Source organism: Callospermophilus lateralis, chromosome 3 (assembly GCF_048772815.1).
Source record: "Callospermophilus lateralis isolate mCalLat2 chromosome 3, mCalLat2.hap1, whole genome shotgun sequence".
Lineage (NCBI taxonomy): Eukaryota > Metazoa > Chordata > Mammalia > Rodentia > Sciuridae > Callospermophilus > Callospermophilus lateralis.
The window spans coordinates 93,928,684-93,989,631 of record NC_135307.1 but is presented as its reverse complement, the minus strand read 5'-3'; the positions used below and the strand labels follow the sequence as shown (position 1 = coordinate 93,989,631).

Sequence of the window (60,948 nt, the reverse complement as noted above, 5' to 3'; positions counted from 1 at the left end):
TTTTTTTTTTTTTTTGGGTAGAGGACAGATACCTATCTATCGAGGAAATTAAGTGTTGAGTATTAGTTTCTAGCTACAACTTCATCGATAATGTGTGCGTAATATTTTGCAAGGCACACAAACTGTATGTTTGTTCATTTATGAAAGGAAACCTTTGGGAACGTCTTTGAACTTTTCAGTGGAAAAAGGTTATTTTAGTGTGAAATATAATTATAGTACTCAAGAGTTAGGAGTTAAGTTTAATGGGTTTTTCCTCATACTTAGGGGGAAAAATCTATGACTATATTTTAAAATCTCACATGATAATTAGATTTGAAAGCCTATAAGTGCTTCACATATAATTTCCAACAGCATATAATAAACACATAACCCAAACCCCAAATGTCCATTATCAGCCAATGTAGTAGAAGATTTCTTACGAAAATTATGGATTCCTCCCATTGATCACCGCCCAGAGAATTAAAAGAAAAAAAAAAAAAAAAAAAAGCAAATACCAAACCAAAAAAACTACTTCAATCTTATTTTAAACTGAAAACTGAGTTCCAAAGATTTTTTTTCTCACAAGAACAACCAATCCTCAAAGAAATTGAAAGTCATTCAATTTGGTGAATTGCAGTCAGTCACCAATAATTACATATTGAATATCCACAGGGTGCCTGGGTATTGAAATGATAAGTGATTTATTTGCATCATTCAAAGGACTTCCAAGGGGGTCTGAAGATATGCAGATGTCTTTAGATACAGTAAGGTGTGTGCTTTTCTAATTTAAACTTCCCCTACTCGAATGAATTGAATAATCTGTGTGTCAAGGTTCAGAGGCTTCTAAACTGGTTTTGTAAGAGAAGACCCCATTGGGTGCCAGGTGACAAGGGGGATGGTGGTCAGAACCTACTTCCTTAGGGGCTTCGGGACTGGTCAATCCCTTCCTGCTGGTGCAGGGTCGAGGCAGTGAAGGCGTCCCTGACCCGGGTTCCAACCTCCTGTCTCATCCTCCCCTCCCCCACGGCACTCCCACCCCCCGCACCCAGCTCTCACTATCTCCCAGTCGCCCAGCCTCGACCGGATCTCGCGAGATCCGGGCAACTGAGCGCTCGGGGCCTTTTCAAATCGGGATCCGTTACCGCTTCCCCGGCCGCCGCCATTGTCGCGCTCGGAGCCCCTCAGCGCAGGCGGCCGAGGCGGAGCCAGCGGCGGCGGGATGGCGGACGCTGACAAGCCCGAGGTGGTCGGGGCCGCTGGCGACGACAGCCCTCATCAGCTGCCCGCAGAGTCTCAGGGTGAATCGCGGCGAGAATCGCTCCCCCCGGAGCCGGAGAAGCAGCCTCCGCAGCACAGCAGTAGCTCCAATGGCGTTAAAATGTATTGTCTTTTCCTCCGGGGGCCGGGGCGAGGTGGGGGGCGGGGAGGCGGCCGGGGGGCCCGGAGCCGAACTGGGCCTGGATGGGGAACACCCGCCCTTCGGCCCCGGTCTGCCCCTGGGCCGTCGGCGGCGCGAGGAGCAGGTGCAGCCGGCCGCTCCTAGGCCCTTCGCTGCCTGCCGGGCCCCGCGGTTCGCGGCCCGGGAGTCGGGTTGGGGTCCGCGGCTCGCTCCCCTGCCGGGTTTGTTTGCCCTAACTTCGTCTGGAAAACCGTTGAGCAAAGCTCGGTGACCGCCATGGGTTTGCAGGAAAATGGTCCCCCTATTAAAGGCCAGTAGTTAGTGTTCATCACTAGGGAGTATCTAGGGATGACATCATCGGACATTTCCTCTTAACCACATACGACAAATTTAAAAGGAATATCTCCTCTCTCCGGCCCCATCCCGAGTTTTTCAAGTGTACTGATTGTCGTTGTTTTCAGAAGTGTATATTCATTTCTGAAATGTTTTGTACCGAGAGGAAGTTTAATAATGTGTAGTTATTGACTCCATTGTGTTAACATGGAGTTGACTCGAGGTGCTTTAAAGGGGAAATGTGCTTCCCTGCCCACCTGGTGATGTTTGTCAGTTGTGCAGGCTATTTAAAAAAAAAAAAAAAACTCAGTGTTTGGTGGCCTTAATTTTGGTAAACAAACAATGGTAAAATAAGATTTTTTTAAAATTGAAGAAAACCCACTACTATAAGGTTGAGTCTATCATTAGTATCTGTAAAGAATTGAGTTGAGTCAACTCCACCACAGTTTTAGTTTATAAGAACGATACAGAGGCACGTTATGCTCACCTCTTGTCATGTGGGGTGATATGAAGTCAAGCATTTATTTTCATATGCCTAGCTCTTTAAATCTGAAGTTGTAAGTACGTTAATAGTTTAATGAAAACGCCCTTTTCCTTCTCTCAGTTCTGCCTTAGAGTAGAAAGCAGTAAGCATAAGCTCATGCTAAAACAGGAAAGGTAAATTCTGACTTTTTTCTCTTGTATGAAAATGTTTGAAACAGTATGATTCTACCTGGACCAATCTGTGTTGGGGTTGATTGCAGATTAGATGGGATAGGTTTCTCCAGCTTCATTATTACAGCCTGGCTCTTAAGTGGGTTTGAATAGGCAGTATCTTCTAGACAGAATAGAGATGGCAGGTGTAAGAGATTGCAACTCTTGAATTTGTTTCTGCAAAGAAAGAGGGCAGGCACCTTGAGATATCAAGAAGTGAGTGAATCTCTTTCTCCATGTCTGCCTAAGTGTGGACTGTCAGGTGCTTGCATTAAAAATAGAATTGAAAAACAATAAACAGTAAACTTAACAAGTTGGCACCCAATATTTTTGGGTTCTGACTTCATACATTTAACCAATGGTGAATTGAAAATAGTACTCTCCTCCACAGAAATGTTGTATCTGTATTGAACATATAGCTTTTCTGAACATTATTCTTTGGACATTAATCCCTGAACAGTATACATCCTATACAACTGTTTACATTATATTAGGTATTTTAAGTAATCTAGAGATGATTTAAAGTATATGGGAGGTTTGTATAACTTACATACAATACAGTGCCATTTTATATAAGAGACTTGAGCAGCTCTGGACTTTTTAATCTCTTGGGGTAGAGTCAGGTCCTAGATCCAGGCCCACTTGGATACTGATGAATGACAGCTTAACTTGGGTGTGCCACCCTTTTCTTCTTTAAAAACAAAACAAAACAAAACAAAACAAAACAAAAAACCCTTGAATTACAGAGAGTAGCACTAAATATAGAATTGAAAAAAATCTTACACTTGGGTAAGATTAGTGTAGTGTTGGTACCAGTGAAGCTGACTTCTAAATCTCCATTAGATAAAGAACTCTAATCCTTTTTAAAGTCTATTGAAGGGTAGGAAAAGAGAGGGGAGAGGTGGGAAAAAGAAGCTTTTTCTAATTTAGGAAGAGAGAAAAAATAAGATAAAGTACAGGAAGTACAGGCCAATTTGTTCTATTTCTTTATTTTGTGGTGTTGGGAATTGAACTCAGAGCTCTCAACATAGACAAGTTCTCTTCTACCAAGCCACATCCCCAACGCACTCTAAGGGATTTCTTGCAGTGTCTATTCCATAAGAAGGTACGATGGTCCAGCATGAATCATTCACACTTAACAACCAGAGATCTCAATCTCTGAGCCAGTAGGATTTGTTAACAACCCACTACCATGTTTTTAATGATAGAATTTCTTATATTGTGGATAAAAATGACCAATATTGCCTTATAATGTATCTGTTTAGAAATGAGAGTGCTATTTGTCATTAGGATTTAAATGACTTTTGTTTCAGTTAATTCATGGTCATTGAGGGTAGAGACTATGACTTATATACCTATGTACCTCAAAATCTTACATTTGGAAAGTTCCAGTGAATATTTGTTGAAGAAATGCAGAAATGAACCATAAGATCATGGAACTCATAGAGAGGATTTAAATGGCATGTTTACATCTTTAAAGAAGAATTTGAAGTTATGTTTCCCTAGATTTATTCTTTTCCTTTATGCCAAATGATACAAACTTTTCTTAAAAGTGAATGGAAGGAAAACACTGATATTGTTAACATTGATTGTTATAACTCTTTATTATATATATATTATTAATAAAACCTGGAAGTATATGGAGATTTGAGAGTTAAATTAAAGAACTTATAAAATATTAGGCATTAGGGCAAAGTGAAGTGTTTGCCAGTAGAATAACAATTTTTATCATATTATGATTAAAGATTAGAACTGGGATTAGTTTTTTCTACCTTTATTTAAATATAATTGAAAAAATAAAAATTGTATTTAATGATGTTTTGATATACTATGAATACATTGTAAAATGGTTACCACAAATTAACATATCCATTACCTCATAGTTAGCATTGTGTGTGTGTGGGGGGATAAGAACACTTATAATCTACTCAGCAAATTTCAAGTGTATAGCAAATATATTATTATTAGCTATTATCACTCTATACTAGGTCTCCAGAATTTATCTATTTATCTTATAACTGAAAGTTTGTATCCTTAGACCAACATGTCTTATTTTCACCCATCCCCTGATGTCTGGAAACCATCCCTTTACTCTCTATTTCTATGAGTTAAGATTTTTAGATTGCACATATAAGTGATGGTCATGCAGTATTTGTCTTTCTGTGTCTGGCTTAATATCATTTAGCATAATGTCCTCCAGGACGTAATATTCATCTAGGTTGTTGCCAATGACAAAATTTTCTTTTTAAAGCCTGAATAATTCATTTGTGTGTGTATATATGTGTGTTTACACACATATTCTTTAGCCATTCATTCATTAGAAACACAACACTTTGGGCTGGGGATGTGGCTCAACCGGTAGCACGCTCGCCTGGCATGCGTGTGGCCCGGGTTCGATCCTCAGCACCACATACAAACAAGGATGTTGTGTCCGATAACTAAAAAATAGATATTGAAATTCTCTCTCTCTTCCCCTCTCTTAAAAAAAAAAAGAAACACAACACTTAGGTTGTTTCCAAATCTGGCTATTGTGAATAGTGTAGTGAACATGAAAGTGCAGATAACTCTTCAAGATAGTGTTTGGTTTTTTTTTTTTTTTTTTTCGGTATATGGGGTTACTGGGTATTGAACTTAGGGGGACACAACCACTGTGCTACATCCCCAGCCCTATTTTGTACTTTATGTAGAGACAGGGTCTTACTGAGTTGCTTAGCGCCTTGCTGTTGCTAAGACTGGCTTTGGACTCTTGTTTCAGCCTCCTGAGCCTCTGGGATTACAGGCGGGCGCCATCTAAGGCTAAGACAGTGATTTTTATTTTCTTTGGATAAATACTCTGACATGTATGTAATTGCTAGGTCATCTGATAATTTTATTGCTTACTTTCTGAGAAACTTTCATACTGTTTTTTCCATAATGATTGTACCAGTACACATTCCCACCAGTAGTGTATAACTTTCTCTCTTCCCATCCTTGCCAGTGTGCATCATCTTTTGACATCTTGATAATAGTCTTCCTAACAGGTTATGTGATGCCTCATTGTGGTTTTGAATTGTATTCCCCTGATCATTAGTGTTGTTGTGCACCTTTTCATATACCTTTTAGCCATTTGCATGTCATCTTTGGAAGATTAATCTGTTTAGGTTCTTTATCCACTTTTTAATTAGGTTGTTTTTTGACGTTTATTTTTTGCCATTGAGTTGTATGAGCTCCTTATGTTTTTGATATTGCTCTTTAATAAATGGTTTGTGAATACCTTCTCCCATTCAGTAGATTGCCTTTTTGTTTTGTTGATTGTTTCCTTTGTTGGTCAGAAACTTTTTTGTTTGATGTAATCCACTTGTTTATTTTTGCCTTTATTACCTGGACTTTTGGTATCATACCCAGAAAAGTCATTGTTAAGGCCAGTGTTATGGAGTGTTTTTACCCTCTGTATTTTATTGAGTTACATGGTTTCAGCTGTTATGTTTAAGTTTTCAATCTAGTTGGTTTAATGATTTACATGTATTTTGTAAGATAAGGATTCAGTTCCATTTTATTGAATACGAATATCCTCTTTTCTCAGCACTATTTATCGAAGAGACTCTCTTTTCCTCAGTGTCAAGTATTAGTTGATTATATGTTTGCATGTATTTCTGAGCTTTCTATAATCTTCCATTGATTTGTATGTATGTTTTTATGTCAGTATCTTATTGTTTTGATTACTCTGGCTTCATAATATAATTTAAATTAGGAAGTGTGATGTCTCCAGCTTTGTTGTTGTTCAAGATTGCTTTAGCTACTTAGGATCTTTTGTAGTTCCATATACATTTGAGATTTTTTTTCCTATTTCTGTGAAAAATAGCATTGGAATTTTAATAGGATTGCATTGAATTGATAGGTCATTTTGGATAATATGGACATTTATAACATCAGTTCTTCTGGTCCATGAACACAGTATCTAACCATTTATTGGTGTTGTCTTCAGTTTCTTTCATCATTGTTTTATAGTTTTCAGTGTCTTTCATTGCCTTGGTTAAATTTATTCCTAGGTGTTTTTTTGTTTTTGTTTTTTGGTGCTATTATAAATGGGATGTGCTGTTAATTTTTTGATAGTTTATTGTTGATGTATAGAGAGGCACATTCATTTTGATATGTCGGTCTTGTATCCTATAATTTTACTGAATTACTTTTGGTGGACTCCTATTAATACATATTAATTGTACAAGTTAATAAGTTTCACTGTGACATTTCCATGCTCCCTTTTCCCCTGATTCCCTAACTGGTCCCTTTCCCATTGCCTAATAGTTTCTCTTCTACTTTTAACATCTTTTTTCTTTTCTTTTTTCGAGGGCTACCGGAGATTGAACTCTGGGGCACACAACCACTGAGCCACATTCCCAGCCCTATTTTGTTATTTTATGTAGAGACAGGGTTTCACTGAGTTGCTTATTAGCACCTCGCTGTTGCTGAGGCTGGCTTTGAACTCGGAATCTTCCTGTCTCAGCCACCTGATCACTGGGAATACGGGTGTGCCACACCATGCCTAGCTCTTTTTTCTTTTTTTTTGGTGGACTCTTTAATGGTTTTCTGTATATAAGATCACATTATTAGCAAACAGAGATAATTTTGTTTTTTACTTTCCAATTTGGATGCCTTTTGTTTTTCTTGCCTAATTGCTCTGGCCAGGACTTTTAATAATAAAAAGTTGAATAGTAGTGGTGAGAGCAGGCATCTTTTTCCTATTCCTGGTTTAAGAGGAAAGTTTGAAATTTGTAAAGCTCTTTTCCCAGATCTATTGAGGTGATCATTTGTTTTTTTACCTTCACTTTGTTAATGTGTTATACCATGCTTACTGATTTGCATATGTTTATCCAGCCTTGCATCCTTCTAATGTGCTGTTGAATTCAGTTTGCTAGCATTTTGTTCAGGATTTTTGCACCTGTGTTCATCAGGGATATTGGCCTATAATTCTCTTTGTCTGACTTTGGTATCAGAGTAATGTTGGCCTTATAAAATGATTTGAAAGAGTTCTCTCATTCTGGTTTTTTGAAATAGTTTTTTTTAGTGTTTGGTAGAATTTTCCCATGAAACTCTCAGGTCCTAGACTTTTCACCGATGGGAGATTTTGAGTACTGATTCAGTCTCCCAGTCTTCCTTCTTCTTATTGGTGGGTTGGGATGTCTGTTTCTTCAAGATTTGTTTTTGGTAAGTTGTTTGTTTCTAGGAATTTATTCATTCTAGATTTGCTCGTGTATAATTGGTCCTTTGTAGTTCTATGTGGTCAGTTGTAATTTCTCTTTTGTTTGATGTTGATTCTTCTCTTTTTTCCTTAGTGTCTGACTTAATATTTGTCAATTTGTCTTTTTTTAAAAAATAACTTTTAGTTTTGTTGATCTTCTATTTTTCTAGTATATTTATGCTTTGATGTTTGTTATTTCCTTCCTTTTATTAACTCTGTGGTTAGTTAATTTTTAATTCCTTAAGGTGTGAAGTTAGATTGTTTTGAGATCTTTCTTTTTTTCTGTATATAGGCTTTTATCACTATGAATTTCCCTCTGGTTTTTGTCCTAGAACTGGGATTAATTCTGAATCTCATTATAGCATTATGCTTTTAAAATCACATATTAATACTATGTTTCTTCATTCAGTGTTAGATATTAATTTTTTTTCAGAAATTTGTTATTTGGGAAGGAATAATTTAGTCTTAAGAGCAGATAAATTTTTGTTTATTCTGGATTCTTTAAATTATATTAAGAAGGAGGGGCTTGCAAAAGTGAATAGCTTGAGAATTAGAACATGGAATTCTGGAAATATTCTGGTAGCATCATTTCACTTTTTTTTTTTTTAACTGTCTTTCTACAGTGTATTTATGGCATAAAATTCAGGACTGGTATAATTATGACTTAGTTTCTTAATCAAATTGTCCCTCTAGCCCCTAAACTAGTATGCCTTCCATAGATAATTTGTGTGTTGCAGATGAACAGCTTAGTGGTATTTTAAAGATGCTACAAATTGGGGGAAAATTACCGAAATTGCACTCTTTGGCCATCCTTTAAGTAAATATTTTAAAGAAGAGTTATAATATTACTACTTTTAAAATGGAATTATTAGATTATTGTAAGCAAATGTTTACCACATTCATTAACCTCCACCTAGAACAGAACATTATATATCAGAACTTCATGCATTTTCACAATTGATTTCCTTCAGGAAGAAAATAGGGGGAGGGATATTTCTCTAGAGATTTTATGGATAGCTGCTCTCCTGAACAGAAATTTAATTGTTTTAAAAACATACATTGAATTCAGCCTAAGCCTGTTGTGTAATTGGTCCTTTGGGGGATTAAAATGAAGGGGTTGTTGTTTCTTCTGTACCCAGGAACCAGAGAAAAGACTTTTAACCTCTCACTACCATTTTCAGAATGCCACTGTGTTCTGACAGGGAGGTACTTTTCTGAAGTTGAACAGTTAAGAAGACCTTCTAAGTATTGCCATTGCTTGCTCTTCCCCCAGCCCCATTTTTACTGGCGAATTATAGTTGTACATAATGGTGGGATTTATTGTTATAAATTTGTACACACATACAATTATATTATAATTCAGCCAATATTATTTTCCAGTTATTCCCTCCTCACCTTTCTTTTTCTTATTCTTCTCCATCTTCTACATATGAGAGAAAAGATATGTAGGTCATGCTATTTCTGATGAGGGAATATGTTTGACAGTGAAGATATCCCTATCAAGGTCTGAAAAGGTGTCAAAATATGTTTGGTACTAATGTGTCTTTTTGATTTTAGCAACTTTTCTGGTAGACCATTTGTGGTGGATTTTTTTTCCAGTACTGGGGGATTGAACCCAGAGGTGTTTACCACTGAGGTACACACCTGGCTCTTCCCTCCCCCCCTCCCCCCCCCCCCCCCCCGATTTTGAGACAGGGTCTCACTAATTGGTGAGGCTGGCCTCAAACTTGCCATCCTTCTTTCTCGGTCTCCTGAGTTGCTGGGATTACAGGTGTGCGCCATCATACCTGGTTCCTGGAAATTTTTTTTAGTATGTTTATAAAAAGTGCTTTAAAATTGATGTTTTGTTAATTAAATAATTTTAAATTCATCAGAGTAATGCCTTAAAAGAAATTTATTATAACTTCTGTAAAAAAGATCCTTTTGAAAAGTAAATTGCATTTTAAAATATAAATCCAGATTTATATCTATAGGGTTTGTCTTAAGTATATACCTATATCTTAAGTTTGATATGTAGCATCATCATAGTTGCATTGTGATTATAATCTCATAAATGAAATGCTTTTCCAGTTAGGCCTCATGAAAAAGATTTATCAGTCTTGCTCATTTTGCATTCAGTGACTGCCTCTTTCCTCTATCCTATGCCCTCATCGTAGGTAATCTTACTAATAAAAAAAAATAATTCTATGAAGTGCCTATTCTATTTTATTGTTTAAAACCCAGAAAAAATTTTAACATGAAGATATTAGGATACTTTATAAATTTTCTGCTTATCAGAGTTGGGAATAGAAAAATTTTGAATCTCATGTGAATGTATAATATGTACATATGTAGATATATAGCATAGCTATACATTTAGAGGAAGGTGAAATGGGAAGAAATTGTTAACCTTTAAGAGGTAAACTTTTCCAGTATCAATTTTAGAGTTTTTAACGAAGCCAGAAAGTTAATTTTTTATTAAAAGTGGCAGTTTTATATACTGTAGAATCACACCCCCCCCACAGTGTCCAATAACACTTTATTAAGTATAAGTACATGGAGGGGAAAATTGAGTGATTTGTATGATTGTAGCTATTTACTGTGGGGTGGGGGAATGATCATTGTTGCCCTCATACCAAACCCTTGCTTTGAAGTCTTGGGTAATATCAAAGCTGTCAGGCTCACTTTCTAGTTGCTTTGCTTAGGTCTAGCTTAGTGGAAAGTTTTATGAAGTGATAAATATGAATTATTTAATATAGATTTCCATTCTTAGAAGCACAAATGAGGGTGTTTTTTGTTTTGTTTTGTTTTTAAAATTCTTAGGGAGAATGATGAATCAGTGAAAGAAGAAAAATCTGACTTAAAAGAAAAATCTTCAGGAAATAAGAAGGCCAATAGATTTCATCCTTATTCAAAAGACAAGAATTTGGGCACTGGAGAAAAGAAGGGTCCAAATCGTAACAGAGTTTTCATTAGCAACATCCCGTATGATATGAAATGGCAAGCTATTAAAGATCTAATGAGAGAAAAAGGTAATTATCTCTGAAATAACCCACTGCTGGATGATCTTCATGTAGGAAGGGGAAGAAACTATGCAAAACTTTTTTATTCCTATTAGCCACACAGACTCAAAAAAATTGATTTTTATTTCTTGATGTATGAATTAATCTTTTCCTCTTCTTTCACTTGACACAATTTCATTACACACTAGTATGGATAAAAGTATTTTTTTTGATATTTTAGTGGGATAGTAGTGAGCCAGCATTTGCATGCCACCAAGAATTTTGTTAAAGCGATTGCTTTGTCTAGTTGAAGTTTTTATAGATTTTTAAAGGATTATTGCATTAGTTAAGTAATACATTTAGAGTGTTAATGTATGAATAATAAGGTCTGATTATTTTTTTTCCAAAAGCTGTTTTGTTATTATCTTGATGGAGTCTGGAATCTGGCTGTGGAATTCATTTTGTTTGCATTGTCACGACTGCCATGATGCTGTCTTTGCAGTTCTATATTAAAATTGCGTTACTGCTGTTGCAGTTTTGTTTTCAGCATAATCTGAAAACCTTCATCTTATATACATGGTTGGTTTTGGGGAAAAATAACTTTAATACTTGATCTTGTAAAAGATAGTTCTGTTATCTCTTGAAAAATTGAGTTTCAACAGTCCTGCAAATTATGTACTTGGCTTTGAGGCTGATCTCTTCTAATAAATTAAAAAAAAATTGCATTGGTGTATTATCTGTTGTAAGGTGACAACTATTTGATTGGTTTTATTCATTGACTTTATTTAGAAAGTGTGTGGCTTGCTGTGAAGCATGACTTGTAAATTTAGTTTACTGATGGCAAACATGATTGAAGACATTCAGGTAGAAAGTCACCTTAAAACAGCTGTTGTGTGTAGGCTGATCAAAGTTATTTGAAAAGTGCCAATGTTGATGTTTTTTTTAATATGATAGGCTAAGGGGCCATTTGTATGTATATGTGCATTTGTTCACCAACTATATCATGCTGGCCAAAATATGATCTGTAGTATGAATTAGGTTAATATGGTTGTTAGCTTTTTTTAGAGAATGTGGATGATGTACATTTCTGAAAATCAGTCAAATTTACATAGCCATTTGAGGAGGTATGTTGGTCTGGTTTTGATTGTTGGTGAATAATAGGTGCTTTTCTGTAGAGTTGTGCACAGGTGTGCAGTAAAGCAAGATATTGGTGTTTAAATGTATTGTTTCTTGGTATCTTCCTTTTGTATGTCTTATGTAGTTGGTGAGGTTACATACGTGGAGCTCTTTAAGGATGCGGAAGGAAAATCAAGGGTAAGTGCTGTGGGCAATATCTGCTTGAGGTGTAAAAGTTCCTCAGCAGTTTACTTTTTGTATAATACTTGTACCAGTTTTTGGAAACTTAAGTTTCATTTTGTTTTACTTTATTATGCAAGATTTGAGGCTTTATACTAGCAAGTTTGACACCTGTACCAACCAAACTAGCTGCCTGGAAGGGATGGGTTTTGTAAATGCTCATAAAGGGCATTCACTTTTCTAATGCTCTTAAGGTAATGCTTCTTCCTAGTCAATAAGATTTTAATATAGGATTTTTTTTTTGTTGTATTTTGATGTCTTCAAGGATCTTTTAAAACTCACTGAATTGATAATATTCCCTAAGAGATTTATGAGAGACCTATAGCTAAAAGGTGTTAATTCAGAATGTATTTTTGAAACTTATTGAAAAGCTTAACTTGGTAGCCTGCAGGACTACATAAGAGGCAGTGTTCTGCCAATCAGTATGAATGCTGTTGATGATTAAATTGATAGAGAAGGATTTGGTTGATAGTAGATTTTGATTTTTAGCAACAAGAGTGCAATGTATAGAAGAATACAGTGAAAAGCCCTTAACAATGTTTAACTATATTAGCATAAACCAGTTTGAATACATGAGAAATAACAACTTTGTCATTACAATCAAATGGAATTTTGAACAGTAATGACAAGGAATTGTTTTTAAAAAAATGATTCTCTTCAGCATAGGTGATTTTTAAAAAAAACATAACTGGTTACTATTGTGTACAGCCAGTTTTAATCTAATAGAGAACTTTACTAAAATTATTATTTGCGATTTTGATGTGATTAGATTTGAAAAATATATTATGCCCAGTGTTTCTATTGAAAATATTTGTGACTATGTCAGGTCATATACATGGGAAACTGGAGTTCCTTGAATTACTGTTGATTAATTTGTACAGGGATACTAGTTTTAACTTTTAAGAAAAGTCCTCTGAAAGTAAAAATGTACTCCAAGTTTTTACATGTATTCTGTTGTTTCAATAGTTAGACTTAAAAATTTACAGAAAATTTATGGTCACTTGCCTGGTGGTTAAAAAGATGAAAGTGATTGTATTATTGATTATTTTTGGTAACTTAAATGTTAGAATCTGCCATTAACTTCATCTACTGATTGAAAACTTTTTTTCTTTTGCATATATTGACAAATCTACCTGGATATAGGGTTGTGGGTAAGAATTTTTTTTTTTTTTTTAAGTATCTTAAGTCAAATTAAACTTCTGATTGGAAGCAAATCTTAGTACATAAACATTTCTTATAATTTTTTCCCCATTAAGTGTTGTTGAATTCAAAGATGAAGAATTTGTAAAGAAAGCACTAGAAACTATGAACAAATATGATCTTAGTGGAAGACCCCTTAATATTAAAGAGGTAAGATTTCTTATATTTGAAGTTTAAACATTTGACTATGGGATCATGCTTTCTTTGAATTTTCATTTTTGATAATGTATTTGTAATGTAAGCATAGATGCTTATTAAAGCATTATCTGTAAATAGTAGTCTTACTTGTATGACTTCTTTTTGCCCTTAAGTAGGTACCTATATTTGATTTATTCCAAGTTGTTACAGAGGTGCATAATTTTAGAAGAATTAAGGACTCAGAAATTTAAGCATGACAGATTTTAGGTGCTGACTTTAATTGATTTAGATATTTCCAGTTTTTAGATTCTGTTGTTTGAGAAATAGAATAGATATTTTTGTAGTTGACAGTGAAATCTTGCTTAATAATGCATACATTATGGATTTGAATAAAATTGTTATTCACTTTTTAAAATGTTTTTATTAGTGCATTATAGATATACATAATAGTGAGAGTCATTTGACATAATCACATATATGTGCAGTGTAATTTGCTCCATTTTGGTTTCCAAATACTCCTTCCTCTACTCCACTGGCCTTCCCCACATCTATTTATTGTTTTTATAAATTAGTACTTTATAGATATATGTAAAGGTGAAATTCATTGTGTTACATTCACACATGTGCACAGCATAATTTGGTCAACCTTATTGTGCTGTTCTTTTTTTTTTTTTTTTTGGTAACAGGGATTGAGCTCAGGGGTTAACGACCACTGAGCCATATCCCAAGCCCTATTTTGTATTTTATTTAGAGTCAGGGTCTCACTGAGTTGCTTAGGGCCTCACTAAGTTGCTGAGGTTGGCTTTGAACTCAAAATCCTTCTGCCTCAGCCTCCCGAGCCACTGGGATTACAGGTGCGCCATGGTTCCAGCATGGTATTCATTTTAATAAGTTATTTAGAGATTAAAATTCAAGAGGAGTTATAATTCTGTTATTGAAACCTGAACTAGAACCCTAAAGTGGAAGTGTTCTTTTGTATAGAATTTAGCAGTATAAGTAAGTTGAGGAAAGAGTAAGCAAAAGATACATTAAAAAACTACTTAGTTAGATGTAAGTGACCTTGAGAATAATTAGCTCCAACAATTAATATATGTAAACTATTTAATTAATATTAGCTATTTCTTATACTTGTGATACTATTATATAAAGCCCTTAATGCAGTGTTCAGAATACTTAACTATCTCATAAATATTAGCTGTAAAAATAATAATTGTTATTAGTCCCGTCCAGGACTTATTCTTCTCTCTTTTTTTTTTTTTTTTTTCTGTTTTTGGTTTCCTGTTCTTGAGTATGATCATAGATTGAAATTAAAGGCCATGCTATCAACTATATATGTATCTCATGTCCCTTTATTGGAATTAGCTTCAATATTCTGAAACTGTTTAAGCCTAAGGGTTATTATTTAAATTTTTTTTTTTTTTTTGACAGGGATGTGGACAATTGATAGAGAAGGTTTAGATTTTGTAGTTTGTGCCAGCCATTTATTTGGTGGCTCTTTTGCATAAGTCAGTCTCAGTGCTTCAGAATTGTTAGCATCCTAAATAATTTTCCTCAATTTGGTGTTTGATTTTTCACTATCTCCTCTGGAGACAAATAATGGAATCTCAGTGTCTTCTGCTTTTAATTGAAAAAAAAAAAAAGAGTATTTTGCATGCTAAAGTGAGACCATATTATTGTGTTCTTATAAATTTTAGCATATTGTAGATCCTCTATATTTCAGATCCCAAAATAGAATTATATGGTCCAAGTTGATGTAGAATGCCTTTATTTTTAACTATTTTTCAGAGGAAAAAATGGTCAAATTTGGCCTGACTAAGTGATGGGGGATTTATTTAATTAAATTTTTTGGATTAAAATCACTAAAGGCAGTCCCTTTTCTGGGAATATCTAATTTACCATGGGTGGTTGGGGTAAGTGATTAGAATTACTACTGGAATGGAAGTCCAAGAAAAGTATATATCCATGCTCCTTAAAAAAATCTAAAAATTACTTTTTTCCATTTAATTAAATAGAGATTAGTTGCAGTTGTAAATGTATTTATAGGCCCTCTGTTAGGTAGACAATAGCAATTAGTGATCGGCAGGAGGACAACAAGAGGAAAAGAAGAATAAAAACCAAGTTATAAATAGTAGGTGATTTGTTTTATATATACACCTATATATATATAAAAGACAAAATATAGCCATATTTTCAGAGTGAGGCCAGCAGAGTAGAATTGATGGTCGTTTAACATAATTATTTGTCATTGCAGATGTTTATCTATCAGTGTGTTCATGTGTTGTTTTTTTGTTGTTGTTGTTGTTGTTGTTGTTGTTGTTTGTTTGGGGTATGTATTGTTTGCATCCTACCTAGAGGGATGAGTGAGAAGTATTTTTAAACTTCTTGTTTTGTTTTACAATGGGATATTACTCTTATAAAATTAATGAATTTAAAGAAAAGTTTTCTATCATTCTTCACTGGACGCTAGCCTTCTTTTACCTCTCCCTTGCTCCCGTCTCAGATCATAATCGTTGTTGAGGAAGATAAGAGGTTAGAAGGTGGATACTTGTATTTTGTTCAGTAATGAAATTTGCCAGTTATAATACCCTCCCACCCTGAGTTTTGTTCTGTTACACTACTGAAAGTCTTGTTTTGTAAGTCTATTCCACTACTGAAAGTTTTGGATTGTCAATATGACATTCCATTGGTCATCCAGTGGTGAGACTTCACCATGATTGCATTTTGGAAAGAAAAGAATCATAGTAAGTATTTTGCTTCTCTTTGAGTTATGTGCATTTATGTGTATGATGTGTATATGTCATACTTGTACACTAGAATGAGGACAAAATTAAACTAATTTCAAGTTCTTAAGTGACTTTAGTGCTTGGAAAGAGGTATTTAATTGCCATTCCTGGAGACTGAAATCTTTTGTCTGTCCACAGGTTTTTATGGGACTCAGTTCTCTGGATGAGAAAACAAAATAAAAATCTCACTTCTCAAGAGGGTCAATAATTTGAGGGTTAGCTAATGTCAAATTTGAAGTTGTTATTTTAATTCTGTAGATTTACTGATATATTTAGTGGCATTTAACATTCAATGTGTGTTATAGGATCCTGACGGAGAAAATGCTCGTAGGGCATTGCAACGAACAGGAGGATCATTTCCAGGAGGACATGTCCCTGATATGGGATCGGGGTTGATGAATTTACCACCTTCCATTCTCAATAATCCAAACATTCCTCCTGAGGTTATCAGTAATTTGCAGGCTGGTAGACTTGGTTCTACAATTTTTGTTGCTAATGTAAGTTTTAGTCTAAAATTTTATTGTTCAGATGCATAGTTCCATTTATGAGATTGTTTAATTAGATGAGTGGTTTATAGAACATTTTGCTTATTTTTAACTAAAGTAAATGAAGTTAATTATTTTAAGCTCAAATCCAATTTAAGTCTACATGTGTGTGATTAGTCTAAATACAATTTAGAATTTTTTTACACAGAGAACTGTGGAATTTATAATCATTTGAGCATTTCTTGAAATTATATACTTTAATTATATGCCTTTTTATTCATATTGGTAAATGGATTTCATTCTTGTGGCCTTGATATTTGTGAATGTGCATGTCACAGTTGGTTTTTTTTTGTTCTAAGCTCTTGAAAGTCAGTGACATGGACAATAATTCCCAAATCTGAATTTCTCTTGGTAAAAGTAGATGTGTAAGTTTCATATGTAGAAAGCAGGATTGAGCAGTTGAGAGATAATTTTGGGAATTAAAATAATAAGAATATGGAATAATGTAGATGTGACTAAACTGATTTTTAAGCAACTTGTGTTTTATTTGAACATTATTGGTCTACTATTGAATGTGAATTATAGTTATTTATAGTTTGGAGAGTTAGAAAAGATTATTTTGTATATATAAATGGGGAAAGAAATTTATTAGGTGTGTAACTTTATACAATTTTATGTTAAGCTTGACTTCAAAGTTGGTTGGAAGAAGCTAAAGGAAGTGTTCAGCATAGCTGGAACTGTAAAGCGGGCAGATATTAAAGAAGACAAAGATGGAAAGAGCAGAGGAATGGGCACTGTCACTTTTGAGCAAGCAATTGAAGCAGTTCAAGCAATTTGTATCCTGATTTACACTTAGCATTGTTTAATGAAGTTGGAGAAGCTTGATACCGTTTTGTGGGGGTTATGGAATTTAAGGTTGTTTAGCTTAGAAATTTGTTAGACTTTAGTCTCCAGCTCATAAAATATTTACTATGTCCAACTACTAAAGTCACTCTTAAAACTTGAATTAGCCATATTGTACAGGACTGGTGTGAACTTTTTTCTGCTTTCCCTTCCTACCAACTAATTGTATGTATATACACATGCTTTTGACAGTTATGTACTACTTTGTACATTAATGCAGTTGATTTAGATGAAGCCTTATTAATTTTCTTTTTCAATTAAAAGAATATATTATTTATAAAAATAAAAGAATTCGAGTTTTCTTTCTGTGGAAGAGACTAGTATGAATAATTAAAGACATTAAAATGTTAGAGCTAGTTGGAGACTCCTTTAATAATATAATTAGTTTGTGTTTAAGAATAATTTTACAGTTATCTGTCTTTCCTTGACTGAACCAACAGCTATGTTCAATGGGCAGTTTTTATTTGATAGACCTATGCATGTGAAAATGGTGAGTTCTTATATGTCACTTTAAACCTTCAACATTTTAAAATCTTTTATCTGCTATCCTCAACATTATAGTCCTTATTTTGTAATATGTTAATCATATAATAAACTTTTTTGCAATTAGGATGACAAGTCTGTTCCTCATGAAGACTACCGTTCACATGATAGTAAAACACCACAATTACCACGTAAGTAAAAGGAATTATTTAGAGACAACACACTCCATTGTTTTTCAGTTTTATTATATACTAAGCAAAACTTGGTTTTGGGGCCTACATCCATATTGTTCCCTTGGGATTAATTTAGAGTTTTAGAGATTAGTTTGGTGAAATTGATTAGGAGGACAGAATATAATGTTATGGTCCTTTTTTTTTTTTTTTTTTTTCTTATTTGGTAGTGTTTCCTGACTATATAAGCAGTGCATATTAAAATATTTGTTAAGTTTGTATATGTGAAGGAAAAAAACTCTTCTGTAATATTACCATGATAACTCAGCCACAAAAATATTACCTTTTTAAAATATTTTGTTCCACTCTTTCCTTCTTGTGTATATTTTTTTATACAGTCGAACTACTGTATAATTTTTTTTGTTGTTTAACAATAAGATATAAGCATTTTTTCATGAAAATTCTTCCCAAATGTTTTTATTGACTGTTAATCTGTTATATAGATTCTCTATAACTGCTTTACTGTTATATATTTTGTCTGCTTTGGCTTTTATTTCTCTTAATAACTAACAGAGTAACATGTGCCTTTTTGTATACAGATCTTTGATATGCTTTTGGTTACTTCCTTAGGATAGGTATCTTTTAAGTAGATTTATAGGTGTTTAGTTCAAGACATGCCCATCAATTACTGTTATCCAGTTGTTTTCCAAAGGGTTATAAAACAATAGTGTAATATACTTAACATCTTGTGTCTTAATGCCTACTTGAACAATGGGGATATTAATGCTGTAGTACTTTCTTCAGGGGGTAGCATAGGTAGCATGTGAGTTAATATGTGTAAAGCACTTAGAATAGTTTTGACACAAGGTAAATGCTCAATAAATACTAACTATTGTTCTTATTTTTCACTACACCTTCTATGGTTATTTTTAAAGTTTTTAATATAAAATATTTACAATAAAATTTTTCTTGTGACTGTTAGATGCTTTGTGTGTGTGTGGTATTGGGGATTGTATCCAGGGCATCGCACATACTAAGCAAGTGCTCTACCACTGAATAACACCCATAGCCCTTGATTTTTTTTTAAACTAAATAAAATTTTTTAAAGCTTAGAATCTCCCTCCTCCCTAACTTCCTTCCAACATACATCTTGCCCAAAGGAAATAACTTAGGAATGCCATGATTATCATTTAGATTTTAATAATTTGTCTACACATTTATACATTCATAATGCATAGAATTGTTTTGTTGGATTTAAAATTTAGTGTGATTTTTGGTGCTATTGATACAGAAGACTAAGATAAAATATATTGTTTCTTTTTGGTAGTTTTATCAGCTGTATATATTATTAAACCTGTTTTTTTTTTTTGTTTGAAATTGTTTTTGAGATTTTTTTTATTGATAGATACAGCTCTAGAGTCTTCACTTTAATTGCTAATACTGCATTTTATACATTTTTCTGCTTTTTTAGATTATTCTAATTTTTAATGATTAGAAATAACAGAGTTGGGGAGTGCTTGCTTTTTTTTCCTGGTAGATTTACCTGTTCTTAGTATTTGCTAGAAATTATGAGTAAAACTTTCTGGCCTTCATATATGTTTGGGGGAAGATATTTTAACTACAGGTCATATTTTCTGTTTCTTCTTAAGTCAGTTTTGGTAATTTCTATTTTTCTTGGGATTTTTTTCCATTTTAAAGTTTATTGATCTAAAATTGTCTCTTTTTTGCTATATTCATAGTTCTGGGTCCTTTTGAATTCTGAAGATTTATAATTTCTCTTTTCTGTGTCAATTTTACTAGAAATTTGTCATTTTTAGTTAGTATTTTTAAAAAGCAAAGTTTTTAGTATGTTTAATTTCTCAGCTTTATTGTTTCCTTTCTTATAATTTTTAGGGGTTTATTCTTTTATCCTAACTAATTGAGTTGAAGGCTTGATTCAGTAATTTCTAGCCTCTCTAATAAAAGTAGTTAGAATTATAAATTTAGTTATTGTACCAGTTTTGCTGTGGACTATTTTTATAATAGTTCAATTTTTAAAAGTATTTAAAAATTAACACTATGACTTTTGTGGGAGAGGGGTGCCAAAGATCGAACTCAGGGGCACTCAACCACTGAGCCACCTCCTCAGCCCTATTTTGTATTTTATTTAGAGACAGGGTGTCACTGAGTTGCTTAGCACCTTGGTTTGCTGAGGCTAGCTTTGAACTCACGATTCTCCTGTCTCAGCCTCCAGCTGCTGAGATTACAGGCGTTTGCCACCATGTCCAGTGCACTGTGACTTCTTGAGTCATTTGAAAATAAGATTTTTGAATTTCCAAATGCATGAGTTCCTTTTTTTAAAAAATCTTATTAATTTATTACCTCAGTGTGGTAAGAGAGCATGGTCTATATGATTGTGATTCTTTGAAATTAATTTGGACTTACATTATGAATGGCCTATCCTGTGGCACATTTTTATAAATATTCCAGGTGTGATTGGTAAGTACAGTGTTCTGTGTCCATTAAGTAAAGTTTGTTAATTTAATTGTCTCAAGTCCTTATGGGTAATATTATCTGCTTGTGCTAGCAATTATTGAAAGATGTTTGTCATAAAGTTCTCTCATTAGGATGATAGTTGTCTTTTTTTTTTTTTTAATATTTTGAAACTAATTTAGTAGCTCCTTCCAAGATTAGAACTGATAATATTTTCTTAGTGAATTAATTTATCATTATAGCAATTTTTATCTTTAGTCTTTTACCTTTAAGTCCTCTAAGGTAAGTACAACAGTTTTGTTTCATATTATCTTTTTCTTGCTCTTTTATTATTTACTGTGTTAGATATACCCTTTATAAGCAGTATTATATTTAGGATTTGATTTTTAAAAATATTAGTTTGAAAGTCTGTTCTATGAAATTGACTAGTTTAAATTATTCACATTTGTTGGTTCATTTGGATTAATTTTCATTATCTTATTTTGTGTTCTGTTTTACAAATAAGTAATTTTTCTCCTATTTTTTTAAAGTGGTTATTCTAGATATTTTAATGTGTCTGTATAAAGCTGAAATTAGTTTAACTATTCTCTAAGTTGTGGAATAACCTTAGAATACTTTGTACTTGTAATCACTTTGCTATTGAATTATGTGCCATTGTTGCTCAGTATTTTCATTATATTTCTTTTTTTCCCCCTTAATCCAACAGATTAGACATTTTTTCCCCCTATTGTCTCATCATTGCTCTGTTTTCACAAACCCTGGTACTAACTTTTTCCCTTTGAAGTGTATATTTTACAAGTTCTTTCAGAGAGGATCAGTTGTTATTAAGTTCTCTCATTTTGATTTGCCTGTAAATGTCTTCCAAGATAGTTTAAGATTGATAGTTATTTTCCCTTAGCACTTTAAAATATTTTCCAGTCTTCTGGTTTCCATTGCTACTCTTAAGTTAGCTATCTGTTGAATTTTCTTTTTGGGTGATGTATGCTCTTTATGGAGATGATTTTTAAGATCTTGGTTTTCAGTTGGCAGTTTTAAGACATTGTGGGTCTGGATTAGGATTTGTTGGGCTTTCCCAATTACAGCATCAAGTTTTTAAAAAGTAAATTCTGGACAATTCTCAGCCACGTGTCTTTTGAGTTTTACCCTTTCTTTATCCCTTTATAGGGCAGTCCTTCCCCCAAATTTACCTAGTCAGTCAGGTGTCATCTTTTAAGATCCTTGTTTTGTGTAAGGGCTTCCAATTCACTTCTCCATTTTTGGTATTCTTCTATTTGTTTAGATCAAAAATGTCCTATTGTGTTCATACTTTAATATTACATCTATTCTTTTAGGGACTTAAATTTTTATATACTGTTTTCTATTAATATAATGTGAACTCAGATATTGACAGAATCCCTTTCTTTTCATTAAGCTAATTATTATGGGGGGGCACATTCCAGATTTGTTTTGTCTCTACCTTCCTCTCTTCTACTCTTTCTTTGTTCAAATTACTGTAACTTGGCATGTGGCATCCTCCTCATTCCCCGTGCTCAGATAGTCTTACTTTTTTTTTTAATATTTTTTAGTTGTTGATGGACCTTTTTTTTTTTTTTTTTTAATTTGTGTATGGTGCTGAGAATCGAACTCAGTGCCTCATGCATGCTAGGCAAGCGTGCTACCACTGAGCCATAACCCCAGCCTCTGGTAGTCTTTACTTTTTGATAAAACAGTTTCCCAGATTCATTCTGATTTTTCTTATTCCAAAGAAATGGGACAGGGCTGTCTTTAAGAAGTCCTGGTTCCTTTTAATGAAGAATGACATTAGAGATGAAAAGATGGTGTGTGGATAGGCATTGATGAGGGTGAGATGTGCTGTTGATTTCAGATAGACCATTTTTTAGGGATTGAATGGGAAAAGAATAATTTCCCTCATTTTGATCTTTACAATTTAATATGACATGCTTCTGTACTCTAATTTTAAAAAATTAAATAGAGCATATGGTTTTCTCAGACCCCAAGACTTAGTAATTGCTACTTTGACTTAGCAAGAATGTTTTAAAACCATATCAAGATTTAGTAGAATAAAACAGTCCCCATCCAAATGTTGTTAGTATTGTTGTTTATAAGGTCATCAAATTATACTTCATAAAGTGAATTTTCAATTATTTTAAGAGATGTAGTAGAAGAAATCCTGGATTTAAAGAAAGAAGACTTTAATTCTAGTCTTAGCTTAATCATATTGCTAAATGAAAATAATAAGTAACTTAAAATTTTAAAAAATTGCTAGTCTGTGGATAATAGATGTGAAAACACTTAAAATACCATGTACACATAAATAAATATTTATGTCGAAGATAAAACCAGGTAATATTTGCTTTATTCAATATTTTGCTTTCATGGTATTTTACTTTTTTTAATGCTAAGATTTTAAGTACTTATACAAATTTGGACAAGATGCTCATTTTCAGTATGCCTTTTATAAAGTGATATTATTAAAAAATTCTTATGGCATTTTGTTGTTCCTATGTTCATAAAATATTTCTCATTAATGAATGATACATGGCTGGGGATATAGCTCAGTTGGTAGAGTGCTTGCCTCACATGAATCAAGGCCCTGGGTTCAATCCCCAGCACCACAGAAAATAAACAAATAAATAAATGAATGAATGAATAAATGATATAGTAGTCAAGGCTTCAGTATCCAGTTTTCTAAATGAAACAGAACCAGAGCTCTTATTTACAAATTTGCAAAATTTTAGAAATACTACTATAGGTGTATAGCTGTTTTTGAATTTTGTGTATGTGTGTGTATGTATGTACATATGTACACATGTGTGTAATATTCTTTTCTTTTGGTGGGGGTAGGGTACCAGGGATTGAACTCAGGGGCACTTAACCACTGAGTCACATCCCCAGCCCTATTTTGTATTTTATTTAGAGACAGGGTCTCACTGAGTTGCTTAGTACCTTGCTTTTGCTGAGGCTAGCTTTGAACTACTGATCCTCTTGTGCTGCTGAGACTATAGGAGTGCACTACTATACCTGGCTTACATGTAATATTCTTATTTGTGTTTTAGGTGGTCTTGGAGGCATTGGAATGGGACTTGGTCCAGGTGGACAACCTATTAGTGCTAGCCAATTGAACATAGGTGGTGTAATGGGAAATTTAGGTCCAAGTGGTGAGTATTCTTTATTTCTTCTTAAATGATGCATTTGCTATATTATAGCTTACATTTACTGGTTTGTCATAATGTTTAAAGGACTCTTCTAGAGCGATTTAGGATGTCATTTCAGTGTGAAAAAGAAATGAGACCTTGAGAGCAGTTAACGTGCAAGAGGGTAGGCAAAGTTCAGGAGTGCTTCTCTGGGACCAGTCATGTTTTAGCTAGCTTTTTAGCACTGTGGATATTGAAATATGTTTAAGGCAGAAGGAGAGTTCTCAACATAGTGCTGTGTGTATTCTGGGTATCTGGGTATCCTTTTTTTTTTTGCAAGGGCTGAAATGCTGTCATAGGCAGTATAAATTTGTTTATTTAGTTAGGAAGGTCGCCTTTTAGGTAGCTCTTTGATTGCTTTATTTGGGCTAACTTTTGTTTGTTTTTAAAGATTGGTTTTCAAATTTTTTTGGTATCAGACCCTTTTATGCTTTTAAAATTTGTCAAAAACCCCTAGGTGATTTTGTTTATATGGTTATGTTTCTCAATATTTACTATAAAACCTAGAAATTATAAAAATTTACATATTTGTTTAAAATAGCAATAATTAACCCTGACTGTAAACTTAACCTTAAAGGTTACATTTACTATATATAATACATACAAAAATATAATATAGCACATATTTAACAAACTATTTCCAGTACAAAAAAAAAAAGCGAGAAAAGTGGTATTTTTGTTGTGCATGTTTAGCTTAGTATAAGACAGCCATGCTTTTATATCTACTTCTGCATTGTTTGCTGATCTATATCATCTAGTCTCTAGATATTTACACCTTATCTTATGCACATGAGAGAATGAGAGTAAAATTAATCAAATGATGTCAGTATTTGATGACTGAGGTGGTTTTGACCTGCTGGACCCTTGGAGGTCCCCATATCATACTTACTGTATTACTTTTATAGTTGATGGACTTACAATTGCTGTTAAATTCCTACTTTTGGTGACATGATAAAATTACACTTTAAATTATAAGGGTAGGTATGATAATCATTCTGATCCAGATTTTCTCCTTTACCCTTAGACTTATCATACCCTCACCTTCTTAAATACATACTATTTGTATTCTTTAATTTTTTTACTCTATTAACTATCTTCTTTAGAGGAGTCCTTACTTCCTCACCTGATCTCTAAAGCTATGGTAATATTTCTGTGTTATGAAAAAGTAAATGATTGCTCAATTATGAATAAACTGAATATTGTAGGTTTGATCACTGAATTTTGGTTTCTTGTCTATTGTTCAAAGAGGCCTTTTGGGAGACCTATGATTAGATATCTACTCTGGCATAGCACTTTCCATCTCTTTGTATCAGGCTCCTTCCCTAGTGTTCCATTGTGACTAAACTAGTGATATCTGTTTTGCTATATAATACATTTTGTCACTCTTAGTCATAGAAATAAGATGCACTGAAAGTACATACTGTGTATTTTATTTGAGGTATGGGAATGGATGGTCCAGGTTTTGGAGGAATGAATAGAATTGGAGGAGGTATGTATAAGTATTTGTTTTTTGCATGTTCCCATCACCACTTTTTAGAAACTTTGTTGAGAATTCTAAGAAGAAAAGTCACAATTTATTTTTGGCTCATATCCTAAAGGATGCTAGAAGAAATTGAGTCAGGTGTATACTTAAGAGAAGGCAATCTATTAAATGAAGTAGCTACACAAAGTAGGGTGGATAAAGAGCTTATAGGTGAGACTTAACATTTATAAACTGTACCTTTCAGCTATATAACTGACAGTCAAATCTTAGAATTAATCTTTATTTCATAGGAATTGGGTTTGGTGGTCTGGAAGCAATGAATAGCATGGGAGGATTTGGTGGAGTTGGCCGAATGGGAGGTAGGTAAATATATATAGAAGGATGTGTATACTATTTTACTTATTATTGAAATTCCCCCCCTCCCTTCTTCACTTAGGAATGGGTGCTATAGATGTCTTCAGAAGGCATATGGGCACTAGGGGATAAGGACAGGCATGGCAGGAATGGGGATTGTATGTGTGGTGTGTGAGGTAAGTTGGGTAAATCATAGACTATTTTGTATTTATGACTTTTGCTTTTTTCAGTTTAGTTTAGATATGTTCCTGAATGGTTTACCATGCATTGATGTACTTGAAAAAGAGTTAATTTGTTGCACAATCTTTTCAGAGCTATACCGTGGCGCGATGACTAGTAGCATGGAGCGAGATTTTGGACGTGGTGATATTGGAATAAATCGAGGCTTTGGAGATTCCTTTGGTAGACTTGGTAGGGCTGGCTGAATACTTCCTTTTCCTTTTTTCAGGTTATATTTTAAGAAATGGTGGTTCTCTTCATTTTTGTGAAAAATCAGAAGTTTATAATGTTCCATATAATTTATTATTGGAAATACTCTAGGGATTTTAATGTACTAGCTCTCTTTTCAGTATCTTATATATTTAGAATCTATTTCTGAAATACTTTTTTATACTTTTCAGTTATTGTGTGTTTTCTGAGAGCTTAGTACCTTAGGAATTTTAAAATATGATTATTTAAATTAATTAGTATATTATCTTTCCATCCTTGTTTAGGCAGTGCAATGATTGGAGGGTTTGCAGGAAGAATAGGAGCTTCTAACATGGGTCCAGTAGGATCTGGAATAAGTAGGTTTAAATTTTACTTGAGTTGTGATTATAGTATAGTATAGTAATACTTTGTTCTTATGTTTATATGTCTTCTTGTAATTTGAGAAACGTTAATAATTAATGAGCTAATAATAAGCCTCTCTGATCACTGTTTGAAATTTGTAAATTAACTGTTTAAATTTTACTTCTTTGATGTCTCCAAATTAACACCAGATTATATGTTAACTATAAGCCAGTCCAAGAATCATCTTTCTACCTAAGGAATATGAGTTTTTCTCTGATTGTGTATCAGGAGCAACTTTTGCTTTAGTGACAACCTTGTTTGCATTTTATTTTCTGTAGCAGCTATTAGTGACTACCTTATTTTATCTATAAACATCTTGTGTGTTTTGGTAGATGCAGACCTAATACTTTTAGAGACCTCCTGGGGTTGAGGGATAAGGTTTAAGGAGTTATTATTTCTTCTTTTCTTAAACCTTTTCCCATGATAGAATCAAGAATTCTGGCAATACTGGAGAATGTTGAATGTCTCCCATCTGTTTAAACTACCATATTTTAGGCCTATGGCACATGGCTTAGTTTTTGTTGTTTTTTTGTTATTTATTTATTTTTATATGGAATGCTTCACAAATTTTTATGTCATTTTTGCATAGGGACCGTGCTAATTGTTTTGTTCCAATTTTAGTTTATGTGCTGTCAAAGCATGCACTTTTTTTTCTTTTTTTTTTAGGTGCTGGGGACCAACCCCAGGGCCTTGTGATTGCTAGGTAATTGATCTACCACAGACACACACCTCAACCTTTATTTTTTGAGATGGGGGTTTCACCTAGTTGCCCAGGCTAGCCTCCATATTGGGATCCTCAATGTCCTGAGTGCTGGAATTATAGGCATGTACCACTGCACCCAGCAAAGGCTTAGTTTTTTAACTGTGTTGCTGCCTGAACCTTCCCTACTTTATTGACTTTCTTTAATTGATTAAATTTCACAAGCAGAAAATACAATTTACTAGACCTATTCTGAGAGAATTCTAAAGACCTGTTAGCTAAACACATTTAATTCATTGTACTTTCTTCTCATTTTATTCATTTTTTTCATCATTTTTGTAGCTTTGGCCCTTTCTCTGTTAATTGTAACATCTTTACCTTCTTCTTTTATCTCAGTCTTGTACTTCTGTTTCCCTGATTTTTATACTTGCTACTAACTGAAAAAAGTAGTCAATTTGAAGGTGATATTTTTACATTTTTCATGTGTTAGATACAAGAAAGAAAAGATAAGTTTTAAGAATGAATATGAGTAGAATATTCAGTGAATAAAGTCAATGCTTAAAAATGAAGAAGGAATGAACCAGGAGCTAAATTCTCAAGCTTTGGTTAAAAGGAAACAATGCCATTTCTTGTTCACACCACGTTTTGTATAATAGTGAAATTGAAAGTTTTTCTATATTGAAATTTGAATTGATATTAGAAGAATGATTATATGGGAAACAGAGGTGAAGATACTGAGATGAAAAAGTTAAAATTATGTAGGAGAGTATGATAAGACAGACATATGCTGGAATTATAATAATTGAACTTATCTACTTAAATCTTTATTCTAAGTTGTTATTAGTATGATTGGAAAGTAAAAATAAGGAGTAAGAGTAATAACTAATAAAGCAATAGAATATTTACATAATATGATACTTTTATGATCAGAATATAATTTTATAGAGATATATGTAAATGTATTTTATGGTAGTTAGAATTAAGATTTCTCAACTAACCAGATATATATACCAAGTTAAATTCTATTCCTTTGAAAATTGTTATATTGTCTGTATGAAAATAATTTTGTTTGTATATTATCTAATTATGTAAATGAATTTTTCTCTTCCCTTTTTACTCATAAATGATTTTCTCCTTTTCCCTTCCTTTCTCCTCCTGCTTTTGTTTTTGAAACAAAAACACAAAACTCTTAAATCCCCCCTGCCCTTCTTGAAAATCCAGGTGGTGGAATGGGTGGCATGAACAGTGTGACTGGAGGAATGGGGATGGGACTAGACCGCATGAGTTCCAGCTTTGATAGAATGGGACCAGGTATAGGAGCTATACTGGAAAGGAGCATCGATATGGATCGAGGATTTTTATCGGGGCCAATGGGAAGCGGAATGAGAGACAGAATAGGCTCCAAAGGCAACCAGATATTTGTCAGAAATGTAAGCAAATAAATGTAAAGGATACTTAAAATTCTTTTTTCCCCTGTATATATGTTACTAATACCTCTTTTCATTTTAGCTGCCTTTTGACTTGACTTGGCAGAAACTCAAAGAGAAATTCAGTCAGTGTGGTAAGTATGCTAATGACGTTGATATGTTGATATTTATTGTGAAGGAAAAAATTGTTTTGAAATTTTTGAACATTGTATTAAGTCCTTTACTTGACCTAGTATCTATTCCTGAATAGTATGGATAGCTAGTATCGATTCCTGAATAGTATGGATAGTGTGCCAGGTCTAACTTGATTTCAAATAAATGAATTATTTTCCTATCTTCTGACTTAAACAAGTGAAAATTACTGGTAAATACTGAAGTTTAGAGAATAGCCTGTTATCCTGTCAGTAAATCTTTTTTTTTCTTCTTTTTTTTTTTTAGTTACCCAATTTTAAAAAGTTGAATATAGGGGTTGGAGTTTTAGTTCAGTGGTAGAGCGCTTGCCTCTCATGTGTTAGGCACTGGGTTCAATTCTCAGCACGACCTAAAAATAAATAAATAAATAGAGTGTATCCATCTACAACTAAAAAAGATTTTTAAAAAGTTGAAAATGTATCATTGTTTACATTAAAAGTTTTTTCCTCATGAAATATATTAATAAGCAGTGTATTAATTTCCTTCTTTAAGAGTAGAGTCAGAATGACCCACTCAGATGCTGATATCCAGTTGATATGTAGTTAATAAGTGAGAGCCATTCTGTACACACTATTTCTACAAGACACAAGACACTTAGCTGGTAGTATTGAATCCACTGCTAGTAATGCTGTAAACACCATATGTTCTGGTGGCTCTTTTGTAAATCATTCTTGGCTATAATGACACTACCTATCCAACCTTAATGTATTCCTTAAGTCTGTAGAAGATTAGATGGCTTTTTACTTTTAAAAGAGAGCCTTTTATATACCATACTTATTTTTGCTATCAAATCTTAGTTGATGATATTTTTTTTTTGTAAATTATCTTTGTGCAATTGGCACAAAGAAATAGATTTCCTGATGTTACATGGAATCCCAGAATATATACTCCTAATAGTAAGATATATAGGTAGCAAATAATGATGAAAAGGGCTAAATATTTGGAATATATCTTTAATTTTTTTAAGGCCACAAAGGGACAAGTTTAGTGTTCTTCCATAAAAATAGCCTTTGTGAGCTACTTTCAGAGATAATAGTATCTACTGGACTCTTGATCTAACTTTTTTACAGCTCTTATTGCTTGTTCACATTTTCTCCCATTGTAGAGGGAGATCTTGGGGGCAAGAACTGTCATCTTTTTATCCTAGCACCTTTCATTGCCTCTGTACATATATTAAGGGTTTATGAAATGTTTTATAAGATAAGCATTCTGATTTAATTATTTATTCATTCACTCTTTAAGCCTGAAAATATTATATTTTTGGCAGTCTGCTAGGCACTTTGAAGGTGAACAAAGTCAGATACCCCAGTCCTCAGAACATACAGTGTGAATTGTTTAGGATGTTTGGTTGGCTCCCTTTGTTAGTTGTCTTTTATTTTGGACTAATTTAAAATTTATGGATGGGAAACTTAATATTTATTTTCATAAAAAAGTTGTTAAGAAAAAATCAACTAGTAAATACAGCCAAGAGAAAGCAAAATAGTAAAGTTCTTTCAAGGTGTTCATAGTTTTTAGGAGTAAGTACATCTATCAGAATGAGTAAGTAGCATCTGGCCATGAATCCTATAGACCACAGTGACATGAACATATTAGGGCCTTAGTGTTATGAGGAGCAATGGCAGCAGGTATAGGTAATCTCTGTTCTTGTATTTTCAGGAAAAGCAAAACAAAACAAAACAACTCCAAATAAGACATCTTAAACAGTAGACATGAGTAATAAGATAAAGAGCAAAGCAAGGCAAAGAAATGACAGTGAAAATGTGAGCAGTATTGAGGTGACTGTTCTTTATCCTTTATAGACACATGTTCTTTTGTTTTAATTTTTTTAAATTTATTTTTATTTTTGCATTACAATTCTTAATACACCATTATACCATAATTTATCATATCTCTGATTATATATAAGGTAACACATGTTCTTTTGATGTCAGGTATAAGCAAGGCTAGGCTTCCAGAAAACTTTAGGGCTCTTGGTGGGCTTCTAGTTGGAGTGGCATTTTTTTTTCTTCCTGTGACCAAAGGTCATAATATATGTTAAAAATGTTTACTTTTGCTCAAATACATTCAATTAAATATTTATGTATATACGATGTTTGTGTCAGAATAAATTTCTATAATGGTAAACCTTTTGGAAAATAATTGAAAGGGGTTGGCAAGGATTTGACCTATGACACTTCCTATCCTTGAACCTAAAGTTGCCTGATTTGGATTTAGAAAAAGCAAAATCATATTATTGTAGGTGGCACAGTACAGAGGAAGAAACAAGGATGGGAAAAATTGATCTACATAATCCTTTTTCTTTTAAAGAGAGAGAAGAGAGAGAGAAATTTTTAATATTATTTTTCAGTTTTCAGTGGACACAACATCTTTATTTTATTTTTATGTGGTGCTGAGGATCAAACCCAGGGCCCCGTGCATGCCAGGCAAGCGCATTACCGCTTGAGCCACATCCCCAGCTTGTACATAATCCTTTTATCAAGAATGAGACTAATTTTCTGTGCAGTATTGCAAGTTGTTTCATTATTCTATTATACCACATTAATAGATCAAGGGTATTAGTAATACCTTAATTATTATTTCAGAAAACTTATTAAGTCAATAATAGATAAAGCAGATTTTGTGATTGAGTGGCATTGTTTTGACATGAGGTCAGCAATTGAAAGACATTTCCTGAAAGGAAAAACTATCCAAATCTACATTAAAAAATTTTTGTACAGTATTTTGTTTATATAGAATAGTGGTTATAAATGATTATTTTTTATTTCATTTTTTAAAACTCTGTTATTTTTATTTTTTTGTCTGTTTTAATTGTAGATGGACATGCCTTTATTTTGTTAATTTTTTTTATACAGTGGTAAGGTTCAAACCCAGGGCCTCACGCATGCTTGACAAGCAACTCTGCCACTAAGCTATAGCCTCAGCCCTTAACTCTATTCTTACATCCCTTTTTTGATTAGTCTGTATATAAGACTAATGATTTTTACATTTTCAATTCTTTATAAAAGCTTCTGACATTTCTATTTTATAGTAAGCTGATACCATATTTATAAATTTCCTCTCATCTCCTCTATTTTTAACCTTAAATTGTATTGATAGCAAAGAAAATAAGTTATGATTATGTGGAAACAAATATACAGATACTGACAAATATAGATATTAACTGTCTTGTTTGAACTGAACCATCTTTTTTTGTTGTTCTTTCTCTTTTTCTTCTTGTAGTATGAGAAGTTTCTTTTAACTTGCCTCAAGCCAGTAATGGCCTTTTTGACATTAAAAGGCAGAGTTTTTGTTGTTGTTGTTTTCTTGAGCTTTGGGTGAATAAGTTTATACTTTTGCTTGCTTCTGAAAAACAGGTTAGTGGCATTCTATGCATTTCTCCCAAAGAATATCTTCCAGTAAATGAACCTACTGGCAAGCCCCTCTGCTATTAAAATGTCTCTAGTAGTTAATTCTCTTTGATGGAACAATTATAAAGGCTGAGGAAATATTATATTATGGGTTGTATTACCCTCAATATATAATTTTCTCAGCTTTTATAATTCAGGAAAAGTTTTCAGATCTTATATTTAACAAGAGGAGAAATAAATAAGTATAATGGCTATTTCCCAGTTCTTCCTCCTAATTCCGGTAAGCCCCTAAAAGGTGATGTTTTTGAGCACAGGCCAGTAAGACACACATTATTTTGTAGTAAAATCTCTTTTTATCCTGCCTTATGTAACATGCATTTATAAGGAAATGCATAAGAAAGTTGAGTATCAATAAATTAACTAACCTATTTAGAGTTGGATCTCACATTAGTTTGGTTTGTGCACATTGTTCAGTTCTTGTTCAGTTAATGAGGTCAAATAGGTAGTTTTTCAAACTTGCTCCTTTGTTGTTTATATGCTTCTTTGCCTCAGTATGATGCAGGACTCTTAAAATTTTAGACTTTCAATGCAGGGAAGGCTCATTCTCAATTTTTCCTTCTAGAAACCATGTAAACAAATATAACTTTGTTCTATAGATTTTCATTGTCTAACATTTCTACTATTAGTGAGTTGGTTAACTGCATAGAATGGTGACTTGTGGTAGGTTTTATTGACTACAACATTTACTTTTTTCAGAATGATTAGTGGATTTTGTAAAATAATAGTAATAACAATCCAATAATAGTAAAAATAATAATAAGTAAAGAAAATTCATTGGTGGAAGCACTTTTTTTTGTTGTGAAGAAACACCCAATTTTTTTTTTTTTTTTGATACCTTATATCGTAATTATGCTTTCTTATGGAAGAATGTCTGATTTTGTTGTTTTCTCCTGTGGTTATCTTATAGCTTTATTTATTCAGATTTTGTTGAACTATTTGCTCATTTATAGCTGCTTTAATTTGATCTATATTTAGATATGCTCTTATCAGCAATTTTGAAAGTATACTGACGTTAATAGATTGGGTTAAATAAAGTAGAAGTTTCTTTTAATGTAAGATAAATAATGTCTAGAACTATTGTATATAACAGCAATGAGTTTAATCGTGTTATTGATTTCTCTAGGCATACTATTTTGTCCTACACTCTTATTAAAAGTATCAGTTTTATTTTTGTTGAGTCCTTAGAGCATTTAAAAAGTTAGGTCTGATTTCAATTGATTATTTGAAATTAACTTTTTCTTTTGAATTAATTAACTTTGGAAAATACCTCAATTAGCATTTTTATAACAGTAGAAAGAAACTTGGAAAACTTAACAAACATTTCTGCTTCTATCCTACTGGGATTTTTTAGGGGTACTCTAAACTGTGACACAAGTATCAGTGGGTCATGCTATATAGCTTTAATATCCAAACTGTAAAAAATTTCAGGTATCTTAGCTGAGGGGTCTTGTCATCTAGAAAGGCTGAAGATCATTATGAGGTCATTGTGTGGTTCCTAAACTTGAGGGACATAGTTTAAGAGAATTGTTTAAAAGAGTCTTGTCCTGGAGATGGAGAGACAGATTATGCAAAAAATAGTACACATTTTCCTTTGAAGTTTTTAAGATTTCTTTCTTGATTGAACCCTACTGTTGCTTAAAAATCTCTGTGAAGTACTTAGAAAAACCCTTAATTTTTAGGTAAAATTAGAATAAAGAAGAACCTTTAATCTTAAAGCCCTTAAATTCTCTACAATCCATTTCAAAATCACTATAAAATACTGCCATTTACCAAGGTGTGCTTCTGTAATTAGACTTGCTTTTTTTCAGTTACCAGCTTTCAAGGTGTCATAAGGACTGTGGAAATAGTACTACATCTTAAAGAGATCTTTATATATATGTAGATATATGTTTATTTCAATTTATGTGTGTGTGTATATATATATATATATATATATGTAGATGTATACATATGTATACATATATCTATTACATTTATCTCCCAGTTTAATTTTGTGTTTACTAAAAAGTGTGGTTACTATTTTTTAATTAAGATTTTTTTTTCATGTTATCAGTTGTGCACTAAATATTATTTGGACCTACTTTAACCATTAAAACATAATTTCTCTAGATAGTAGTTTTGTTTTATCAAAACTTTGAGGGCACATTAAGAATTATCTGACCTGTGTTATGGTTTTAGCTTGGTGTAACAATTATCATTTGTTATGTATCTATCATCATAGACCATTTAATTAGTGCCAAGAAGATGAGCAACTGACAACCAGTGGTTTTAAAAGGAAATGCAATAATATGGGGTAGATAAAAAAAAAAAAGAAAAGTAAAAAAGTAATTCAGGGTGCTGCAGATAGGAGGTAATTCAGATCAAGATTTCAAGAAGAAAATAGTCTTAACCATGTATTAAGATTAAAAATTGATTCCCTCATCTGAAAAGGGATCATGCAAGTGTTTAATAGGCCTTTTTTTAAAAAAAACAAAAAACCTTTACTCTTCTTCAATTTTTGCCCCTTTTTAGAGCTAAATATGTCTGGCTGTATGTTTTTTTTGCCATATTAAAATTAACTCATACTGACCTACCAGCTATAATATTTGAAGTCATACTGACCTCCAGCTATAATATTTGAAGTTTGATTTGTTTTTACATATACATCTTGAGGGGAGGGAAATATTATTGTAGTCACATCCTAAATTTAAGACCTGTTTGGATTGAGTCATCATGACTCCCAAGTTTGCCTCAATATAGTCTTACTTTACATTTTTTATTTATGTATAATTATTAATAATTCCCCCTGGAATTATTCTGGTTTCAATTACGGATTTCATGTTTGCATTGTGTTTGGACAAAGGATATGAATTTATTTCAAATGCCACTTAAAAAAATATTTTTAGTTGTAGATGGACACAGCACCTTTATTTTTTTGTTTTTATATGGTACTGATGATCACCTAGTGCCCCACGGGTGCTAGGGAAGCACTCTAATGCTGAGCTACAACTCTAATATTGTACTCAAATGTCACTTTTTAGAATTAGCAGTCATATTAACTGTGTAAGGAACAATTGTGAAATGTCTGATTTTTTTTATATTTTGAGAAACTGCTCTGAGGTTCTTTTTCCTTTGTGTTATTAACATCATTGTTTTTACCTTTGTTAATTTTAATCAGTGTTCTCTTTTATAACTGCTTCCATAACACATATGATGCCATTCTTAAGATTTTTGAGTCCAAACTGTGTTAGTGAATAAATGGCTTTGGTATTGCTGTAAAAGAACAGATTTGGTGGGGCTTTTTGTGGCCTGATAGAAATTAGATTTTCAGCATTCACTCTTATTTCCATGAGATGAAGAAGCAAAATGAAGATAAAGAGAAGGATGATTAGGGATACTGGGCAGTGAGAAACTCTATTCTAAAGATAATTTTGATTAAATATATGTTTGGGGTCATGGTGAGTTAATATTTCAAGCTAACTAGTCTTTATTACTATAAAATTAATATTAGAAGCTAGGAATTTAACACAAATAAAACATATTAAGTCCTAAGGAAATTTATCTCAATTCCAACTTTATATATATTAATATATATGTACATTAGTATACATATGTTCATTACTCTATATGAATTGTATTCATAATATAAAATATTATAATTTCTTTATGAATTGTATTATATTCATAATACAAAATAATCTCATGTTTTATTGTTTTTATAACATTAATGTTTTAAGCCACGTTACTCATTACTTCATTGGCTATGAGGAATTTTAAATATGTATAGTAAAATGGAACCCATTTAAACTGACTAGTAATTCTGTAACTTTTCTTTTATAGGTCATGTAATGTTTGCAGAAATAAAAATGGAGAATGGAAAGTCAAAAGGTTGTGGAACAGTCAGATTTGACTCCCCAGAATCAGCTGAAAAAGCCTGCAGAATAATGAATGGCATAAAAATCAGTGGTAGAGAAATTGATGTTCGTTTGGATCGTAATGCATAATTTCAAACCACAGTTGGAACATTCCTTCATCTGTTTTGCTGAATCTACTAGTAAAAGTCATTTTTTTAGTAATACTGTATGCTTACAAAAGCTGTAAAAATGAACTTTTAAAATTCCCACCAGCTTTTAACAGTATAATGTTAAAAATATACTGTGATTTTTGTTAATCTCAAGTTTGGGTTTCCTAAAGACAGCAAGTCTGGTCATTCAGTTTAAATGAATGGTTATACTGTTTTTAATGAAATAAGCCATTTTCTTGTTGTTTTCAGTATGACATAGTAGTGTTTGTTCTAGTTTCCCCAGCCTTTATCAACTTATTGTAAGGTAAATGATAAATGGTTTTTTCATAACTTGTATTTTATAATATGTAATTGTTCATGAAAAGAAAGGGCTCAGACAAATTAGGATGTGATTTTGGTTGGTTTTAAATTGCTTTTCTGTGGTGATAAAGAATTACTATTAAGTAAGTTTTAGATTCTGAAATTTAGGATGTTTTTATTTGACTTAAATGAAGAAATGGGTTTTTCCTTCTCTACCACCCCCACCATTCACATTTTCCACATTAACACTATTAAGAATAATCAATCTCCACAGCCCCTTATTTTATTATTTCCAATAATTCCAAGTTCATATAGAACTGATAATGAAGCAAGTCCAATGTATAATAACAGGCAGACAGCTCCCAACCTTCTGTCTAATTTCCAACCATTAAAGTGAACTGCTAAAAAAAGAAAAATAATGGAAATGTTAAGAGAAATGGTTATGTAAGTGAGTCCTTTGCTGTTTACTTCTACAGGAGCTGATTCATTTATAAAAGCAGTTTTAATAAGCCAGGGAACACCTAGGCATAGCATATCAAACACATTGGATCCTACAATGTTAGACATAGCCATGTCTCCTTTACCTGCAAAAGAAAAGCATGTTGTTAAAATGTGCATATAATATTGTTTTATTAATAATCTTCATAAGAAAAAAACACTGGATACTTTTTTGTTGTTGGTAGTTTTGAAAATTGTTAGACCTAGTCTTATTGAATTTGTATTTTTAAATTTTTCTTGGGTTAGTATTTAAGTTTAACATTTATTTAATAATGATTATCTTTATTTATTAAACCATTTTCAATAAGATGTAGCTTACTCGTTGCTTTTCATTTTAATTTAGTTAATTACCATTTAATGCACAATTCAGTTAAATCATTTGGGGAATTAGATTGAATGAAATTAATTTGCTATGATATAATAAACTTGTCCCTTGAGTCAATTTTTTTTTCTTCAAAAGTATGTTACTGAAGAAATAAATATTTTTCACATTACCTTAACTCAAGTGTATTTAGCTAAGCTTAAAGAAAGGGCACTGCAGCTTCCAGGTCTTACCTTTTCTTGCAACCAGCACACTTGCAACTGTATCTGGTATGCTTGTTCCTGCTGCTAATAGAGTAAGGCCCATTACTGTGTCTGGAATTTCTAGTGTTTCCCCTGTAAGACACCATAATTATAAGTTATAAATCTTACAGATGAGCCAACCACTCTCTTAGGTATTTCAGATATTTCCTCTTTGTTCAAAAACAAAATAGGCATGTTTAGATTTCTGAATCAATGTGTATTTACTTAGTTTTTAGCTAGCAAAATATTTGAATTGGGTTGGTAATTTGGGTAACCCAGGTAGTACAGATTTTTAATGACATTTGTAAAGATATTTAGCAGCCGCAATTTTACCAATGAGAAATGTTCGTTCCCCATTTGGTATTTTTATAGAAGTTGTAGATGTTCACTGTTATTGGGGTTGTTGTTTACTTAATATATGCTAATGAGACTGATCATTTTCTTTTTTTAAAAAATATTTTCTTAACATAGTGAGTTAAGCCAACTCTCAATTTGAGTTACAAATGAATAAACATGTATGTATTTTAAAAGTCCTACTTTAAATATATACCTTAATTTGGTGTTTTCCTTGGGAAAGTCCAACAATCTTAGAAGAAAACAAAAACTTTTTGTTTTTGAGTTTAACATAGTCCCAACTCATTAATAATTTCATTATATTTGATGTCAGTTTAATGTTTTTTCAGGAATGTGCTCATTCTGGGTAACAGAACCAAAGGGTAGTTAAAATGAAAAAAAGAAAGGGACATGTAACTAACTGAAAACACAGTTTAGAATATTTTTTCTGTATCCCCCCCCCCCAATAATGCTAGTTAAAATAACTTAATTATAAAGTAGCCTATTTCTTGCATGTTCATTTTCTTGGTATTGGAATTGGTTGTTAATTTTTGTTACTAGTGTTGCTTGAGTTCATATGTACATAAATAACACTATTATTTATAATCTTGGGGGCTGTTCTGTGATCTCTTACTTGGTTTTGCTTTTTTCCTGTTTTTCTATTATCAAATATGTTCTGACTGAGAAAATTTGGATAGATTTAATATGTAAGATATTTGGACTTTTTCATTTTCTTCATTAAAAAAAGAAAAAGAAATATTCTGCTTTTTCCTAACATACTATTTTAAGACATCTATTAATTTGGAAAAGGTCAGGGTCAGCAAATTTTGGGGGTGGAAGAGCCAGATAGTAATTATTGAAACTATCAGGCTATATGTTTTCTGTTGCAATTATTCATTTCCACCAGTGTAGTGTAAAAGCAGTTATAGATGACATGTAAAGAATGGGCCTGAATGCCTTCAGTAAAATTTTACTAATAAAAATAGGCTGTGTGATTTTGGCAAACAGGCAATAGTTTGTTTACCTTTCCTATCAGTCAATTCAGGTTAACTTTTCTTTTTTTTTTTTTTTTTAAGAGAAATTTCTAATATTTTGTCTATGTTTATATTCAGTTCTTTATTTGGGAACTAGAGCAGATTATTTCTGAGCAGTAATAGTTAAATCTTAATCATGGAAATAGTAGAAACCTAAAATGAAACTTTATTTTATACTCTTTTCCGTCACTTTATTTTTAAAAGCAAAATGAAATATAATCTAGTTAAGTAGCACTCATCATTTTCTCAAAACAGTGGCTCTTTATTTTTCATTATGGAATAGAATTCAATATATTTTATTGTGAATTCCTTATAATGTGATTTAATTATTAGCATAATAGATATCTTGTGAATTTGGTTTTATTTATAAGATAATTTCTTGGACTATACCCCAAGCTATATAGTAGTAAGAATATAGTTGATACATAAGCTGGAACTCGCAAAACCTGAATGATCTTGTTGTTGTATTAATATTTAATCTCTCTGTAAATAGCACTAATATTAGTCTTGCCGAAAAAAGAAGTGTGCTTCCTAGACTACTTGAAGTGAACCTATGTAATTTGTTTTTACATGAAATTATTTTCTTGTGCTGTTATACTTAAGATACATACCAGTTATTGTGACCATCCATACCAGGATATATGTAAATGCAGATATCCATAGTGCAGACATGAAAAAGGTTATGACAAAGTAGTTTTTCCAAAACTTTCTTCTGCAGTCTGGTGTTGTTAGAAAAAGTAATGTGATAATAGGAAGGGATAATACCCAAAAAATTCTTTTTAAGTCTGCTTCAGGCATGTTGAAAACACTTGGTGGATCTGTTGTGGAAAAATTAAACAATTTTGAGTTTTCTCAAATGGCCAATTACATTGGAAATGCCCATTTAGAAAGCAATATTGAAATAAATTAGCTGTATCAGTTTCTAAAAGGCTATTTAAAACATTTGAATACCTCATTACTGATATTGCCGGCAAAAAGAAACTAATTGAAAGTTGAGGGCAGACAGTGTAAGATGTGATACTCAGCATTTCTTGATTTAAGGCCTTAAATCCATCAAAATTTCCTGGACCATTTGCTAAATATGTCAGAAACAATGTTTATGAGGGGGGAATTGGACATCTCTTGATTGCCTATATTAAGGATTGTCCTCAGGGACATTTTTGGGGGGATTAACCTGGCTTCTATCCCTGCTATTTCATTTGCCTCTCTAATATTGATCTTGCTTCTGGCCTGCCTTATGATAATGCTTACTTAGGGAGTATAAAATAATTATAGCATAATCTTATTGAGTTGTATATTCTAATTCTTATTTTAAATTGGTTTTTGGGTCCATTTTGTAACTTATTTTATTAAATTTGGGCTTGACCACAATTCCTAGGAAGAACCTTAGAAAGGGCAGAGAGAGAGAGAGAGAGAGAGAGAGAGAGAGAGAGAGAGAGAGAGAGAGAGAGAGATATGGAGGGAGAGATGGGGGAGAGAGAGAAGGAGCTAGTAAATAATCTACAGTGTAACTTTTAACATTTGACTGTGCTTTTTTTGTTAGTTTGTTTTAAGTTAGTGGAGGGTAAGGATAACAATATATTGGATAAAAATGAGAATTTCACTTTGGAATTGTTTAAAATTTGTATGGCATTTACAAAATAATGTACTCATTGGGGCAAACTGCATTAAAACTAATGCTAGTAAAACAATTTCAAAATGTTTACCAAGCTTCAACCAATATGGCATTAGGTATTATTAGATATAATTTCAATGTAATAAAAGAATCTGGACTTGTTCTTTTGAGTTTCTTGTTATAAAACTTAAGTTAGAGGTGTATATTTCTTGTACTTGAAGACTAGAAACTAATTTTTGTAAAAAGGGGAAGAAGTCACATTGTATTTTTTTAAATGTTAGAATAGGCCCTTTAATCAATTAAAATTACAATCTGTTTTGTACAACCCCTTTTTAAACAGTATCTTGAATTTGTGGCCGTATCTGATTTTGACTATAAGCAAAACGTGTGTGTGTGTGTGTATTTTTCCCCCCAACCTTAGTGTTTTGCTAACTGCTTCACATGACACATTTAAACCTCAATGGTTTTTCCCCTCTTCCAAACCAGCCCTTTTTTCTGAATTGCCCCCCCCCTTTTTTTTGAAAGAGTGATCTCAGTCAAGATAAAAATCTTGGAATTATCTTTGTTCCTTTTTTTGGCCCTTGTTGCCAAATCTTAAAATTCCTTTACATTGTCTCACATTTATTACCTTTCATCCTCACTATCCTCTATATAGGCATCTATTAAGCATGTCAGGATGTTATAATAACCTCTCAAAGTTATCTCCCTGTCTCATATCTCAGATACCAGTTTTTCTGTGAATATTATTTCAGGATAATATTCCTAAAGTACATTTCTAATAATTTCCCACCTCACAAACCTTCCAAGGTACAATGCTTACACTAGCATGTAAAACTCTTTCTACCCCATTCTTCATCCTACCCCGTATCTTTCTACCCACCTTTCCTCTGCTTCCTTACTGTGCATTTACTGACTGGGCTCCATTTATGTTAGTACTCAATCGGGGCCTTTTACTAATGTTGTTTCCTTGTCCTCAGTTCATAGAATATACTTTACTTATCTCTACATCACTTATGTAATAAAGGTTTTAGTAGTTATTAATTTTGGTTATACCATCAAGTCATTGAGTTAAAAAATCTTACTTGTCCCACAAGCAATTTAAATGCTTTTATACTTTGTGTTAATTTCCTATCTAGCTTCACTGAATTTTATACAGTCTGTCCAGTTTATGAACCGTGTTTATTTTTATCTCTTTGTGGTATTTTTTCCTTCATGTTTTAGCTTTTTTGGTGGAGAGATTGTTTGTTATTTAATAATGGAACCTCCCTAAGGCTGGGACTTTCTTTTCATATTCTCTGAATCTCCAAAGTCTTTTACATAACAAGTACATAATACTTGCTAAATTAAAATGAAATTCTTAGATTTTTCTAGTGGAAAGATTTACTAGTGAGCAGAATGTAGTTATTACCTTCAGAAACCTGACTAAGACCATGTAAACTTATAGAAAGCTGGGAATAACCAGAATCTTCATGAAATATTCCACTATCAGTTCTTGATTGCCGATGAATGAACAGTTGGCCCTCATCTTCCCATTCCATCAGTGTCTCTTGTTCACTTCTCTCTTCTAGAGCGTTGGCAAGACAAGTACAGCGACTGCATTTCTTTATAATATATTGGTTAATTTTAATGTCGAAACACAGGACCAAAACATATAATCCATATATCAAAAGTAGTAAAGTTCCTTCATACCTATAAATTAAAGAGGAGAAATTTGTACTTTTAAATTAAAAGAAGTCATTTTAGAGCTAATAACTTTTGGCCAGTATCTTTTGATAATTTTCTAACAAAAGCAGCATAAGAACAATCACAGATACTAGATATATTTTTGTAGATTTTTCCAAACTTGGTTAGAGTGTTATAAATTCAATGGATAAAATTCTTGATACTTTTCTGTATTTAAAAAGGAGTATAAATCCATTTTCTACATTTGTAGATTCCTTCCAAATGTTAGGCATAAAAAGTGCCTTGAAAATCATCACTGGAGAGTTTCAGAATAAAACTAACGAATACTGAGCATTTTCCACCTCAGTTCATTGACAGTATGTTTCCCTCAAATATATATTAATTATAAAAGAATATAACATTTTTTAATTTATTTGAAATGTCCCAAATTAAATTTTCTGGCATAGGAACTTTGGCTGGGGCTTTTCAATTTGTTATGCAGAAATTTTGGGGGCGGGCAGATGGGTGAATTTGGCTTATACTCACAAGAAAATATAGTCTCTAAAAATAAGTACTGTTTAAAAATAAGTACTGTTTCCTGCTTAACTGTAATTACTAATGCCATCACACTTGAACCTTGCATTTACTTTTTATTATTTCATAGACAGTGAATCCCTTTGCTACAACTGAAGGAACAGAGTTCCTGGTATCCCTAAAGGAGGGAATATTCCTTAGCTTGGATAGTTTCACAGTCCCTGTCCCTTGAAGAAAGCTGCTGAATTCCAGAGGATGTTATTATACTAGCCGTCTTTGGGAGAGCAACAGATATCAGGATGATTAACTTGGAAATTCTCTTCCCTATTAGATTTTTAAGTTTCTTGATAGCAGATATCATGTACTGCTGCTAAATTGAGTACTCCAGAGGAGTACCATTAACCTTGTTTTGTATTTTTTCTTGTGCTTTCTGGGAGTTACACAATGTACATGTGTGGCCATGTGTTTTACATTTCTTTTATGATGCCTTGCATAATAATAAATACCCAGTAGATGCCTGGTGCTTATTTGAAAAAGTTTATAGCTGTCCAGTAAGTCACTTTTTCCCTCATTTTCTTGTACCAGCTAGGCATAGAGAGATTATAGGGAAACAAATAATTTTTAATACTGACACCTAAACATGGTTGGTTCTTGAAGGAAGAAGGCTAAATGAACATTGGAGAGAAATTTGAAGGAATACAGAAATTTTTACTTTATCATCTTTCTCCAATCTGTTGTGACCATGACCAATTCTTACTAAAGCAATAACCTAGTAGAAGAAAAAGCCAAAAGTTGGGGCTTTTTTCAGACAACAAAACTTGAGGTGATTAATGAACATCAGCCAATGGGAAGAACAAAGAGTGGTGGTCTTCAGTGACTAGTGAGTGAAACAGGGAGGTTATGATGTGACCAAAAAGAAGTTGCAAAATAGTGAGAATCCATCACCAGTTGTGATGAGGAAATTAGCCCAGAGACTCATTGGAAAATAGTGTAGAAGTAGCAGATAAATGAGAAGTGACTGACATGACATTTCTAAAAAAATATTGCTGAAGCATCAGATTTCATGACGTTCTCTTTGTAATTATGTTTTACTTAAGAGTAACAATTATTTCAAGCTTACCAGTAAACTTGGTTGTCAAATATTATGCCAAAAACTGCTGCTACACTAATTGCATATGCTGCACAGTCTCTGAAAAGGGGCCAACATGATAGCGTTGAAACCTGTAAAATGATAGTTTGATTTACTGTTTCCATTATGGTGTAAGTAATTCAATTATAATGCTTAGTATAAAACTAAAGCTGTTTGTTTATTTGTAGTAAAATATTGTTACCTTTTGCATATTGCTTAGAGAGAAAGGAATTTTAAAGAAAAATTGTTTCTAAACCTACACTGACTTTCATAAATTTGAGCAAGAGCTATTTGTGGGTTAACTAAATTGAATAAATGTTTTTCTACTGATTAATAAATTTGATTGAATGCATTACTATTGCCTTGTTGTTCATCCTAGACAATAAACTTGTTTTTAGAACTTGTCAAAACAATTTTATTGAATAAAGTTTTCTTACATACCACATTAGATAGCAAGCCACAGGCTGCACAGATGCCAAGGAGATTATAAATTGCAGATCCAAGAATGGTACTAATGCCAATATCACCCTTTGTGATAAATACACCTAGGAACAAGATTGTGTACGTTAGTGTTAACTTAAAAGGAATAAAATCACGCGGAGTTAGCAAAAAGTCTTAGGAGCAATATTTACCTAGGAAAGCAGTAACTAATTCAGGAGCTGAGCTACCCGCTGCCATGAAAGTTGCGCCTGCAACATCCTGAGACAATCCAAGGGCTGAAGATAAATGAAATTATTATTATGCCTGGTAAAGTGACAAATGAAAAAGCCTTAAACTATAGCTTCACATAAGACTAATATTGATTTAAGCTGCAGGTTATAAATATATATATATATGCACGTTATAAAATAGAAGGATCCAGTGTTGTGCGTTTTTTTATGAATACATTAATTCTATAGGAGAAGAAAGAAGATTGGGAGATTATTAGGAGGAAATGTATTGCTACTCAGGTTGGGCTCATTTCCAATCCAGAAAAGACTCCTTTCTAGCTAAAAGCCTGTAGGTGAGTAGCAGCAACAAGACTTTGGGTGGTACCAGGAATTGAACCAAGGGTACATTATAGCCAAACACCTCTAACCTTTTTTAGTTTTTTGTTTTTAAACATGGTCCTGCTAAATTGCTCATGCTGGCTTAAAACTTGGGATCCTCCTGCCTCAGCTTCCCAAGTTGCTAGGATTATAAATGTGTGCTATGCCTGACCATAAGATTTTTTTTAAATCACCTTGAAAAGACCAAACTTGAAAGAAGATCAAAGACATTAGTAGTTGTTAAGCTCTGTAAATGAAGCTTAGTTGAGCTTGTTCGCAAATTTGCAATATCAACATTGTCTAATTATAAATGAGAGGATATTAGTTAACTAAAAGCCCAACAAATAAGATTTAATACAGTTTAAGTATAGTATATTGATTTGAAAAATACCTGTTAAAACTTTTAGCAATATAGGAAAATACTTGTACTATCATTTGGAAATTTTATGGGTATCTTCCAAACCTAAAAGCATGTAAGTGTATTAACAATTGACAGAAGGAGAGTTAAAGCCATTTTTGGTCTTACTGTGGTAAGGAAAAGAGAAAGCCATAATGAAGAAACATGCCTCCTTTGCTTTGGGAATGCTAGGATAATGCTTTATAGATAAAACTAAAAACTAGTCAGTGCTAGCTGTAAATTATCTTCCTAGGTTACAAAGTTGGTGTCAAAACTAGAATTCAGATTTTTTTACTCTTGTAAATTCTTGTCGATGACTCTTGATGATGTTAACTTTTGTTTACTAAACCTGTAGTTATTGACAGTTAAGTTTTCCTGGAGCTCAGATTCTGGTGTGCTTAGTTCAGTCCCTATCAGTATCTCCTTATCTGTGGAGGCCATCACCTGTTGCCTGCTCACAGGTCCACCTCATTTCTTTACTTCTTTGCTAGACATTGACTTTTAACTGTATAGATTCTTTTTTGTTTGTTTGTTTCTTGGTGTGGTAGATTGAAATGTACAAAAAAAGAAAAACTATAAATTTCCACTCCACATGCTTTTCTAGAAACTTTACTATAAAAAAAAAAAAAAGTTAAAGTATGTCCTGTTGAACCTGAATGTGCCTTTATGACTGCTTTGACTACGGAATAGCCATGGCAGAGCCATAATATTTGAGGCTTGGACATTAAATGTGATAAAATTTCCTCAGTGTCCTCTCGAGATTTACTTTATAGCCCTAAGCCTCCACATACGTCCTTGAATTCACACACTAGAGTGACCTCATGAAGAGTCCATATAAAAATAGAGGTTTCATCCCCGATTTCTAATCTTCCCAGCCTAAGCACCAGATGTGAGCTTTCCAGATGATTCCAGACCCATCTGGAATTGCATGAGAGACCCTGAGAAGAACCACCTAGCTGAGCCCAGTAAACTCCCAGAACTGAGGGGCAGTAAAAATGATTTAAGCCATTAGTATTAGGGTAATTTCTTAAGCAGCAATAGGTAATCACCTGGCTGTTAATTTGTTACATTTGCCAGGTACCTATTGTGCCAGATGCTTTTTTATGTGGTAGGAATATGACATTGAACAAAACAAACGTCCCTGCTCTCATGAAGTTTTAATACTAGGGGAGAGAAACAAGACAAGCTACCTATGTGTTCTTTTAGAGATAAGTAGCAAGGAGTGAAGATAGGATAAGCTGAAAACTAGCCAGTATCATTGAGGAAGGATTGAAAATTAAATTGGGTAACTCCAAGAAAGACTGAACCAAGAAGTTAAAGATTTTGAAGTGAGGAGGCTAGCCACTTACATGCCACGATAAAGAGTATGCTAGGCAGAATAAGTAGCTTCAAAGGTTCTAAGGTTGAATCTATCCTATGTGTTCAAAACAGATCAGTGTCTGGAAGGAAGAATGTGAAGAGTGAAGGTAACTGGTAGAACATGTAAGGCCTTGTGGATCTGAGTGTGGACTTTTATTGTGAAATCTGTGGAAAGTACATGGAAAGTCATGCATATACTACCTGCTGATGATACCAGCTCCATTCTTTAATTTTATCTCTTGGGATTATTTGGTTTCAGAGGCTCACACAGTTTTAGTCTGAGCTGTTTCATCATCTGATAAACTTACATTGTGAAAGGCTCTTTCAGGATAGTTGGAATTATCTAATCTAGACCTTCACTATTTTTGCCTATGACTATGTTACTTGGTAAACATTTAACTGTAGTTACTAATGAAGGGAGGGAAGTAATTATTTATGTAGTATATTTTATATTTCATAGCATTTATTTTACTAGTAGGGTGATTATATACTTATCAGCCATATATAATGCCTATATACAGTTGACCCTTCATTTCCATAGATTTATATCCTCACATTCAACCATCCATCTGTGGAACAGACACAGTCAAAGAAAAAACTGCGTCTGTGGCGGGATTTTTTGGTCAATATTCCCTAAATAATAAATATACTGTTACAACTATTTTGTATTAGGTATTATAAGTGATTTCTAAAGTACTCAGAAAAATGTATATGTTATATGTAAATACTGTACCATTTTATTTTATATAAGGGGCTTGAGTATCCTCAGATTTTGTTATTGGAGGGATCCGAAAACCAATTGTCCGTGGATACTGAGGGGATGACCGTGTTTATCTTATATGTATATATAATCTCTCTAATCAGTATGTGTATATCACACATACAAATGCATACATTGTTATTACAGTTCTTTGATGTGTAGTATGACCAACTGGCCATAAAATTTTAAAACAGGATAAAAAGACAAAGATTGCTTTGTGATTAATTTCTTTTTCTTTTTTGGAAGTAAAATCTTATGTATGATATATGATTCATTCTCATACATATTGTCAACTATCTTTAGATGTGAGTGGTGGAATTTTCATTTTACAGACAAACGTGTCCAGGGTAGATCAGTTGCCTAGAAGGCATAAGGCCCTGGGTCTACTTCCTAGCACTGCAAAAGATTGTGTGTGTGAATGAGGGAGAGAGACAAAGAAAAGAGAAATGGAGAGAGTGAGCAAGCCTGGATGACTGAGTGTCAAAGGAGGTTACAGCATTCTAGATGGTCTGTTGGCTATTATATTTGTGTGTTAGCTTTTTGTTATGACCAAAATACCTGACAAGAACAACTTATAGGGTGAAAATTTATTTCAGGCTCCTGGTTTCAGAAGATCAGCCCGTGGTCAGCTGATTCCATTCTTCTGAGCCTGAGGTGAAAAGGCATGGCAGAGAAAAGCTGCTCAGCTTATGGCAGACAGGAAAAATGGGGAGAGAAGGCAGGGAGGGTTTGGGGGAGAGAAGAAGAAGGAGGAGGAGGAGAGAGAGAAGGAGCGGGGAGGGGAGTAGAAGGAGAGAGGAGAAGAGCCAGGAACAAGGCCATGCCCACAGTGACCTACTTCCTGTAGCCACACCTTACCTGCCTAGTTACCACCACACAGTAGCCCATTCAGATTTATAATCAAATGAATTAATTCACTGATGAGGTTACAGCTCTTGTGATTCATCTTTTTATTTATTTATTTTTAATGTAGAGACAGGGTCTCACTGGGTTGCTTAGCACCTTGTTTTTGCTGAGGCTGGCTTTGAACTCTATCCTCCTGCCTCAGCTTCCCAAGCTGCTAGGATTACAGGCATGCACCACTACGCCTGGCTATAATTCAATCTTTTCACCTCTGAACATTGCTGCATTGCCTAACACATGAGTTCTTAAGTGTACATTTTTAGAACCAAACCATAACAGATTGCTCAATGACAGTGTGGTGGTTGAGCTCATTTTGGTGGTTGTGTGCATCTTACAGTTTCTACTGAAAATCTGAGATCAGTTTTTACTAAACATATGAAAATGTATGAATTAAAAGAAAGAAATTAAGTTATGTCTCAGCTTCAAATACAAAAATAGGTATGGATGTGTGTGTTTTAAAGAGTGAAAAAATAAATTATAATACTTGGCGCTGAGGACCCTTGATTTCAAAAGGTTCCTGGAAGGAAAGTAAATCAGTCAGGGACGGTTGGGCGGGGTGGTGCAGTCTTGTAATCCCAACTATTTTGGAGGTTGAGGCAAGAGTACTGCAAGTTTGAGGCTTGCATGGGTAATTTAGCAAGACACTGTCTCAAATTTTTTAAAGCACTGGGGATGAGGACTGGGGTTGTGGCCCTGTGGTAGACCTCTTGCCTAGCATATGTGAGACACTGGGTTCGATTCTCAGCATCACGTATAAATAAATAAAAAATAAAGGTCCATCAACAACTGAAAAATATATTTTTTTAAAAAAGCACTGGGGATGTAGCTCAGTGGCAGGGTGCTTGCCTAGCAAGTGGGAAGCCCTGTTTTCAATTTTTGGTACCATTAAAAATAAGCAAAAAGTCACATGGATAGTAAGGATCTTAAATGTAGGGAGATAGAGCGTAAACCCTGAGCCTATTGATTCTAAGTTGTATGCTATTTTTATTTTGCCACAGAAATCCAATTTAAGAATTGTGCTTAGGCAAGCCAGTTATAACCTAGTGGGTGATTGAGCTATTATTTTTTCCCTATTTTGTACCTTGGGTTCCATAATTGCCTCTATTCATTCTTTTCTAGGGGGAAAGGAGTCAGGAATACTTTGGAAGTTTTCTAGCATATTCCAGAGAATTTATAAATTTAGTGTTACTGGTTATTATTATGAATTGTCTTCCCAAATCAATTCAAGGCTAGATAATTTGTGGATGAAATTGAGAAATAAGACATTTTATTTTGAAGTAATAGTCCAAAGTTGGTGCAGTTAACGACTGGCTAATCTTTGTTTAATGCTAGCTGAAAAGTGCTTCATTAGAAAAATTCAATTTCAAGAGAGAGAAAAGATAATCTGTTGGGCCATTGCAAGACAGGAAAATAGGTGACCCTTTAGAACATTTTCAGGCTCAAAAGGCAGTAAGAATAAAGATTGTTTCTCTACACTGGGCTCTAATTGAATTATGAAAGGGAAGGTTCTGTATAGATGGATGAATAAAACTTCAAAGATATTTTAACAAATTATATCTTAAGGTTCTAAGAATATTTTGTAAAATGGTTTATACCTTTGAACTTTAGAATAGATTGGCTTTGTCTTCCTTGACCTTTGGGTAGCATTTTTCTCTGCTATAGTTTATTATTAAGTATAAATTGTTCTGTGTTTTTTCCCTTCATGACTATTATTCTCTTTTCTTCCCCTTCTTTTAATGTAAAAAGAATAATCACATTTCCTTTAAGATATAGTATATATAGTTTTCTGTATAGATTTAGTTACTGACACGATGTTTATATAAGGTACAACTTCATGGTAATGGGCTGATTCTTAAAATTCATCAGACATTCTCTTAGGTGTGTTCTGTTCTGTAATGCTGTATTGGAAAGTATATAACAGTTTTTGAAAATATCTTTCTATATGATATAGTAGAAAAAATATTAAACTAAAATGAAGATACAAATTCTGGCCCTGCCAGTGATTTGATATGAGATTTTGGTTAAGTCATTTAGACAAGCCTCATATTTTGCCATCTGTAAAACTAGAAGGTTGTATTACACAATCTTTAGGTGATTGTCTAATTTTTTCAATCTTTGCTCAAAATGCAGAATATGAATTCTATGCCTTAAAACTATGCCTACTGTTGTTTATTGCTAATTAAATTCCATTTATGATTAAAAAATCTAATCTTACATTATTGACAATTTGAAAAATTAACAGTAAAAATGGAGGAAGGGTCATTTATACTATTAACCATTGTATTTTAACTATTGCTATCATGTATTTCTAGTCCTTTTTATATTACACATTTTGATATAATCATAGGCTACACACAATTTGGTGTCCTCTGGCACAATTTTAAAAAGTATGCAAATGTTCATGCTCTTTAAATGAATTAGAATATTGAAAACAAAAAGTCATTCAACTCCAGTGACCCTGATGTATAGTTATGCTGAGTAATTCTATTTAGGGTCCAAATAAAGTGTGACAACGAAACAGATTTTTTAATGATTGGCAGAACTGGTTTTGAAATTAATTTCAAGTATATTTCTATGGATCTTTTTTTGTAAGATCAGCATCATTGGTACAAATACTTGGCTTCTCAATAATATATAACTATGTGTGTACACATACAAATATATGCACACCCTATTTCTCTAGCATTTTTAACAATAAATAAAATAATTTTATTAACATATTTACCACCTCATATTTTATGTGAGCTATGCAGGAAGGAATGCTGAAACACCATATAATGCTTTTAAAGATATGAGTCCACTGAAAAAGAAGGCCCTCCTACCCACAATCCAACAGCTATAACATTACAGTGGATTCACACCTATCCCACTTCTGCTTTTGCTCAATCATATAAATCACCCAGAATACACTTTGTCTCCAGTTGTCACTGCAAACTTGATCTTTTTGACACCAAAATGCTTTTATTTTTATTTTTTGGCAACATGATTAATATATAGCATAATGATTAATACATAACTATTATTATTATTACTAGTTCTAAATATTTTGGTAATATACCTGACTACTAAGCACTTAGATCCATACTCCTTGTATAGATTCAGATGCAATGCAAAGGGACTACTATATAGATCAGAGAAAAAAGAACAACAAAGAGAATGAAATGCTCTTAGGATGCTGAGTGCCCATGTAGCATTGAAGAAGCACTATTCTTAGAATCTTTGTTCTTTGGGAAAGCTTTTGCCTCTGTAAATATCAGGAGGATTAAGAATCAAACAATCCCCTGAAACTGTAGGCTATCCAAATGCCATACCCATAGAATTATTTGACTCTCAACTTTATCAATTTAGAATCAATTCTACCTGGAATTAAAACTTATATTTCTTTCTTATTGCCTGTTTTTGAAACATAAAGTAAAACACAAAGGCACACATTAGTTAAAGCACAGGGAGTGAAAATATTTTTTATAAAAACGTAAATATTTAAATATGTTTTCCTCAAGTCTTATTAAAATAATTTTCACTTAAAACATGTTATAATTAAAAGTTATCAGCATGGTAGAAAGATTAGAATTTCCAATTGAATAGCATTTTAGTGAAAAATTTAAAAAGAAAACTTTTATAACTCAGTTATTTTGGGCTGTGTCAAGTGACTAATCTTAAAGGATTTTCAGAGTTTTCTGTAGAGATGTCTTGAAAAAAAAAAAAAAAAAAGCAGCCCCAAACCTTCAGTACCTTTGGGCTACCCATTATCTATCAAAAGGATGTTGTTCTTTGTACTGAACTTAAGTATTTCTAAAAATGAACATCTTATAGAGAATGATACACAGCAGTTCTATTTGGGCTTTAATTAATGCAGTTTATATTTTAAATATATATTAGTTTCTACTTAAATATAATTTATAGTATCACTTTTTGAACAATTAAAGTTTGCTAAAAATGGAATAAAATGATATGGATACTAATGCAAGAGAAATGAAAGTAACTTTAAACAGAATATTCCAGAGATATTTAAGATGTAGTATGAAGTGACCACATGAATTATTAGATAGAATAAAGGCCTTTATAAGCTTACTTCTTACTTTGTGAAATAGTGCTTGCTTTCATGTGTCTTAAACTGGGTTTTCAAACTGTAGCAGATTCACAATGGATTTGGTATTTGTTGCAAACATATTCATATTGACCTTGATCATTCACCTTCTCTATTTTCATCTCTCCTGGAGAAAGGTTTTTAGCCTTTGTAGTCTGTTCTTACATGATGGCGAACATTCAGTGATGTTTTCTTCTGCGCTGGTAACATGTGTAAGCAGTTTACTTGTATTTCCTCATGTACTTGGCACAAAGCTCTAGGAACTAAGAACCATAATTACCTTTTTCACAGCTGGCATAACTGAGGCAGCGAGAAGTTAGGCACTTACCCAAGATCACAGAGCTAGGATTTGAACCCTGACTGTTAGGCACTTTCAGGCATTTCATAGAATAATACACTACTAGAGCACATGACGGTGTGTCCCCTCCAGCTCTCCAAGGATTCTCCACATTATCACAGATGATTCAGCAAGCACATCATCGCAAAGATTTAGAAAGTGTATGAAAAATGCCAAGCCATCAGTACAACATATGACTGACTACAAGACAATATGACCACCTTCACAAACCAAGTATGAGAATCTTAGACAATGTTTTCAGAAGTCAAGCTCTTGTGAATAACCTTTTCATCCTTGTTATTAGGAATCCTTAGCGTACTCTCTGGCTATCTGGTTCCTTACAGTATCCACTGACTAAGGGTCTAGAGGAGCACAATTGGTAGGAATGAGGGCGATACCCTTAGGGTTTTTCCTTACTCCATTGCCTACCTCTATCTCCCTTGGCTCTAACTTGGTCTTCTATAAAGTTCCTCTCTGATTGTATCTTTTACCTCCTTTCCCCAAATCTTATTTCTAACCACAGAAGCTATTAGTCTTTTCTCCAAAGTTAAAATGCTGTGAACAACTCGAGTGTGATATATTTTTCCCTATATAATATGGATTAATTTCACTTTTGCCCTCTGCGTTCAAAGAATCACCATTAGCTTTCTTTTGTACAGAACCTAAATGAAAAAAACAAAAACAAAAAAAAAAACAAAAAACAAAAAACAAAAAAACCAGCAACAGAAAACAGAATCGGAAGAAAAGGGTATTGTAAACAATAGCATTTTTTTATAATGGTTTCACACAATTAAGATGATGGAAAATAGTCTGCCTAGCGGAGATGTGTGCCTGCTATACCAGGGTTGGAGTGTGAAGGAGAGGTGGTGTGACTTTTTTGATTATTAATAGAATAAGGAGAAGGAAAAAATTCTTGCTGGAAGCCCCTGTGGCAGCAGTGCAAAGAGAAATTGACAGACAACTATTTAGCAGTGAAGAAGGATAGAGCACTTGTGTGGCTAAGCTGGGGCCCTGCTAGGGTGTCAGCAAGAACTTCTGCCCTCCACTGTTTTCAGCTCATGGAGATTCCAGTGCTGATCCTCTTCTAGTCTGGCCTTGCTGAAAGATCCTACTTAACTGCTGACAAAATGAGCCATTGTGGTGGTTGAGGAGAGAGTAATGAGGTGGTGATAAGGCTGAGTGGGATGGGGGCCTGTTAATTCTTCCATTTTATTATTGATTGAAACTGAGAATATGTACTCCCACAGGAAATTATTGCATCATATATAATGATTAGGTTTCACAGTACTGTACTATACTAAGATCTCATGTGCATTTTGGGCAAAATATTTAGGCCTAGGAACCTAATTTACAACCCTGTTCAAGTTGCCAAAAGTTTAAACTGATTCCTGTAAATAATTCAGTGTATTCTCTTTATTTTGTAATATACTTCCTCTGTAGTTACAATGTTTATTTGATATATGTTTTTGTCAAAACTATCAGTGCCCTTGGGAAGAAAACCCCTTGTAAGGTTGTTCAAATAGAACAGGTCTTCTGAAACAACTATTTTACAGAGGCTAATCTCAAACAAGGATGTGTAAAATTATATCACATAGCAGTTGAGCTCATGCTTGAGTTTCGACACTAGAGAGATGAGGGCTCTGCTGCATATTGGCTGTGTGTCTTGAGAAATTACCCATCCTCTTAGCCTTGCTTATCTCATTAGTAAAATCCATATACTAGTTCTTATTTTGTAAGATTTTTGTGAAGGCTGAAGGAAACCATAATCTGTTCACATATATATGCGTACACAACATGTTAGGTCTTCTGTAATTGTATCATAATAAATAAAAGACTAATAACACTCCAGTAAATTGGGGAACTCTTCAGTAAACTGTATTGAAGATTAATAATTATTAGGTGACAAAATGGATGAAACTATTATGACTCAATGCTCGTCAAGGAACTATGGGGAAATGCGACACATTTGTAGACTTCTGAAGTGAGTTTCTATGGATGTAAACAAATTGTAGAGGTAATGTTTGTTATTGCTGATGTCATAATTTTAATGAGGCCATGCTAGACCTTGAAAAGAGAAATGACAGAATTAATGTATAGGCATTTAAAAATTAATTGAGCTAGCACTATTTCTATTTCATTTTGTTGCTAGAATTTTAGATATTCAAAAACCAGGGTCAATTCTTATTGGCTAAAGAAGATCAGCAAGTGGCATGGGTATCCATCAATCACACATTCATAATAGCTACTATATTTTATGCAGTGATTTGCTTGAGAAATGCATATTTGCTATTTGTGCTTCATAGTAATTCACATGTAGTATGGTGAAAATCATTTTATAGAAAAATAATTTAATGAAGATTATTTGAAGACATAGCTATGTTTCAATGTAATAGTTTCTTCTGCAGGATTAGAAAAGTTTTTTTTTCAATTTTACTACTCCTAAAACAAATTTTATAAATAAAATTCTTAATGGATTTGTTCATTCAGTTCTGTCATTGTTGAGTGTAGTCATTGTTTAGAATTCATATAATACATTGAAATTTAAATTCCTGAGTCGTGTATGATTAACATTTTAAATTTTTACTTTAAAAAATATCTAATGTGTTGTACTGATACAAGAATAAACAAATAGGTTATTAGAAATGAGTTGAGATTATAGAAAAAGTATATGCATACTCAGCACACACATACATACACTCACACTTATATTCTATAGCAAGAGAAGTTTTTAGTGGAAGAAATGTAGGAAAAAACTATAAGAAAAAGAAAATACGACAATTTTTGGAAACTAGGATTAAAATGATCTAAGTATAAAACCAAAAAAGAATCATAAAAGATATACAAATTTAAAATATTTATAAAACACACAAAATATAAAAGGAAACAACAAACCATGAAAAAAATCATCTGATGTAAAATTGTATTAGAAAAAATTTATCTATGTGTGTAATATATATATATATATATATATGCATATATATATTTTCTTGAAATATCAATAAGAAAAAGACAAATACTCTTCTCTAATAGAACATGGGCAAAACCCCCACAAAAGCGAGATCACAAATGTCAGTAAATATATAAAATATTCACCTCACAAATAAATATAAATTTTATAAGGTAAAATTTTAGCTTAATTGACAAAGATATTAAAAATGATATTCATTGTTTTCTGGAATGTATGTTATGCATTATGAAGGCTTAAATAGGCACACCCTTTGTGGAATACATTTTGACAATGTAAATCAGAAATCTTAAAATATGTAGAGCTCTGCCTCCTAATCAGAAAATGATTAGAGAATTCAGAGAATTTATACAAGTATAGGCATAATATTGTTTAAAATAAAAGGAAATTTATAACAAATCAAAGTCTCCAAAGAGATTAATAGTTTTACAATGATAAATTTCTACTGGGTGTCTACAATAAGTAAAAACCACGTTTGGTGCTCACATCATGGACTGTAATGCTACCATTGAAAATCATGTTTTTGAAATATCATGTGAAGAAAAGACCCCAAACTCTGTGTGTGTGTGTGTGTGTGTGTGTGTAGAAAGATTGAAAAGATTGGAAGGAAATACTTTACACCAAACAGTAATTGTGAAGATCTTGGGGTAATGGAAATATAGGTGATTTTTACCTTTTATTTCTATTTCTCTTGCATTTATCTAAGTAAAAACAAATAGAGATGTCAGTGTAAACTGTATTACCATTTTACACTCTTTCCCTGTATAAAGAAATGGTATGTAGCAGGATGAGCAGATGCACATGCGTCCGTGTGTGTGTGTGTGTGTGTGTGTTTGTGTTTGTGTTTGATGATGTGTTTGTGATGATGATGTTGTTTTTGTGCAGTCCTGTGAATTTGGAATAGGAAACTCATCCCTTTTCTATGACGTAAACATGCTCAACATATTAAACTAACAAAACAGTAGACAGACATGGGAAATGCTGGTAATTTTATATATGGTATGAAACATCATTTGATATCCTGATTTTAGGTACTAGTGCCTAATGAATATCTATACTCAGAATTCTGGACAATGTACACTGCTGGAGGAATTGAACTCAGGGGCTTGGACTAGCTGATCTTATTTTCAGAAGCCAATAATGAAATCTACTTTTTTTAAAAAATTATTTTTTAGTTGTACACAGTACCTTTATTTTGTTTATTTTTATGTGGTGCTGAGGATCGAACCCAGGGCCTCGCATGTGTTAAGCGAGCGCTCTACCACTAAGCCACAACCCCAGCCCCATGAAATCTACTTTTTAATAACTGAATTCACATTATTTGATGCCTGAGGTCAGGTAGCATAGGATGCAGGATTTGCTTATTGGTTCTTAAATAACAGTTCATTTTATTAATGGCAGTATGCTGGGAAAGGAAGAGGGGGAAGGGTAGTCCGTAATTACTTCTTTTTGGTACCAGGAAATGAACTCAGGGGCACTCGAACACTGAACCACATCCCCAGTCCTATTTTGTATTTATTAGAGACAGGGTGTCACTGAGTTGCTTAGCACCTCGCTCAATTGCTGAGACTGGCTTTGAACTCGTGATCCACCTCTCAAGCTGCTGGGATTACAGGCGTGTGCCGCCACACCCGGCTTACTTTGTTTATCTTTTTAAGAAGTTATAATGGCCTTAGAGTAAAAATGAAAAAAAGTTTTCTTAAGTATAAAATAGTAAATATTAGGAGGTCCATGTATTTGTAGTACACACCAAGTTCATAGATGTGAAAGCCTGGAATAGGCCTTGTTATAACAGCCAGCCTGGCAGTGTATTAGACAAACAGGAAGTTTTTGTAGATAGGCTGTGTAATAATAACTGCTGGGTATTAACTCTGCTTCTCTGCTGCTTGCAACTACTGATAGAAACCACATTTGGCTAGTTCCTTAGAAAGCAGAACCCCATGACACAGAAGTCAGTGCTCTGCAACCATTTGAGACTGACAGCACCGTAGCCATGTCTATGAGACGCAACTTTTCTGGAAGGTCATAAGGGAGTTTTCTGGCCACTTACATTCACTGATGATTTCCAGGGAGGGCAGAAAGTACTCATCACAGACGATGGACACGGCCATGAACATGTAAAGGATAATCAGGAAGTAGATTATGATACCTCCATCTGCACGCTCCTGTTTGGTGAAAAACCCTTCGGGAAACTCGGACGATGGAGAAACAACACATTGAGTGCTATTTCCTGAGAAGGATAAGGAGGTGAAAATTTGAAGAATGTTGGAGTCACACATCTCAAATCTACCAAGAGCATTTCCTTAAGAAAACTGGAATATCTGGGTGGAATTTTAAAGAATCCAGTGAAAAATGCATCAAACATCTCTGAATGTGTTGTAGCTGTGCATCCTCAGAAAATCAGTCTTTGGATTGGAAAGAAATTCTTTGAAGAAATAAACTGATGATGGTGGAAGAATTAAAAAGTGGAAATTATTAAATCACTCCTCCATGTCTCTTTCTAAAAGGGAAAACTGAACCTCTCTCCCTCCTCAAGTAGAAACCATGCTTCTGATGAATAAATATTTCTAATAAGTGTACAATTTTATTTTCTTATTTCAGAGCCCCTGTTGTCCCCAGGCCTCCAAAGACTCCTCCACTTTTGCAGAGAGTGTTTTTAGGATGAAAGCTTTGTTTTTGTTTTTTTCACCATGAAGTCTCCAACAATAAAAACTAGAGGCTTGCTCACTTTTTGATCTCTGTGAATTACTTTGAGGCTATCTTTGAGAACTTATTGGAGGGATCAGAACATTTGATATCCCTCTAAATACTAAAAATCAGAGCAAATATAGCAGGAAGCATAAGCAAAAGTGAATCAAGAAAGCATTTTCCTCCCTATCCCTTCATGTAGTGGTAGCAGAAGCAGCAGGGGTAGCTGACCCCAATGTCCACCTACCTGTGGCTCTTGGGAGACGCTGGGGCAGGGAGGCCCCTGGGAGAGGCTGGTGTGTAGTGGCCCAGATGATGCCGAGCAGCAGGGCCCTTCTTGCCCATGTCGAGCCCCCTTTTGTCTGCATTTCTGCAGCGCGCTTTCTGCAGTATGCAGCTTTAGGAAGGGAGAAAGGGAGGATTATGCTGAATCATGTGAGGAATCTCCTTCCTGCCCAATGCCTGCCCAGGGCACATCTCAGCAAGGCCAGCACAGGAGAGAGGGTGATGGGAGCCAGCCAAGCTTCTCTGACCAGGGGACCCAAGCCCCAGGGAGGCTGGAGTAGGTAGAAGGGAGAGCAGACAAGCATTGTCTACAGCTGCTTCTGTGGTTCACAGTCTCTTGAGGGCAGATTCAGGCAGCCTGAGCTTTATGAAAGTACACATTTTTATTTAATATTTTCATATTGGTGGTGCTTTTGTCTTTCTGTAGGTTTTTAAAGGCCTGGTTTGCAACTGCTTACTTCTATCCTGCCGCTTCTCCTAGAAGTTGTTGGGATTGCTATATATACATTCTTTGTCTAGCTTGGCACTTTTTGTCTTTGTTTTGGTCTCTCATCCTCACTTTTGGTTAGGGCTAGAGGCAGGAGAGTCAGGAGGTGTCTGTAAGAATCTAGCTAAGAAATGATGGTAGCTTCAATGACAACAGTGGCCGTGGGGATGGAGAGAAGCTCATAGCTTTAAGAACTATTAAGGAGACAGAGTAGATGCTACTTGATCATTGACTGATTGTGTTTCTGCCAAAGGGAGCTGTCTAAAACACAATTTGGACAAGCCGGGTAGATTACTAGATTATTGTCCTCTCTACTCCGGCATTTCTAAGGCTTGCCTCGATGTTAAGAACTTGGGTAGTGTAGTAACCTGAGGCTAATAACACAGGCTCTGGATTCAGATGGCATGGATTGAATCCTAGCAGTGTTATTTGCTAGCTATGTGACATTGGGCAAATTATTTGACTTCTCTGCTTCTCTGCTCCAGTGTCTACAAAACAGGGACCACTTTGTTTGGAGTGTGGTGAATGCACACAAATGAATGCATTTAATCTATTTAAAACAGTTTCTGCCACCAGTGTCTGTTTATCAATCAGTTAATCATTATAACTCTTGATTGGGATAAAAGCTTTTTTGGTCATAAAGGAATTTTGTAATTTTGCAACTTTTTGCAGATAAAGTTCAAAACCTGATGTGCTTGCTAAGTTTTAGATTTAGAAAATGGGTATATCAGGTGAAAAGGAGGAAGTTACTTCCTGATATTTGTGGTCTCTGGTGTGTCAAAGGGTGTTCTCAAACACACTTTCGTTTTGCTAGGAATTTCTTACCCCTTTCAACCTCTCTGAAACTGTCATTTCTAGGAACTAGTTATCCAGATGTGTGGTGTGGTGGTGAAGCTAAGAAAATGAATCATCAAAGCGCAGTCCCGTAAGAGTGACTTCCTGAGCTCCCAACAACAAGCTGAGTCCCATTGTCACTGTTCACAGAAGCAGCACCTGGACTACTGGACTGTGGCCTCTGTGCCAGCCGTGGCTAAGATAAGGCAAGAGGCCACTTAGTTTTGTGCTGGGTGGCCATATCTTTTGGGCCTTTCCTCTTCCCACACATAGTACTTCAGTAAATTCTTATAATTAAATATCACACAAATAAAATGTCAACCACAGCACAATTCCATGCCACAGTGAAAACTTCTGCTGTACCTTGTCAACTAAGAAAGGGAGAAGGTATCAGAAAGTATGAGCCAATAACAGAAGTGCATTTGCACACAATAGGTGCTCAATCAACATTTGTAGATTGCTGATGTTGTAATGGTTTATGAAAACACAATCCTAGAACATAGTCTAAACAAACTATCTGATTAAATATGGATTTACCAAGAAAAGGGAATGCATGAGGCTAAATTGAGTTGCTTTACACATTCTTCATTTTGCAAAAGGATCTTAAGAATCTGTAAAATAAAACACAGATTTAAAGAAGTCACAAAAATGTACAGTTTTTTATATTACTATTATTTTATAAGATGAATGTCCTATAAAAGCTCCACTTTAAGAAATAGGACTTTCACAGCTACTCTAGATGCCCCTTCATTTGCCCCAGTCTTAGCTCCTCAATTTCTCAAAAGTAACCTCTCTCAGGTGTGTGTCTGTGTGTGTGTGTGTGTGTGTGTGTGAGAGAGAGAGAGAGAGAGAGAGAGAGAGAGAGAGAGAGAGAGAGAGAGTCTAACAGCGCACCTTTCATTGGGTGCCTCCTTAGAATGCTAAAGCTAGTCTTGCCTTAATAAATATCTTTTAAGTTTCTTTTA

At 33.6% G+C, this 60,948-nt stretch overlaps 2 protein-coding genes and 1 pseudogene across 2 annotated transcripts; 1 reads left to right on the top strand and 2 right to left on the bottom strand.

Moving 5' to 3' along the window:
• The first annotated feature begins 1,163 nt into the window (after positions 1 to 1,163).
• On the top strand, positions 1,164 to 37,141 carry Myef2 (myelin expression factor 2). Its single transcript, XM_076848548.1, has 17 exons — positions 1,164 to 1,359; positions 10,425 to 10,633; positions 11,865 to 11,917; positions 13,103 to 13,110; positions 13,216 to 13,309; positions 16,386 to 16,577; positions 17,248 to 17,401; positions 17,909 to 17,958; positions 18,079 to 18,142; positions 23,650 to 23,751; positions 25,226 to 25,276; positions 25,561 to 25,629; positions 25,937 to 26,035; positions 26,338 to 26,409; positions 28,377 to 28,585; positions 28,665 to 28,716; positions 36,001 to 37,141. The coding sequence occupies exons 1-17, from the start codon at positions 1,199 to 1,201 to the stop codon at positions 36,162 to 36,164; spliced, it is 1,803 nt and encodes a 600-aa protein (XP_076704663.1). The 5' UTR covers positions 1,164 to 1,198; the 3' UTR covers positions 36,165 to 37,141.
• LOC143396044 (U6 spliceosomal RNA) lies at positions 27,000 to 27,100 on the bottom strand (annotated as a pseudogene).
• Positions 36,746 to 58,745, bottom strand: Slc24a5 (solute carrier family 24 member 5). The gene is made up of 9 exons (XM_076848546.1): positions 58,625 to 58,745; positions 57,740 to 57,919; positions 44,486 to 44,569; positions 44,295 to 44,398; positions 43,845 to 43,945; positions 41,937 to 42,217; positions 39,525 to 39,731; positions 37,538 to 37,639; positions 36,746 to 37,068 (listed from the first exon to the last, which is right to left on the bottom strand). Exons 1-9 carry the CDS (start codon positions 58,743 to 58,745, stop codon positions 36,746 to 36,748), a joined length of 1,503 nt encoding a protein of 500 aa, XP_076704661.1.
• Between the last annotated feature and the right edge of the window lie 2,203 nt (positions 58,746 to 60,948).

Excerpts from the sequence above, each read along its gene's own strand:
- Myef2 (XM_076848548.1), top strand. The coding sequence starts at position 1,199 with ATGGCGGACGCTGACAAGCCCGAGGTGGTCGGGGCCGCTGGCGACGAC. Across the intron at positions 23,752-25,225 it reads GGGAAATTTAGGTCCAAGTG|GTATGGGAATGGATGGTCCA; the intron begins GTGAGTATTCTT and ends ATTTTATTTGAG. Across the intron at positions 28,717-36,000 it reads AGAGAAATTCAGTCAGTGTG|GTCATGTAATGTTTGCAGAA; the intron begins GTAAGTATGCTA and ends TTTCTTTTATAG.
- Slc24a5 (XM_076848546.1), bottom strand. The coding sequence starts at position 58,745 with ATGCAGACAAAAGGGGGCTCGACATGGGCAAGAAGGGCCCTGCTGCTC. Across the intron at positions 44,570-57,739 it reads CCTGGAAATCATCAGTGAAT|CCCTTGGATTGTCTCAGGAT; the intron begins GTAAGTGGCCAG and ends ATTTATCTTCAG. Across the intron at positions 42,218-43,844 it reads TTTGACAACCAAGTTTACTG|GTATGAAGGAACTTTACTAC; the intron begins GTAAGCTTGAAA and ends TTTAATTTATAG.